Here is a 72,089-nt window from a genome sequence, read left to right as displayed (position 1 = left end):
CTCTTTCGAGCTAAACCCGAATGACATCTCGTATAACACACTCTGGAATAGGTCTAGGAACTATTGGACCACAGGACCTTGGACGGGAGATATCTTTAGTTTAGTCCCCGAGATGAGGGGCCAAATGATCTGCTATTTCAAGTTTGTTTCGAACATTAGCGAGACCTCTTTCACCATGTATGCTTCTAACTCTTCGGCTATTTCTAGACTTGTGATGGATGTTTCAGGGCAAATGAAGCAATTCATGTTGCTTCCTAGTAAGAAATGGAACTTGCTCTGGTCTTTTCCGAGGCAGCAATGTCAAGTTTACGCCTTTTGCGGTGCTTTTGGCAGCTGCAGTGAGAACTCGTTGCCCTTCTGCCGGTGCCTGTCGGGGTTCAAACCAAAATCGCAAAATGATTGGGGTTTGAAGGATTACTCCGGCGGGTGCATGAGAAAGACTAAATTACATTGTGGGAATAATAGTCTTGGTCATGGTGAGAGAGACAAATTCCTAGAATTTCCCGGCATGTCATTCCCTGAAGATCAACAATTTGAGCCAGCAGAAAGTATCAAAGAATGTGAATTTAAATGTGCAAATAAATGTTCATGCACTGCATGTGCTTACGACGACAATGGCTGTTCAATTTGGATTGGAGATCTCTTGAATCTGAAGCAACTCGCACCAGGGGACAGTAGTGGAAGGACTATATACATAAAATTAGCAGCTTCAGAGTTTCAAAGTGGGGGAAAAAATAAGAAAAAGTTTGTTGGCGCTGCGGCAGGTGCAGTTGCAGGGTTTGTAATTTTTCTTAGTCTTTTTGTGTTCTTCACTTTGAAAAGAAGAAAGAAAACAATTGGAACAGGAAAAGCAGTAGGGGGTTTGGTGGCATTTCGATATAGAGATTTGCAAAATGCAACTAAGAACTTTTCGGAGAAATTAGGTGGGGGAGGCTTCGGTTTGGTTTTCAAAGGTATATTGCCAAACTCAACCGTAATAGCGGTTAAGAAGCTTCAAAGTGTTGGCCAAGGAGAAAAGCAATTTCGAGCAGAAGTTAGCACAATTGGGACAATTCAACACGTTAATCTAGTTCGACTTCACGGATTCTGTGCTCAAGGTTCTAAAAAATTGTTGGTCTATGATTACATGGCCAATAGATCTCTAGATTCACACCTTTTCCATGAAAACGATTCGAACGTTTTGGACTGGAAAACAAGGTACCAAATCGCTCTAGGGACAGCAAGAGGGTTGGTTTATCTGCATGAGAAGTGCAGAGATTGCATCATACACTGTGACATTAAGCCTGAAAACATTCTTTTAGACGCCGAATTTTGTCCCAAGGTGGCAGATTTTGGACTGGCAAAGCTTGTCGGAAGGGAATTCAGCAGGGTCTTGACAACCATAAGAGGAACAAGAGGTTATCTCGCGCCAGAATGGATTACAGGCATGGCAATAACATCGAAAGCCGACGTTTACAGCTACGGAATGATGCTTTTCGAACTGATATCTGGCAGGAGAAACTCGGAGGTATCCGAAGATGGCAAGGTGAAATTCTTTCCAGCTTCGGCTGTGAGTGTCATAGTCGAAGGAGGCGATATGATGAACCTATTGGACCCAAGATTAGAGGGAAATGCCGATATGGAAGAGCTCAAAAGAGTTTGCGCAGTTTCTTGTTGGTGCATTCAAGATAATGAGGCTGATAGGCCATCTATGGGACTTGTGGTGCAAATTCTAGAGGGAATTATAGGGCTAGAACTGCCACCAGTCCCGCGATTTCTACAACAACTCATTGATGAAAACCAGGAGAATGTAATTTTCTTTACCCAGTCGTGATCAACCAGGACATTTTCTTAGCTACGACTTTTTTTTTTTTTTTCATTCTATCCTCTGCTCTTTTGCGTGTAAATTTGAAGCCAATGAAATAGTTCAGACATTGTCTTTTTTTTCTGTATATTTACAGAGAAAAGTTCTGCACAAGAACATCTGAATGCCACAGTAGTGTTAGAAGAAATGCTAAAAAGAACTGTAGCACTGCTATTCTAATACAGGGGAAACAGTATGCATTCGCGTTTAGTTACCATGGCGAAATGGTAATGTGAATAGTAATAGAAAGGGTAATGGAATTGAATTAAAATGAGCTGGAAACATAAATTAATTTTTTAATTTGGTTGGAGTTATAGAATTAAGACTTGAATAGGATTATGCGGTTTGGTTGATCACGTAATAGAATAGAACTAAACTGTATTTTGATAAAAATACCTTTAATTAATAATCATCAGAGATTTAATATTTAATTAATTAAAATAGTAAAAAATAATTTAATTATTAAAAAAGTAAAAAAAATAATCATCATGGATTTTTATGGTGCCAAAATTACTCTTTTCAAATAATTAAATTATGTCCAGATACAAAGAAATGAAGAATCACGACACACAAAGCATTGGAAAGATGCTTTAAAGATTAAAAAAAACTTTTAAAACCCACATAAACAATCAGTAAAACAAGCCAGAAGAAGTCAACGAAAACAACGAAAAACAGAAAACCCAGAACATTACCACCCAAACAGGTAGAGAAATATTGAAAATTTTGAAAACCCACCTAGGTTTTTCGGTTTTCTACCAAGAACCACAAACAAATTATCATAAATGTCGCCCACCAAATATAGAATTATATGTAAAAAAAAATGAAAAACTAAAAAAAAAAGTCACAATAAATCAACCTATAAGCCTATTAACACCCAAAAATAAGCAAACTAATGCAATTAATTTAAAATAATAATAATAAATCACACAAAACTCAAAACGAAGGAAGAAGAGGGATCTCTAAGAACCATGAAGGAAGAAGAGGGAAGAATAACGAAGGAATAAGACTGTACCTGCTCAGATTAATGAAGTGACCAACGGTCGTTTCTCGTTGCCGGGGTCAATCGTCGATCGACCTTCCGTCAAGTGTCAGCGCTGCCGTCGCCGGCCTCAGTTGGCGTAGTTGTCGAGAGGGAGATGGGGCTAGGGTTATTTCTTCTTTCGATCTTCTTCCTATCGAGGACGAAGGCCAAAGTGGGAAAAAAAAAAAAAGAGAGGCCTGAATGGAAAGGCCTTTCCACTCGCACCCCACGTGAATGAGGATTCACTCAAATTGAGTGAATGAGCTTTCCCACGGAAAGCCTTTTCTAGCCAAAACAAAGTAACCAAACAATGGAATTATCAGAATGGCCATTCCTTTCCGTTCTATTCCTCTCAACCAAATACATACTAAGGTCTCGTTCATTTTACCGATTTGAGTTTTTAATTTTAGATTTTTATAGTAAAAAAACTCTCAGAAAATGTCACATCTAATTTTTTTTGTTACGGTAAAAAGCTCTCAGAAAATGTCATATCTCAACTCGAATTAAAAACTCAAATCCACAAAATGAACGAGGCTTAATAAGTGTGTTCTTATAGAAAGAAGCACTTAAATTTAAAAAAAAAAAAATGCCCTTATAAATCTGCCATGGATAAGATATCAATACATCATAGCTCAAGAGATCAGGTGCGGACAGCTACAAACCTGGAATCCACATTAATCCGGTTTAAACAAAAGATGTGGACCTTCATGAACATTGTGACACTAGTCCAAAAAAAAAATGAAAATAAATAAACAAAGAAATAAACAGCATGAACAAGGGCAAGTAGTGAAACATAGAAATTATGTTCAGAGAAAAATAAGAAGAGAGAGAAAGAGATTAATTCAAACCCAACTCTCAAGAAACTTGGGAGTGTTCATGCCTTTTTAATATTATGATATGATATTGCCCTCTTTATGATTATGAATTATATCCATGTCACCTTATTGGTGGAGTAGGGAATGGGAGCTAGGTTCAGAAACATCCACAATACACTATATTAAATGAACCAATAAATTTCCCATGGATAAACAAAAAGGAATTCTGATCCTTAATTTGGGGTTATTTAAATAAGATTAGTTGGCCATTTTCCTTCAACTTTTGGAATGAAAAGCCACAACTCCATCTCTTTCTTTCTTTTTTTTTTTTTTTTTTTTTTTTTTTTTTTTTTTTTTTTACTTTTTTTGTTCTTGTTCATTAAAGATAAGCCATAAATGTAATCCCTGCACCACTTGCTTTCTTTATTTCCATCTTTTTCGTAAACAATTTGAGAGGGACTTTAATCCACAGTACAGCTCATATATACATCTCAGACAATACTAGAACATTTACTAAAGAAATAAGCCCACTACTAGTAGAAATTTAGGGAACAATTGCTTTTCTTTAGATGTTGTTAAAAGATTTAACTACGCTTAGAAAGCGTTACAAAATCTGAATTTTATTGTATGTAGCTGGGACATACAGCGACGGCTATGAATTAAACATCTCCTAGTTTGTGCGTGGGGATGCCACAAGTCAAGAAATGACACATTAACTACGACTTCCACAACAGCCGACGACATTAAATCTATCACATAGGACAAAAATGTAAGAACAGCTTTTCTCAGAATAGATGAGTATGAGTTAAAATGTCTTTGCGCATGCATGTAAGTATACATACATTTAAGGCCTGATTAGTTATTTGATAAGATCTACACTTTATGTTCTTTTATATAAAATAAAATAAATTCAAAGCAACATCGAGCACAACATTAGTAAATTGAAAAAAGTGTTGTTCAACCTGACCGGAATTACTAAGGCCTCGTTCTTCACTGATTTGAGTTTTCAGTTTTAGGTTTCTACAGTAAAAAGCTCTCAGAAAATGCCACATATAACTTTTTCTACTACAGTGAAAAGCTTTAAAAAAATGTCACATCTCAGCTCAAATTGAAAACTCGAATCCACGAAGTGAACGAAACCTAAGGTTTATCTCACAGTTAATGAGCCCCGCCCCACCACTCCGATGGAGCAAACTCATTTAGATAGAGTCCCATTCACCCTCACGTGACTCTGATCAATAAGGGTATTCTCCTGAAGTACTTCCTAAATTGTGGAATTTATCCTTAATAAACTCTTATCCCTAGTTTGGCAAACATAAATGGAATGACCAATTTTTGTGCCAATGGAATTCCCGTTTTTATGACAGAAGGAAATTCCCATTTTAATTACTTGTCATAGGGATTTTTCTCATCCGGTACAGACTAATGAACAGGCAATAAATGGCTTGAAGGTAGCACAAAGAATATCCTATCACCTATGCATTAACTTCTCTTGGCAACAATATGAGCTCAGAATTAGGAACTTAGCGGTAATAAAATCGGCTTGTAAATGCATAATGTGTAGGCAATATATACACACACTTGCTCTTGCTTTATTTACTTTAAGTTGAACTTTGATATTCTTCTGTCAAAAAAATAAAAAAGTTTAACTTTGATCTTAGCCGTAACTAAATCAATCCTTATCTTATATTGATACAATATAGTAACCAAAAAACAAAAGGGGAACACATGATAAATATTACTATTGGTAGTTAGGGAAGAATGTCAAAAGTTCTCACCCTTTTTTCATAACCACCCACACTAGTATTTCCTAGTCATTATTAATTCAAAGATTAAAAATGGACGAGATTTGTCACCATTTATCAAACAAAATTAATGCGCTTCTTTAACTTATATATACATATATGATATATATATATACATATATATATATATATGTATGTATGCGCGCGCGTTCTTGCACTCTATCTTCTCTATCATCATAAATTGCACCTTAACTCCAACTGATTTCTGAACCCTTTGCAGTTTTAGCTGTCCTAAAGAGCTAAGGATAAAACTTTGTCTAGCTTGGGAACTAGCATGGGAGACATATGTGTATAACATACTTTGGAGAGTTTTCAACAACATAAAAAACTCACCGTTTGTAATGCCTTTCTTTCTCCTACGTGACATAGATATTTAATTCAACCAAAGAATAAAAAAAAAGCACAGATATTAATTAGCTTCACAAGGTTACCGTTTGTTGTTCCTACCAACTCCAATCCCACGTGGCAGACAACAAGCTAATTAAATGCTACTTCAATATATTTTTTTTAGAGGAAATAATTAAATTCTATTAGAATCAAATAAAAGTAACTTTTTAGTGTGACTCAGTGCTCCAAATCCAACCGTCTTTTTGGTAGGGTATTAAAGCAAGGCTTGCGTCTTTTTGATACATTAATAATTAGAGAAGATGTCTTTAAAAGGAGCTTTTCAACTAAATGGAGCTTTTCAACAATTTTTTTTTTTTTTTTTTCAATTTACCACCTGTTTCTCTCTCTACTTTCTTGCTCTGAGTTGCCTCAAGGCACTACCTTGCTAACCTTCACATTAGATTATATTTGGAAACATTCCTAAGATGTGAGTGACACTCCTTGGAAAAATTCCTAAAATGTGGGGGACCCCACCCCCTTTGAAAAAAAAAAAAAAAAAAAAAAAAAAAAGCCCAAATGTATAATCTTGTCTTTTTAAAGTAGAGATAAATCATAAATAAATCTTTAGCTTGGGTTACTGAATTTGATGTGAACAAGAGAATTTAAATAACAAACATTGAAGTTTCATACCATCCATAATGATATTGTTTGAGATAATTGGGTTTATTTGTTATAGGGAACAATGAATTATGAAGCATCCATCAATGTTATTATTATTATTTTTTTGCTTGTCAAAATGACTTTTATTGAACAAGCTGGGCGAGCAAATTAGTGTTTACATCAGCACTCAACATTCCATCAATATTATGTTAAAAATGTGTGTTTTTTTTTTTTTTCTAAGCATGTCACAAATATTTTTTTTTGTTTTGTTTTTTGCCAAGCGTGTAGTATATATGTTTAAAAGAAATGTTAACATTACTCTTTCTGTCACACTTTTTTTGATAGTGGAGTCTACATGTCAAACAGTAAATACAGATAGTGATAAAGAGAGTGATAGAAAGAGTAATATTAATATTTTTCTATGTTTAATCATCCTAATAAGTGATCGCAAAACAAGTTTTCCCTCAATACACGAGTACGACTCACGAGAGTTAATACCATTAAAAAGAAACTACATATCATAAATTCAAAAAAAAAAAACAAAAGAACGTCTAAAACAATTAATGAAGATCTTTTGTGATCTCAATACGTGTATACTTTACAATTCTCTTTCCCCTTCCAAGAAAGAGGAAAGGAAGTAAGGACTAGCCGGCTAGGAAGTAATAAGAAACAGAATGTTCTGTTTTCCTCCCAAAAGAAATGCTGCAAAAAAAAAAAAAAGCAAACTGTTCAGCCTCACAAGAAACTCTCATTGCCTTTGTCTCTTGTGAGCAGATAATCAGAACCACTTTAATTTCTGGTCCAGAAAAGATACATCAAGCACGAAACTAAGAATTTTTACGTCAAAAATTTAATGCCGGCCTTATCTTCATTTTCTCTATATGATGCTTCCTTTCAACAAGTCCCTTCCACTTATGCCCTTCTTTCTTAATCTCCGGCGACTTTTTCGCCTTCTCTTGCCCGCGATTACTGGAGTACGACAACGGAAGCAAGCAGAGCCAAATTGACGTGAAAATTATTGCACATAATCTACCCCACAGCACTGTCATTGCCAGACTAATTAAAAGGAAGTATAGACCAACGTTGATATTACGAGACCGGGGCTTTTCCTTTCGGTTTTTGTTGCTTTTCTTCACCGACTCAGACAAATTAGTCCTTGATGAAATAATTGATTCTGGTGCTGAACTTGAAGAAGATGGTGAACAAGTATTGACATTGGTGTTAATCTCTTGAACAATCCCATTTTCCGGTGCTGAATTCGTCGGTTGATTCGGTTGATATGTAGTACTAGTTCCCAAATCCAAAGACGGCCTTTCTTTAGTACTAAATCCTTTTCTATCACGAACTCTTTTCGCCTGTAAAATAACAGAAAAAAATATATTTATATTCAAGCCTCGAACACAAGTTAAACAAGGAAACTAGTCTCTATGAACTAAAGACTGATTACCAAAATTGTCTCGAAGAACACTGCTTTAACCGCCCGAGAAAACGTCCTCTTCCCCGCGGGTTTTCGAACGATTTTTGAGTTCTTTTCCGAACTGATTGGACACCCACTTCCCGAAACTTTCACATCATTAACATGACTTTCTGCAGTGAGATACGTAAAACCAAGATCAGCCGAGCGATGATCGATGATGGTTGTGGGCTCGATCACCACGTCCACATCAACCATGGGTCGAAAGCAAGGGAAAAGCTTGTTTCTCGAGACGGTTTTCATTTGGCGTCAAAGACGGCTTTGGTGATCTTCTTTAAAGATGTTAATAATGGCGAGAGAGGTTACATACATACATACATACATATATATATATATTATATGAGTAAATGGTTTGGTCTAACCGAGGAAAGAGCAAGAGAGTAAAACAGAGTTTCTCTTCGGTGTTTTTGAGAGTGAAAAGGACCGCAAGTTGTGTCCTACTTTCAGTTCCTAAAGAAGTTTGTGATTATTGGTTGGTGGAAGTTTATACATATCTCCCACGGCGGTTTTAGACTTCACCTGGTTTTCCCTCACTTGCCCGAAGTGACCGATCATATGGCCTGCATCTATAAATCAGGAGTTTTTTTTTTCCCCATAATGATACATTTCAGAGACAATACCTCACTCTATTTATCGGAATATAAAGTTTAAAAAAAAAAAAAAAAAAAAAACAAAGACTGAGGCAAATAGAAAAGTAAACTTACAAATAATGGAAACCACCTAAAATATAAAAAGTAGGCTTACATTTAAAATTTATGTTAATAAATATACAATTTATAAATGTATAAAAATTAATATGCCTTTTTATGTTTTAAACTTTTCATTTTTAAATTCCACTCATTTTCTTTTTACTTTTTTCTTTTCTTTCTCATTCTCTCTGGATCTCTTTTTCTCTCTTCATTCTTTTTCTGTCGTTCATGGGTCTATTCTTCTCTCTCTCATCATCGGCCGTTTTTTCTACCATATAAATAAAGAATTTACCATCAGAACACAAATTATTTTCTTTGTAAATCTTAGATTTACAGCATAAATCTAAGATTTACCATCATGATACAACTTTTATTCCTTCGTAAATTCTAGATTTACACGGTAAATTCATAACTTTACTACTATACGATAAATTTTTTTTTTAATTATGCTCGTAAATTCTGAATTTACCCTATAATTCAGAATTTACCATCATAATACAAATTGTGTTATTCGTAAATTGTGTTATTCGCAAATCCCATCAGAACACAATTTTTGTTCCTTCGTAAATCTTAAATTACATAGTAATTATAGGATTTATCATCAGAAATCATGGATGTAAAATATAAATTCAGAATTTACTATTATTGAATTATGTTAATCTTATTAATATAAGATAAACATTTTTAGTTTTGCTCATATATCTAGAATTTACCATAAAAATGCAAATTGTAATCTATGTAAATCACGGATTTACATAGTAAATTTAAGATTTATCATCATAACATAATTTTTGTTCCTTCGTAAATCCTGAATTTATACTATAAGTTTAGGATTTACCATCAGACCTCATATTGTGTTTATTCGTAATTCCATAATAAATTTTAGGATTTCATTTCCTTTTTTTAATTAGGGACATTTTGGAATGTTAATTTAGTATAAATCTGAATTTACACTTATTAGGCCTATTTACTAACTAATTATAAACTTTGGTCTATTTATTTTTATTGCCCTTTTAGTCAGGCCTATTTCCCTCAATCTCCTTAATCAATTATAAGTAACTTAGTGGAATTCTAAACGATATCAGGAAGGAATCACAAATTGGGAACTAATATTTCAACACAATGAAGGGTGTTTATTTGTCTATTTGATCTTTTCTTGGTTGAATAAAAAAGAAAATTATTTGTGTCATCTCGCCCCATTTCATTTTTCACTTTAGAAATTCTGAGGACACTTATTAGAACTGAAAGGTCTAGACCTAATTATACTTAAAAAATAAACTTAATTTTTACTCATGCCACCGTACACTTAACCCCACACAACACATTGACTGGACAATGGTCGTAAAGTAGGACTAAGGAGTATGAAATGCTAGGCGCATCCTGGGAAGAGAAAAAAAAAACATTCTTACCGCTACACCAACCTACTAATAATTTTTTTATTTTTTTTCAATTTGATCTTGAAGGTTGGAGATTATGGCGCGGTCAGCTGTTTAGATTGACTGTGAGGCACAGCTAGGTGATAAAACTTTTTTTTTGTTGGGAGAAAGTGGATATAACTCCCTTTTGTGAGATTATTGCCCATCTAGTTCACGCGTTTAAATCAGTAATTTTGATTCTGAATTTAAATTTTGTGATAGAACCCATTGGCAAGAATTTTTTATTCAAATTTTTTGTGAGAGAAAAGTACTGTAATAGAATCAGAATCATGGTTTCAAACGCACGAAATAAATAAGTGCATGCTGGGAAGTGACGAAAAATAAAAACTCTTTTACCGCTACACCAATCTATTGGTGGGGCTTTTTTTTTTTCATTTGATCTTGAAGGTAGACTCAATTTTACTTGAAAGATAGAATAAAAGGAATTGACCTAATTTTACTTGAAAGATAGACTCATTTTTCACTTATGTCATCACACACTTAATCCTGCACGACATATTAATTGGACAATACCGGTCGTAAATTAGGATTAAGGAGTATGAAATGCTAGGTGCATCTTGGGAAGAGAAAAAAATAATCTTACAACTACACCAACCTACTGGTGGGGGTTTTTTTTTTTTTTTTTCATTTGATCTTGAAGGTTGGAGATTAATATCGACCGTGAGTGACAGCTGGGTGATATACATGACTTTTATCCTGCACGACATATTAATTGGACAATACCGATCGTAAATTAGGATTAAGGAGTATGAAATGCTAGGTGCATCTTGGGAAGAGAAAAAAATAATCTTACAACTACACCAACCTACTGGTGGGTTTTTTTTTTTTTTCATTTGATCTTGAAGGTTGGAGATTAATGGCAATGTGCAGCTGTTCGGATCGACCGTGAGTGACAGCCGGGTGATATATATGACTTTTCTTTTTTTGTTTGGAAAGTGATATAATCTCTTTTGTGATATTATTAGCCTTTTTGTTTGCACGGTCAATAATTTTAATTATGAATTCAAATTTTATGAGAGAATTCATGGACTATATCTTTTTTATTCAAATTTCTTTGTAAGAGAATAGTGTGCTTTAACAGAATCAGACTCATAGATTCAAACGCGTGAAACAAATGAGCTCTGTATATTAAGATTAAATTTGGCCAACCCAACTCTCCTCTGATCTTTTTTTTTTTCTTTTCTTTTTTGAGCGACTGTTTCAACTGATTTTGATCTCTTTTATTTTTCAAATAAAAATGCTAGTTCTTACCTGCATTAATGATGACCATATATTTTTTTAGCCAATTAGACCTTATTATATAAGATAATGAGATAGTGGATTAGAATCGACGAGTCTCGGAATAGACACGTGAATTTGTAATAAATTTAAAATATGACATGAGATTTGCATGTGATCTATACTTTTCCGCAAGAATTTCGTATAATAACCGTCAATTTCATAGAAACCTTGTCCCTGCATATGTTGTTTAGGTGACCCGGTTGTTTCTGAAAAAAGATCGTAAACCGTGGTCACCATAATGCGACGTTTTATTACAGAACCATTTAATGAAGGTTTCATCAAAACCTTTTCAGGAACATAGTAAAGGGTTAAACAGGTTGCTCCAAATGTAAAGGAGAATACAGATATGTTCTTTAGGGTTGAAGAACAGTAGAAATAACCATTTCTTGATAATAGAAGATATTTGCCTTCAAATTATCCTTACGACGTCTAGAAGAAAAACTTTAATAGTACGACGGAAGAAGGATAACCTCACTGGATATTAACTAGTAAATAAGTATATGGAGAGTCAATAATAAATTTGATAGCAATATTCGACAAGAGTACATAGGAGGAACCGGTGATTCAATAACCTTATTAAATAATAATAAAAAAAAGAGTTGGACTTTTTTTTCAACTATATATCAGATTGGATGACACTCCTCGTGCACAGTTACACTGTTATTTAAATGTTATGCACATTCAGAAGAATATTTGTACACTAACAGTGAGCATGTTATTGTCAGGTAAATGAAAACGTCACATAATGCTATGTGGCAGTTATAACGTAACATATTTTTAGTTTAGGAAACATTTTAATGGAATGACTTGATGTTATTGAAGGACATGAAAATAAACCGTGAGAAAGAGAGACAAGAATCAAATTGAAAATCAAGGGAGACATTAACGGGGTGTTTGGTCTGAGGATTCGTGTCATGGTTCGTAACTCGCTACAGTATTTTCTCTCACAAAAAATACACATAAACCGAGAATAGTTCTGAATCATGGTTCTGATTCCTTCTACTTTCTAATGACTTCTTTCCTTTCTCTGAATTTGTACAAAAGCAATGGAAAATCACGAAAAGTTGGACTATGATCATATCATTTGAATTCACGCCGAATTGGATATCTCTCTCCGTTTTTGGCCAAAAAATAAAAAAATGAAAAACAAGATTATGGGTTCATATGCCAACCATATCACGGTAGTACAAGGGAATGGAGGACAATAGCTATGGTCCATTTTTTCATAATGTATTATGATGCACGTTTTGTCCTCTGCTTCAAATTAAGTACAATCTGCTAGCAAGTTTGTATTGTCAATAATGACAAAAATGTTTTAGAGGCTATCCTTTTGTCAAGTTAGCTTTAAAAATAATTTTTTTTATTTTTGTCAGTATTACAGTGAGATTCACGTAGTTAAATTAATTACGTGCACTACCTAACATCGTTAAAAATTTTGAAAGTGCCTAAACTAAAGTACACCCAAAACGGTAAAAACAATTCTAACTACTAAACTTGTGAAAAAAAAAAATTAATAATAACAATGTTACCTTATACAACCAGCAGATTAGTAGGGGGTAATTCAAAACTGTTGTCAAACTTTGTTTTTTTTTGTTTTTTTTTTTTTTTTTCCTACTCAATTCCCTGTAACGGCCTTTTTATCAAACCTTTCATTTGCTCTCTCTCGTCTTTTTTTATTTTTAACTAATCCTTCTTTAATGATCTCTTTCGTCTACATTTTTCATTAGGATATTTTGAGAAAAACTAAAAATACCACTCAAGATAGTTAAAAAAAATATTACTTATACCGTTTCATTTAAAAATAAATAATTTTCATTTAATTTATAAAGAGAAAACAAAAGATTATGATAACCCAATTATTTAGAATGAGATGTAAATAATATAATGTACATAACCATGACAAACCATATAATTGTCTCTTTTTATTATTATTATTACTATTTTTTGCGTTTTCTTATTGATTTTGTATTAAACAAATTAGAATTTTTATAAGAATGCCGCGCTCAACTACACTAAGGAAAAAAAAAAAAAAGAAACAACTAGAAGCCCTCAAATGTATTGACTATATTGTATGAAAAAGTTACAAATATGAACAAAAAAAAAAAGACAAGTTTTCAATCTCTTGCAAAAACATATCCTTAACATAATATATTTAACAGGTTTATAGTCCTAACAACATAATTATCAGTATCAATGCTTTCACTAAAGTCATCTCCTTGTACTCAAAATGCATTGAAAGCGTGATCAACCCCTCTTGTAGATTCAAAAAGTGACAAAAATTGAACTTTGATTATTACAAAACTAGGGAAGGACAAAGCCTAAATAAATAAATAAATAAATAAAAGCATAATGAAAAATGTGGACAATATGAGGCCAAAATGTTAGAAAAAAGATATTCAAAAAGTAAGAATGAATGGCAATTCAAGAATTGAAATAAGAGTTCGAACTAGAGTTGGTGTCCGTAAAATTGCGAAACTTGTATTCCTCAGATGTCCAAGCTATCAGTATTTTTCCGTTTCTGGAAAATTGATAGTATCACATTGGTCCTGCTTCAACGTTGAAATTTAGGAACACTGCCGCTGCTAGATCCAATCAGTTGAGATAGAGTTTAGTAACTCTTAATTAGAAACTAATTGAGCTGATCAAATGGCGTGAGTTTGTCATCTGAAGCCTAATATGATCTGTTTAGTAAGCAAAAATACAATTTAAGGATATGTATCCCAGGCTTGAGTCCTAGACTAACAGAAATCAAAACTCAAAAGAAGAAAAATTGTAAAAATAATACTAAGAAAAACAACAAACTAGTCTGTGAAAATGTTTATTTGATTAGGGACAACCAACATATGTATTTGATTTCGAAACATAAGGAAAAAGAGAATTTTTTTTTTCTCCTGAAATTGGAAAACATGTTTCTACATTTTGTTTATTGATTTCTTTTTTTTTTTTCATTTCATATTAATTTTGGTTTAAAGTGTAGAAGATAAAAATAAGAAAACAAATAAAGCTTGGGTGCCGATGGATGCTGGTTATAAACAGCAATGTTTGGGCCCGCAAGTAACATACTGAGAAATAGTAGAAAATATGCCAATATGAAAAGCTTAAGGAAGTATATAGGCCAATTTTTAGTTATAAAAATTAACATGCTATAACTTGTTAAGTTATGGTTCATAATCAGATAAGTTATGGACAAACTTATCAAGTTATGGTTCATATCTAGACAAATTATGGACAATTATAGACAATAACTTGTCAAGTTATGATTCATAACTAGATAAATTATGGACGAAAATAATAATTTGACCTATTTATTAACTTATGTAAACTATTATCTTATTAATTTTAATTCATCTTAAATTTTGATATATTTCTCTCTTTCTCCCTGACATACTTCAGGAGATTTTGAGCTGAGAGAGAGAGAGAGACTGGGCCTAATAGAGGATATGATGGAATTCTGCAAGTCCACCAGAAAAAGTGTTTTTTATTTTTATTTTTATTTTATTTTATTTTATTTTTAGGGTAGAACACTAGAAAACAAAGTTGAAAACCCGAATCTTATAGGATTCGTGGGAATCTATCCGAATATATGCGGATTGCATGGTGAGTCCAAAAGCACTTGAGAGATCATGAAAATGACCAGTGTCATCTTGGGTACGAAAAAGAAAAATGAACCTTTATAATTTAGACACAAGAAATGCTAGTCATATTATTTTTATTATTTTTTATATTTACTGTTTAATATGTCGATTTCACTGTCTTATTTTTTAATTAAATAGTAGTATATCACGCTAGCATTTTTTTTTTATAGCAAATCTAACTCGAATTAGGAAAAGGAAACTTTGGAAATTTAGAGCCATTATCATTTTTTGGACTCTCTGTCTCATTGTGGCAAATATGAGTTAGCCCTGCTTATTCATGACCAAACTAAAAGATGACAGAAGAAGGATAGAGTTTGATTTACTTATCTTATCCTTCAAATTGTCGCTGTCACTATTTCTATATATACGAATTGCTGTACGGTTTATTTGATTTTATACATCATAGAAAATGTAACAACTCTGAATAAAACCAAGAATTAGATTGCGGATTTCTCTCTTTCCTTCCAGGAAGAGAGAGTGAGACGAAATCCGCACTAGCCAATAGAATTGTCACACCCCAAATTTGAGAACATGCAATTTAAATTAATCATCATAATAAATAATATAACTCTTAGTGAGGAAAATATCCGATCTCATGGTTTCAATTGTATAAAATATTACTAATTAAATAGACAATGCCTTTACAAGAGTCTCACAATTCTCTAACTGATACGATCTCCCATGAAAACCAAATTCCTTTATCACATGTATTGATTTCATTCCATGTATGCATTTGGTGAGCTCAACAGCCCAATAAATCCTTATACTCTTTTTGTTTTTGTTTTTTTTTAATGAAAAAGAGAATTGCAAACACCAATATCTCTGTAATACGCGAGATATGACTCTAATCAATTGAGACCGGTTTCACCAGTGGAATCGAAAATGCTCAAAAGAGGAAGACGTACACCGAGACTTAGTACGGGAAAGTTTCTTTGGTACACTGCTATCAAGCTCACATAAAACTCTTTTTAAAAATACCTTTATAATTGATGGAAACCTCTAATATGTAGAGAGAGGCACATCTGTGTAGTACAAAGGCCAACTAACAAATCGCCAAGACATAAATCTGACGAGACAGATCCATCCTATTACTCTTTGTTGGACGTTGGATCAAGCATATAAAAGTAAAAATTATTTTTTTTCTTTTTGAAAGAAGTAAAAATTATAATTTTCAAATACAACAATTATTTTGAATAGCAGAAGAAAGTAGTCATTTGATAAAATAAAACTCACAATCGAGAATTTCAAATTATAAAAACCATGAATCAATAACCAATTTCATAAAATAAAAAATAAAAAATAAAAATAAAAAATAAAAACACATCAGTAAACAATTATTTAAAAAAATAAAGAATTGATTTGATGACCAATTTTTTCGAAAACCATAAAATAACAAGTATCAAAAAACAGAGTACAACTCAATATTTCAAGCGACTTATGACGCACTTAACCCTTGTGGTATAGGTTCATATATGCAGCCCCATAATTAATCCTTGTAGTCCAACCGATTTGGTCTAGATTTAATGCAATAAATAATCTGTGGTAGAAGTAAGAGCCGTACTTAACTCGTATATGATTTCTGAATTAAGTATGGTCTTGTGGTCATTGTTTGAAATACACAAAATTCAAATATGCCATTGTACCATATAACCCGAAAACGTTTAGCACATTGTATTAACAAATTCTAATTGCACAATTAATAAAATTTCATTGATTCAACTTATAAGGAAAATAATAAAATTAGGATATGACTTTTAAAATTTCATTGATTCGTCCCCTGATTTGAATCATAGTTCGTAGTTCGTTACAGTATTTTCTCTTACAAAAAATACACGTAAATTGAAAATGGTTCTAATATCATGGTTCTAATCCATGAACCAAACGTCTTCTAAGACAACATTTAACACAACAAAACCGCTAGCAATTAAAAGTGAAAAGTCACTTACCTCTTCAGCTTTAATAAAACAACTTAAATGTTCAATAAGCCTCTCAAACACCTATTATCATATAAACCTCGTATACGAATAAAAAAAACTAGATTCTACACTTGCAAATTTTTATTCGCTACCTCCCATAAGTTCTACCCATTTTACACAACTTTTTCTCAATTAATTAGTCCCTTTTTAACAATATATTGGTACTTACTATGAAAATTTGATGCTTCCGTAACGAATTATGCAAGTCAATTGAAGCTCCCCCAAACCATCAAAATGTCTCACTAACTCCCCCGAAAATGCTTCCATGTGCGCTTGAAAGCGTATCCTCATGAACAAGAACAACACACAGATTTTTGCAGTACTGCCACCATAATTTTGAGATACTATCCGTGTTTAGAATTTATCCCGTTTTTATTTTTTATGTTTTTTAAGAAATAAAAAATGAAAACATTTCTAAAACAACGTTTGGCGCAATAAAGACAAAAAATAGAAATAAAAACGATTTTTTAGTTTAGTGTAAAATGAGAGAGAAATGAAAAATAACTTTTAGTCGCTTTTCATTTTTTATTTTTGTTTTCTCCTCTCTCGAGCGGAGAGAAAGACAGAGAGATATTAATGATTTTTTTATATTGAAAACAATCTCTTGATAAAACTACAAAACATATTTTCAAAAATGATTTATGTCTGAGATTGAAAACGTTTTCATTTTTATTTTTATACAAAAAATAGAATTATTTTGAAACAAGTTTCAAACGTGCTGTATAATTTTCTCATTTTAAATAAGATTCAGACGATATATATTTGGTTTTAGAAAGCTCTCGAAACGAGGTTAAGCTCATGGCAAATTTGACACATTTTGATAAATGGAAACAAAAATAGTCAGAGTCCTAATTTCACTATTCACTATTTAGTTTAGAAATTTCCCTAACTGATTATTTATATTCTACTCATCCAAATTGAAATTGATCTTAAATGACCAAAATCCATCAATTACATAAACAATACCTTATAATTTGAAAATAAATGTGAAATTATAATTTATCTTGGCTCCTTCCAAATCTTTGAAGTTATCAAAATTGAATTATCCTTGTGATTCTTACCTTAAAAACCAAGTAGAGATCAATCTCCTAATGTATATATCTTCATCTTTTTCAAGATTGAAAGTTTTCTTCTTCCTATTTTTCTCTCCTTCTATTGATATTTGTAAAAAGAATTGTCTGAATAAAATAATGCCACTAGGTTTCTAGAATTTCTATTATAAAATTACCTAATTGCCTATTAAAACTTCTAAAAATAGGACTAATTTTGTCTTTCTTTATTTTTGTTTTTATTTTAAGGTCACATAATAACAACAACAATAGTAATAATGATATTAATAAAATTCTTCCTTGCAACATCAGATGCAATTTGCTTGATCTAGGCTCCTTCCTTTTGTTGAATTTGAAGTTCGCATTGTGAAAAAAAAAAAAAAAAAAAAAAAAAAAAAAAAACACCATAAAAACGTGCAACAGAGACCTAAGAGAATTCATCATTGAAAACTGGAATGTTATTCTTATATTAATATTAAGAGAAAAGTACATTGTTTGCTTTATCCAGATTTAAAATTTATGTCATTTTAAATAATTAGGTGTTATTTTAATTATTTTTGTTTCTTTATTAATTAAATAGAAATTATTAATTTTCGTTTGGAGTAACATAAATAACATATTTTATCATCTGATTTTTTTTCCCTATTATAATTAACTCTTGATAAAGCAAAATGCATGTCTTGGACCAGCCCAAATTTTTGAGGGCAAACGGTCGGCTTTCTAAGAGTAGTGTGTTATACAAGTGGGCTTTTCGAAAAGTGTCAGTTCTCGCTTATGACCGAATCCCGACCTCAAGCTCAAAGTGAAAGATACTGCTAATATACATGTGTGTATATATATATAGGGGAGAAATAAGAAAATAGGTCTTGAGATAAATTAAAATTAATAGGTTAATAGTTTATATAAGTTAATAAATATGCTAAATTACTGTTTTCATCCATAATTTGTCTGGTTATGAACCATAACTTGACAAGTTATTGTCCATAATTCACGGTTTTTGTTCATAACTTATCTGACTATGAACCATAACTTGACAAGTTTGTCCATAACTTATCTGGTTATGAACCATAACTTGACAAGTTATGTCCTATTAATTTCTATAACTAAAAATTGGCCTATATACTTCCTTAAGCTTTTCATATTGGCCTATTTTTTACCATTTTCCTATATATATATATATATATATGTCTCTAATTTTATGTTGAATATTGGAAAAAAGAAAAAAGGATTGTGGATACTATCATTTTCTGGATTAGTTACGACACTTTTACAAATATATGTACGAATTGGCGACTCTTTCACAAGTGTGAACGTCTAATGTCGAATTCACATAGGACTTTTATAAAATCGGCAGTTTCATACATACTGGACTCTGCGAAGTCTCAGAATTATTAGGACACTTCTCATTCTCACACTGAACATGTTAGCATTTGATCTATTGCAATCAATTGGCACATCATATATTGCGAGAAAAACTTACCATTCAAATACTTGTCGCAGGACTGAATTGCCTGTGGAAAAGTATGTATATAGTTAATATGCTTAGATTACATGAGACATTTATTAAAGATTACTAGAATATGATGGGTCAATTTTTCTTTTTTATCACTGCATTATTCAAGTTCCCACTCTGTGAAACAATAGACTTTGAAAAAAAAAAAAAAAAAGACTGACTTATCCTTATAGCATTTGATCTAGTAGCTAAGATTCCTTTTTTTATCCTTATTCAATGATAGTCAAGGTCTTCTATATAAGCTCGAATATTATTTGGCTTATCCGGACAACCAATTGGACCATCTACATATAATATACATATATACATAAACATGACACATATACATATATGATTATGCTTATTTTTATCTGTCATCTACATATAATATACATATATGCATACACATGCCATTTGCATATCATATAAATATGTGTGTATATTCTCCATAAAATTAAACAATAGAAAGGGACAATGAGTACCAGCTGAGCTATATATTCACCTTTTAATATACTAAGACTTACTGCAGCTTGCGGTTTGAGATGGATCCAAAGGTATATAACTTTGATTATTTGTATTTGTTATTTTTCTAAACACCTTTTTACAATAAAAAAATAAAATAAAATTGTGCCTTCGGAAGGTGAAGAGAAATGGGGAAAAAGTGAGAACGTGTAATAACAATGTTCCTTGACTAGGTATATATGTATGAAGAAATTCCTTTCCTTTTTTGACTTCCAAGTCAACCCACCCACTCCATGCTTTCTCCAGACATTAACATGGAAAGTTAAGAGTTAAAGGGATAATACATGTTCAAACCAAATAATAATATTTTACCCAGACGGGTAAAAGCTGAAGAAGGGTGGTTCTATTCACTCATTTTTTAATTACACACCTCACATAATTTTTAAATAATTTACTTTATTTTTTACACATCTCTATTATTTCAAGATCACCCCTAACTATATATTATAAAATTGTTCATTCTCAATCAATTTAATTTTCTTTTTACACCCACAATATTTTTTAGTTGTTACTTTAATATTGCATTTATTTATTTTTTACCCAAAGCTTCAACCAAAAATAGAATCAAAATAAAGAATCCAGGAAAAAAAAGGAAAAAGAAGAAGGCACAAGTTACTAAAAACTAAACGGCAACATAAAATTATGTTAATTGAAAACCGATTAGAAAAGACAATGGCAAAGGGAAAATGCAAACCCAGTATCTATAAAACCGCATATCAGCATAAACAACCAAAAAAGAGAAATGAAATGGAAAAACACAACCAATCCCACCATAAAAAGCGAAAAACAAAAAACAAAAAACAAAAAACAGTCGTCAAACAACAAATATAAATCAAGAAAATTTAATATACCTCTATATAATTTTTTGGAATAGGGAGATGGAAATCAGGTTTTTGTTCTAGATTACATAATAGCAATAGGTATAGTGTAGGCATATGATATGTTGAGTATGTTAAGAGGAAAAGAAACAACTAGTTATCATTAGTTTTCTTTTAATAAATTTTAATGATGAAATAAAATCTAATAATTATCATTTTTTATCATTTCAGTTAAAACGGAGTGTGTAGAGTAAAGAGAGGAATATGACTAGAACCACCTTTTGAAAAATTAGATGGAACCACATTAAAGCAGAAATTTCAAGAAAATTGCAATTTAATCTTATACTACTTAAATTTCCAACTCCACTAGCTTTCCAGAACCTTTTACATTTTCTAAAGCTTTTTTATTTTTTTGAAATTTCTAAAAGCATTTTCAAGTTCCACAACTTTAGCTTTACAAAAGCTCATTGACCAAGCCAAAAAAATTCTTTTTCAAGATGCTTACAACTTTCCAAACTTTGTCTGGACATTTTTTCGGAGGTTTCAAACCGGCATGCAGGAGAAAACCCCATTACTAAGGAGTAATTTTACGACAATATGATAACCACTTGTTCTTATTCTCTTACTTTTGCCTTTCTAGAGTTTTAGTCTTGACACACATGAAAATTGTCCCTTTCGGTAGTGGGATATTAATTTCTCTGTTATTTCCGATATATATGTGAACAGATATTTTTTGATGGTAGGCCCGAAACGTGTATCAAGCTACAAAAATACGAGTTCCCCTTCACACCTGATATGAAACCAGGACCCCACACAAAGCTGTTTCTTCTAACTACTTTCTAATTACTTTTGAAAGGATGCTAAGTTCTCGATCGTTCAAGCCAATAGTATTGGATGGGTCTCAACCATAAATAATTGGCCCTTAGATGATCTCACCGGATTTTTTATTTATTTATTTTTTTCTACTTTTTCAGCAACAGAACCAGAATAGATATACCAATACTACATTTGACAAACTAGCTACTCGGAGTTATTGCGATGGCAACATATATTAAAATATGAGATGATAGCTTTTTTTTTTTTTTTTTTTTGAAAAAATAAATATGATATGATAGTTGATCAAATTAAAATGTCGAAATAAATAGATTTTTAAGGTTTTTTTTTTTTGGTAAAACCTAAAATAGCCTCTTTCTGATATTGAGGTTGTTATTGTTGGATCAAAAAGAGTGTAAGAAATTTTTTTTAGAATTGACCAATAAAATTCAATGTGAGGTCAACATTGCTCACTTTGTTTAGTATTACTCTTTTTGTTTAAGTCGATCTATTCTAATAAAGAGACTGCTATGATTAAGGATGCAGCTAATAATAAAAATGTGGCTATTTTAAATAAGTAGTTTTGCCAATTTTTCGAAATTATAATCATTCAACTAGTGAAGTAAATATCTAGGTACCCTTATTTTCATAATATCTATATATGTACCTAGATGTATGGTGTGACCGTGCATGTTTACTTTTTTATATACATGGCTTAATGCCACACCAAATATCTAATTCTCAATATTGGAAAATCTTTTTATGTCCTAATGAGGATTTATCCACATAGATACAAAAGCGGTCTCCAGTTGTAGAGTTCACTTGCAGAATCCATCTTTTTGTATCTATAGAGCGCTCCTTAATATTATTGGTAACCTACGACTACTTTTCTTTAAAAAAAAAAAAAATCTTCGGCTACTAAACCTAACCAAGCATGCTATATTGTATATATGACTATTATATTATTAATAATCGAAGAACAAAATAAAAGCAAAAGAGAATAAATAATTTAACGCGATTCAACAATATATTTCATCCACAGAGTAGGACACTAGAGAAAATTATTTACTAGTCACGAGCACAATTAAGAAGGCCTCATATAAATACAAATTACAATATCATAATTAGCTAAATTATGTAAGACTATTAAATCTCCCAAAATGATCAAGAGGTCCTAAAATTGAATAATAAATATAATTGAATTTAAACTATTAATGTTCAAGACAGTCATGAATAAAAGTCTACTTTCCGTCATGTATACTACAGTGCTTTGTAGTTAAAAGATTTAATTTTTAGGAAATTTTAAAATAGGATGCAAAAACTAGTGTTTTTACAATTATTATATATGAAGATATTCATTCGTCTCAAAATATTAAAATGGTACCCTTGACGTTTTAAAAATATATCTCTAGTACCCTGAGGCTCTTTCTCAGGACATGATGAAATCATGTTCCTACCCTTTAATTAATTAATCAAAATCTGCTAATTTAAAATAATCATAAAATAAAAGATAAATTGCATTCATGAACTTTAAACTTATCGTCATTTACGTTTTGCACCCCAAACTTTTAATTTTGGTATTTTGGATTCTAAATTTTACAATTTTTGGCAATGTATTCCAATGAATGACAGATTTCAATTAAAAGATAATAATTGAGTACCAAAATTTACAAAAGTTTAAGATCCAGTTTTATAACCAACAAAACAAAAGTTTTAGAAACATTTGTGTAAAATCTTGGGCAATTTCCAAAGACAATAAGTTTCTAAAAGCTTACATTATTGTGAGATGCCTCAGAGCCATTGACGATATCTTTGCTTCTGATCTATTTCTGTATCGCATCGGGGAGATCTACGCACGTCATCTATTTTTCTAGTATAGAATATTCTTCCTTAATTCTTAAAGAAAATATATTAATGATTCGAATGATTATTATTGTAGTGGAGGAGGACGTTATTAAATTATATTTATTTGGTTGAAAGTAAGGTACTTTTGATAAAAAGAAACAAATCTAGTTTCTATCTATAGTACATATATCTCCCATTAAGTGCTTCTTTATCAATACCAGATATCTATTTCTCTTGAATTTTTACACTAATTAGCTGGACGATATTTACTCCTCGTAACATCATAGAGGCTGGTCCATGCTCATATGTGAATATATATGGTACATATTCTAGCTGTTCGTAGACCAAAAACCTTAAAAATATTGTCCCATTCATTTCACATCCAACATTTGTATTGCTTTTATAATGCAAGTAATTCTGGGCTGACATTTGTTATCTATATTACAACGAACATAAAAATATATACACAACCACGCACTAAAATTTGGAGAGGATATATATAATATTAAAAAAAAAAAAAACCATTTACTTCTCAAAAAAAAAAAAAAAATTAAAGAAAGAAAAAATTGTTTGATTAATTGTGGTGTACATTTTTCATCAGTGACAACGGTCCCATACTTTGATTAATTGCTTGAATTTGATCCAATAGAAGGGCATCATGGTGTAACACATGGAGATCTTTTTTTACGAAGCAACTATCCAGTTTCCTGAAATATTATAGCTCAAAGGTCACTCTCAAAGGACCCAACCCAAGAACAAAAGAAAGTACTGTTTCTCCCCATTATTTTCGTGTACTCGGCATTGGAAAATTTGACTTGGTTACTACATCATGACTTTCTCTGTGGTCCCCACTTGCTCGCCTCAATATTTTCTTTGAAAATTGTTATTTTAATACAAATTATACTTGAATCATGGTAATTAAAAAAATGGCAAGAAACACGTTTTGGTCCAATCAAACACATTGTATAAATTAGTGAGTCGTTCAAGTTTTAGTTGGAGCTAGCTAAAGAATTCCAACTTCCAAGACATAAAGAGAGAGAGAGAGAGAGAGAGAGATGGTGAGAACACCTTATTGTGATCAAAATGGAATGAAGAAGGGAACATGGACCCCTGAAGAAGATAGGAAGCTAGTGGCGTATGTGACTAGATATGGGTGTTGGAATTGGCGTCAACTTCCCAAGTTTGCAGGTACTAATACTATGCGGCATCAATTCTCTCATGGGACTACATCGGAATATTCCTAAAGAATAATGTTCATCGGGGCATTCTTTAGTTTCTCATTTTTGATTCGGTTAATCAGTACAATTTGTAAAAGGTTTGTTATTAACACCAGTAGAGCTTCTCCTTTGGTGCAGGTCTCAAAAGGTGTGGGAAGAGTTGCAGATTGCGATGGATGAATTATCTGCGGCCGAATCTCAAGAGAGGCAACTACAGCAAGGAAGAAGAGGAAACCATCATCGGACTACATGAATCTCTCGGAAACAGGTATTGGAAAACGACTCGTTTTTTAAGAGGAGAAAATAGGAAATTTACACACAAGAAGAGAATATTGTCCTATGTATATACAATTATACATCACTATCTCGTATTTATATTATGTCAATCGATTTTACAGATGGTCTACAATTGCGGCTCAGTTGCCTGGAAGAACAGACAATGAGGTCAAAAACCATTGGCATACTCACCTGAAGAAGCGAGTAAAAGTACTACACAACTCCGGCGAGCATGCATATCAAGAAGTAGAATCCGCGGAGGGTTCGAACGATAACAACGCGACGTTTCTTAATTCTCCGAATGATTCTACTAATAATACCAATCAACATCAATCGAGCGCGATAATGGACGCAAAAGAAAACACCTCCTTTCCAAATCCAGAGACACTACCCTACAACATCAATATTCTTGATAGTAATTCTCCATTTGTAATGTCGCCACAGCCATCGTCAAGTGATGAGGCCTCAACCATTTCAACAGATTCTAGTAACATTACTACAACCGAAACGAGCACCAACAATTACTTGGTCGCAGACTCTTGTTGTAACCCCTTGGAAGATGCATATGCAGAATTCAGCGACAATTTCTGGACGGAGCCATTTTTGGCAGATAACTCGTATACCCCAAGTGATTTTTTCACCTCCTTGATGGACACGGAGTTTTTTTCTTCAGAATTTGACGCCAACCTCTTGTTTAGTTCTACCGGTGGTAATTTGTACGAGGAACCTATTCAAGCAAGTCTATATTGATATATATTATTATATATGCATGGAGTTATAACGTGTCTACGTATATATATTTAAGTGATGATCATCCTCTGCTTCTGCTTAGTATATAGCGTTTTCGCTCTCTGTACCATATTGCGTTTTTGGCAAGATGTAGTTTATGGGGATATGAAAATTTTCTTCCCTAGAAAGGAATGATATTGATGATTCTGAGTTCTTTTTGTTGCTTTGATCATTTTGCTTGGCACCCTCAATAGATAAAGCCTTTTTTCCACTTGGACGATCATGTTATGTAAATAATCAGTGGCGCGTATACGGAATCCTGACTAGATTTTTCATTATGTGCAGAATTGATTTTTGCAATAAGGATTTTGAACTGCATAATGAAAAATCTGATATCATACCCCAAATATATAGGCCAATACCAATATCAGTAATACCTATCAATCATCTTAAAGGCTTTGTTATTGTGATGTTAATTAAATAATATTGCCAATGACAACTGCGCAAGCGCATATTTATGACCCGGAACCGGCCATGAATTTCATGTTAAAAAAAGTGTATGTGTTGTTCCACATGAAAAACTGATGAGAATATAGAGTGGTTTATATACATGGAAGGATCCAAGACCTAATAGGTTAATTTTTTTAGGTCAAGTTAGTTCTTGAAGTGTGTTACGTCAGTTTCACATGTGATATCTCCCCAACAAGTGGTATTAGAGCTAATGATTCGTATAGGCCAAGTAATCATACTCGGTTGCAATTCCTACGTTGCTTCCCGTGGAGAGTTGGTGCTCCCGCAGTTTGGTTGAGTATTGGTGAACTTGTATGGTTTCGGCTTTCTTTTCCCATGCTGGAGTTGGCTCCCGTTTAGAGTGTGATGCTTGAATGTGCTAGATACTAGAAACTTTGATTCGAGGGGGAGCTTGGTGAACACACAGATAAAAAGGAGATTGTTGAAAAAAAATGCATGTGTATCCAAGACCTAATAAGTTAACTTTTTAAGTCAAATTGAGCTCTGTGTTGGACCAATTTTGTATGCGTTGTCTTCCCAACATTTCATTTAGGTGGACCACACTAATAAATTGGTGTGATGCATAATTGCATCATTCGGTGGCACAATTGTACTTTTACTAGCTAAAATTTATTTGATACGGAGTACTAGTATGCAAAATAATCTCTTAAAGCAAAATAGTGTTTAACCATGAGATGAAATCATAATCATACCAAATCAAATAAAATATGATAATTTGACAGAATCTAATTCTGATGGTTTGTAATTATATCCTATCTTCACAATATTATTATTTCATAACCGAATAAGGAATGTTTTTACTTGTAGAGTATTACTTTTATACATGTATATATAGTGAAGTAGATTTGAAGAAAATGACTAGTCAACAAAGGAGAATTTTTTGGAGCTGCTTAATCGTTGGGTATCCATTGCGGATAATTAGCAATAAATTTACCATGAGATTCAACTAGTATTATGCGAGTATGAGTTAGGGGATTCTTTTAAACCGATTGAATACATGACATGTGTCCCCTTCAGTGCCAGGAACGTTCTCTCTCGAGTCCGGATTCCAAAATAACCATGGGATTCTGAAAATGACATGTAAGAATCAATTTTTGATGAATGTAATCAAGCTACAATCACACACGTACCTCAACGGTTGGCCACAAAACCTTTTGATGTGGGACCGAATGATGCCATTGTATGTGTCATGATCAAAATTATAGACTTGAGGTCCGATGTCAAGTTACTAACTAAAACATGACGTGCATCGGTGTTTTAAAAAGAATATCAGGGTATTTCCTTAATCATTCACGATAAGAAAAGCCCTTAATATTGTAAACGTTAATTAACCTGACGTGTATCAATCAAAATGTTCAGCGTTTGTCACATGATCGCCGTATATTCCAAAAAATTATTGCTTTAATTTTGTCACATGACATCGCCATATATATGCCAAGATGCAATGGATTCAGCGTCCCACCCTGGGGTATGATAGGCATTTTTTTATTTATTTCATATTTCATTTTCCTTTCTTCTTCACCCATTTGGTTGTGCTTCCTAATTAAGTTTTTTTTTTTTTTTTTTTTTTTTTCTGTTTTCACCTTGGTAAATTATAATTTAGAATGCCAATGCTGCAAAGAGATAGCTCGCCAACTTCTAATTAGTATCACATTTGTTATCTTCATTTGACTGTAATTAACTTAGTAAGTAGTAGAAACAAATCGGCCGTCATTTCTAGGTAATTTTTTATATATTCTGTGTCCTGTGGCATAGTTGTCTATATAAAGAGCATATATATCTTCTGCAGGGAATCTAGTACTATTTTATATTTTAAATTAATAGACATTACGTAAACATGTTTAATTATCTAATTTTTAATTGTTACTCTTAATTTTATATATCATTATAAATTGATCATCGAAAGATTATTCTATTTAGTTATTTATTAGCGTTGATATAATCTGTTGAATCATCAATAAACTTGGAGAAATCACATCCGTTGATTTTGTTGGTCTTATCTCGAGGAGTGTGCGTCATGCTAATGATGTGACAAAGGAAACCTAGATCTCATAGTCCTACGTCATCCTTAAAATAGAACAATTCCAAAAACCATGTGCGTCGACCCGCGAAATATATATGGCTAACGCAATGAAAGTCTACTTTATAGCCGTTATAATTGATCTAAACTACATTATGTTGTCCCAAAAGAAAAAAAAAAAAGAAAAAAGAAAACAGATCTACGTAACAAAATTAATATTAACGCGGTTATCCACATGTGATTCACAATTCACATATTGTCTGTTTGTAAACTATTTTACATGCGTATTATACATATATATGTCTTCTTGGACGCGACGTAACTACATGACTAGCGTTGTGTTTAACATGGAATTTGTCCCCTTATATGTGGGTTTCCAACGTTGCTTCCTTTTCAGTTAGGTAATTGAAACTGTTGACACTGCAATTTTGCAATGAAAAAATCGGCAAGAGTTTTGTGCCGGAAGGCAGCTTCCAATCCAACGTTTTAGCACAAAAATAAAAATAAAATCCAACCAAAAAGAGGTTCGGCGACAGATTTCAAGTTGTTTCTACGTTAATTTTATAGAATTTTCTTGTAATCTTTTTAAACCAAAAAGAGTTTATATATATATTACTTTAATTAATTAATTATGAATAACTTGAACTACGAGCTAAAACTACAATTCAAATTAGAAATAAAACCCCATATTAATATTAAACCAACTAAAGAATCATCAAATATCAAACATATAGCTGGACACCATACTTGTTTACAAAGAAAAAAAAAATCAAACAACGCATATTTATGTAAGCTAAGTTTAATACTTAAAAGCCCTAATACATCTACAACTATGCATATTGCAGACAGTAGGGGAGCGAAAATAGTTTTTCTAATAGAGCCTAAATTAAACTAAAGATTTGAAGTTCTATGTCTCCATTGGGAATTTTAAAGTAAAAACTTTACAAAATGTAGTAGTGTAGTAACCTTGTTGTTTAATTGGAGTTTTAAGTTTGAGATAATGAATATATTTAAGAGTCAAAACATAGGGTATAATAATTGAAACTTGGTTTTTTTTTTTTTTTTTCCAAAAGGAATCTATATAAATTTTGCAATTGCAAAATTTCAAAGGCAGATGTCCCCTTGGGCGGAAGGTGATATCAGCAATAATTGCATAGCCATGAAAGTATAAAAATAAAAAAAAATAAAAAACACACACACACACACACACACATAATAGGTATTTTCTTTAAAAGAAAAAAAAAAGAAAAGAAAAAAGCTTAAGCTATCTACAGAAATGCCACAAAGTCTTCATTGATTTATTCCGTGAGCGAAAAAAATACTTTTAAAGAATAACATGTCATGCATATTTATAATACCAATATTATTATCATATTTAAGATATTGGCAGTAATATCGGGTAACCACTGGTATCCTACCATTATACTAGAATATCGTGTTGTGATACTATAACCTCTGGCAATCAGCCTCATTCAAGTAGCAATTACCAATATCCTACCATGATACTTCGAGGTATCACGCTATGAAACTAAAAATTCTAACCGGTGACTGATGGTATCCTATCATAATACTTAAAGGTATTGTGGCGTGATAATAAAAATTCGCGCAACCAATAGCCAACGAACGACGCTATGATACTATGATTCTTAGACCTATTGCACCGTGATATTACTAAAGATTCCAACAACCAATAACTGAGGTATTCTACCGTGATACTTAGAGGTATCACAGAATGATACTTAACATTCTGGCAACCCATCACTATCATATCAATCCTACTATGATACTTGCAGTGGGGTGGCAAAATATATCTGTATTCTAACATGATATTTGATGGTCACTGGCAGGAAAATTTTAGTATACTGGCGGTGGCCGACTGTGCTACTGGTGATTGTCATGCTGAAATACTTGAAAATCACAACAAAAATCACAAACTATATCGAGCAATCCACTAGAATCACAAAAACACATAAGACAAGAAATATTGCTTAACAATTTGTTTATTCTGCCCAATACTTCTCATTAGTATTCTCTACTTTTACCAATAGTACGTTTCATACTCAGCTTTCTTATTAATTGTTATTTTGCCACGTATACAATTCCACTTGAATTTCAGAAATCTCCCTAAAATACTTATGGGAGGTCATATAGGTCAAACCACTAAACTTAAAAATTACATCATATATATAGGACCCAAAACTACACAAAAGCTTTTGCGTTTTCTCAATCAATGTGGTTTGTCCCTTTTGGTATAAAAATTCTTCAATTATTTTTAATTAATTTGATTTCATCCTTTTGTTCAAGTTCCTTTTGAAATTTCAATGTGGTATTCAACACATTAAAGATAGAATTCCACCAAGTAGTGATTAACATCCAAACATAATAGGCAAATAATAGGCCTTGGCCTTTAGAGGCTCCTTTTTCACACATTTATTGAACCTTTCAACCTTGATTGCTGATGATCTTAGAACATGTTCAAGAGAGCTCTCTAAATTTTAGTTAAATTCTAATTAAAATGAATACAACACTATTTTAGCTAGTAACTTTTTAGTGAGTCACTTCAATCATACTCTCTATTTTAGCTAAACATGGATTATTTTAATATTTTTTTGAGTTTGAAATTAAATAATTTTTTTTAACTTTTGCTTTATGTCAAAACAAAGAATAAAATAATAAAAAGAATAAATAGCTAGCCACTTCTTGCTAGCTATATTTAGCTAGTGAAAAATGCTTTAGTCAAATTAACTAATCATTTAGAGCATCCCTAAGGGAGTTCTCTAAATTTTAGCTAAATTCTAGCTAAAATGGCTAGAAAACTATTTTAGCTAGCAACTTTTTAGTGAGTTACTACAAACATACTCTTTATTTTAGCTAAACATGGATTATTTTAATATTTATTGAATTGAAAATATAAATAACTTTATTGAGTTTAAAAAAGAACCTTTGCATTTATTATGATTGGAAGAATAAAATAATATAAAAAATGAAATAGCTAACATCTTCATGCTAGCTATATTTAGCTAGTGTGGAAGGTATTCTCTAAAATAGCTAAACATTTAGCTAATGGTTGGAATAGAGAAAAGTTTAAAAAAAAACTAAATCATTAGCTATTTTAGCTAAAATACATGAAATGTCTAGAATGGTTGGAGTTGTTCTTAGCTAATGGTTGGAATGGAAAAAAAATTTAAAAAAAATTAAATCATTAGCTATTTTAATTAAAAACATAAAATGACTAGTATGAAGGATTAGCCATATATACCAAAATGCAATCCAAAATGCTAGTTGTTGAAGTGAACTTTTCTGTCAAGCCCTCTACAATCCAAGTTGACTATTAATTTGCACACAATACTACTTACCATCTAGCACAAGCCCTCTCTATGTTTTTTGTTTCTTTGAATTTCCTGCTTAATACTTAGGAGACGTTTGGTTCATGGATTAGAATAATGAGATTAGAACCATTTTCGATTTACGTGTATTTTTTGTGAGAGAAAACACTGTAGCAAATCACGAACCATGATTTAAATCAGAGTACGAATCCCCCAACCAAACAACTCCTTAATGACTTCATCATTGATTACTACCAGGATTGTCAACTGTAATTATCTACAAAATTCAAATAGGCTAAAACCTTCTTACTAATTGTGTCCCAATGATGGTGTACAATTTGATAGAAATTAATGATTTTTTTAGTCTTTCTTTTTTTAGGATATTGCTCAAAGCAACCAAATAAATATCTCTACTAATATTACTATTCTAGATAGGCGATCAAATATGAGAAAAAAAAAAGATAAATAACTCTTAAAGTGTGTGAGTTTAAATTTTTACCTTTCATATATATTTTATTAATATTTTTTTTAGTCTAATAACTATATTAATGAAAAGATATTAACTAAAAATAAAATGTAAAAATTCATACTTAGGGTCTATTTAGTTCGTTGATTCGAATTTTTAATTCAAGTTGAGATGTGATTTTATATGAGAGTTTTTTATTATAATAAAAAAAGTTAGAATGACTGTTTTTAAAAAAAAAAATTATTATAATAAAATTTAAATTTTAAACTTAAATTGATAAAATAAGGACATTAATCAGAAATCTCCCTAAAATACTTATGGGAGGTCATATAGGTCAAACCACTAAACTTAAAAATTACATCATATATATAGGACCCAAAACTACACAAAAGCTTTTGCGTTTTCTCAATCAATGTGGTTTGTCCCTTTTGGTATAAAAATTCTTCAATTATTTTTAATTAATTTGATTTCATCCTTTTGTTCAAGTTCCTTTTGAAATTTCAATGTGGTATTCAACACATTAAAGATAGAATTCCACCAAGTAGTGATTAACATCCAAACATAATAGGCAAATAATAGGCCTTGGCCTTTAGAGGCTCCTTTTTCACACATTTATTGAACCTTTCAACCTTGATTGCTGATGATCTTAGAACATGTTCAAGAGAGCTCTCTAAATTTTAGTTAAATTCTAATTAAAATGAATACAACACTATTTTAGCTAGTAACTTTTTAGTGAGTCACTTCAATCATACTCTCTATTTTAGCTAAACATGGATTATTTTAATATTTTTTTGAGTTTGAAATTAAATAATTTTTTTTAACTTTTGCTTTATGTCAAAACAAAGAATAAAATAATAAAAAGAATAAATAGCTAGCCACTTCTTGCTAGCTATATTTAGCTAGTGAAAAATGCTTTAGTCAAATTAACTAATCATTTAGAGCATCCCTAAGGGAGTTCTCTAAATTTTAGCTAAATTCTAGCTAAAATGGCTAGAAAACTATTTTAGCTAGCAACTTTTTAGTGAGTTACTACAAACATACTCTTTATTTTAGCTAAACATGGATTATTTTAATATTTATTGAATTGAAAATATAAATAACTTTATTGAGTTTAAAAAAGAACCTTTGCATTTATTATGATTGGAAGAATAAAATAATATAAAAAATGAAATAGCTAACATCTTCATGCTAGCTATATTTAGCTAGTGTGGAAGGTATTCTCTAAAATAGCTAAACATTTAGCTAATGGTTGGAATAGAGAAAAGTTTAAAAAAAAACTAAATCATTAGCTATTTTAGCTAAAATACATGAAATGTCTAGAATGGTTGGAGTTGTTCTTAGCTAATGGTTGGAATGGAAAAAAAATTTAAAAAAAATTAAATCATTAGCTATTTTAATTAAAAACATAAAATGACTAGTATGAAGGATTAGCCATATATACCAAAATGCAATCCAAAATGCTAGTTGTTGAAGTGAACTTTTCTGTCAAGCCCTCTACAATCCAAGTTGACTATTAATTTGCACACAATACTACTTACCATCTAGCACAAGCCCTCTCTATGTTTTTTGTTTCTTTGAATTTCCTGCTTAATACTTAGGAGACGTTTGGTTCATGGATTAGAATAATGAGATTAGAACCATTTTCGATTTACGTGTATTTTTTGTGAGAGAAAACACTGTAGCAAATCACGAACCATGATTTAAATCAGAGTACGAATCCCCCAACCAAACAACTCCTTAATGACTTCATCATTGATTACTACCAGGATTGTCAACTGTAATTATCTACAAAATTCAAATAGGCTAAAACCTTCTTACTAATTGTGTCCCAATGATGGTGTACAATTTGATAGAAATTAATGATTTTTTTAGTCTTTCTTTTTTTAGGATATTGCTCAAAGCAACCAAATAAATATCTCTACTAATATTACTATTCTAGATAGGCGATCAAATATGAGAAAAAAAAAAAGATAAATAACTCTTAAAGTGTGTGAGTTTAAATTTTTACCTTTCATATATATTTTATTAATATTTTTTTTTAGTCTAATAACTATATTAATGAAAAGATATTAACTAAAAATAAAATGTAAAAATTCATACTTAGGGTCTATTTAGTTCGTTGATTCGAATTTTTAATTCAAGTTGAGATTTGATTTTATATGAGAGTTTTTTATTATAATAAAAAAAGTTAGAATGACTGTTTTTAAAAAAAATTATTATTATAATAAAATTTAAATTTTAAACTTAAATTGATAAAATAAACGGTACCTTATACGCGAAATATCATCCATTTTCTCATGAAAATATAGGTTTCAAGTTCAACTTTTAGAAATAGCTTAAAGACCCTCGCTTTCATTAATGTGCCTGATTGACAACTCAATCAACAGATATACTCGCAAGCTGCTTCCTTACAAACTTCCTCGAAATGCACGATCGCTGATTTTTCCTCATTCTGAGATTCCACATTAATTAAGGTTGTAACTTTTTTTGTTTTTTTTTTGCTTGTCAAGGTTTTCTTTATTCGTTTCACGTCAACTCGTCAAGGAAATCTTCAAAAATCAAAAACGTCTGCGCACGTGCTTTAAATTATTTTATATCATTTTCGTCCGCGTTGTGTTTTTTACTTGGATAAGGACCTTAATAATAAAAGGTTATGTTCAATTTGCTCTTTTTCCATGTCCAAATTTGCTGATATGAAGATGCTTGCGTCATATGTTGTCGTATGCTTGGTGTTAATTTCACCGAAGCATCACCGTTAATTTACACGTGACAGCTATTTTTTAGGCTCTTTATTTTTTTATTTGGAAAATTTCTTGGTAGGTTATGAAAAAGTACTTTGTGACGAGGACATAATTTTTAAGAGAAAATCAAATTCAGCACCAACTTTAACTTTAGATCAAATTATAATCGTATCAAAATCAAATAAAATATAATAATAAAACTTGACGAATATCTAACAAGTAAAAATTTTGTCCTACTGGCAAATTATTTTTCTTCATATCCTGCCCCAAAATTCTCCTTGTTATTTAGAGATTTTTTTTTTCTTGAAGGAGTTATTTAGAGAATTTTGCGTAGCATATTAAAAAAAACACTATCTTATTAGGTTGACGATTTAAATCACGATACCACAATAAAGCTTAAAATCTATACGGAATAATGAGTTTAAATTTACTATAAATAAGTTTTGAATTATAATTGAGTTGATATCGGTTAATAAATACTTAAGGGAATAACAAATTTAAAAAAAAAAAAAAAACCAGAAAATTTTTAAATTTACACGTCAAAAATACATTCAAGTATTCAACTGATTATGCATGTGCATAACACGTGCTTCTAGCTCGTTAACAAAAATAACAATAAAAAAAGTGCTTCCAATTAGTAAATGGTATTTGGACTCTAATTCTTAACAGTTTTGACACTTTTTACGTTCTTAGTTTATGTCCTCCTGAGAGAAACACTTTTCACGTTCTTAGTTGATGTCTTCCTGAGAGAAAATCCTGACTCCTAAAATGATTGATTGATTGTATATCATGAAGCTACCATGCGTATTAGTGTGTACATAGAACAAATATCAGAAAAAGGACAATTTATTAATTTAGAAACTAAAATTTATATCATAAACTTTTGAATAACTAGACGTCTAAATATAAATGTTGGGAATGAAAATAATAGAAGTGCATTTACTCAAGTCTTACTGGTGTAAATATCCCAATTCAATAACGAATGAAAATAAAATTCTAAAATATATACGAACAAAGAACTGCAAGCGAAAATGCTAGGAAACATCAATAGACCGGAAATTACCATCCTTCCACCGGCGCTACTTTATTTTAAGAATTTATTCACATTTCACATCAAACTCGTTAAGTAAATCTTGATCAATATGACACCTGGCGCACGTGCTTTAAAACCTAGAGATTAGAATCCGGTCAAATTCCCATCAGTGATAGTGTGAATCCTTTAATTAATGATAATAAATCAATAATATGTACTGGTAATTGATTTGATCTTTTCCAACACTATCTCTTTAACTTTGATAATTACCATATATAACAAGCATTTTAGAGTTTGTCACCTTATTTTTTTATTTAAGTTTTTAATTTTAATTTATTATTGTTGAAAATTCTCATAAAAAATTATATATAATTTTTTTTATTATAATTAAAAATTAAATTTTAATTAAAATTAAAATTTTAAATTAACGGATTGAACAAAGATATATATGTTTAAATAAATTTTTTAATTATAATTTTTAAAATTTAAAATTTTTTATGAAAAAATAATATTATAACAAAATTAAAATCACATAAGCTCATGTATCAAATCACCTTAATTCACGCGTTTACACGTCCAAATTTGCTGATACGAAGATGCTTGCGTCATATGTTGTCGTGGTGTTTGCCGTCATTTCACCGAAGCATCATCCTAAAATTAGATGTGACAGCTAAAGCAAGTTTCCTTTTGTTTTTGTTTTTGTTTTTTTATTATTACTCTTGAATTGAGAGGAAAAAGAAAAAGGAAAATAAAATTTATTCCATGCAGTCAATTATGTTTTAAACTTTAATACTTTTTTTTTCCTCTCCTTTTTAGCTAAGATAAGATGACATTTAATCTTACATTATTTTTCCTAAATTGTTCAGAATGCTGACGTACCATGCACGTGTCGGATTATTTATCTCGTAGTACGTGTACATTAAGGTGAAGCTACCACGTTTGGTAGTATTTATAGATTAGGCAAATACATTATATTTTCATTATATACGGATGAATATTTTTTTGCTAAATTATATGTGGATGAATATTTATGTGCTTAAGTTAACATTTGTTATTTCTCAATGTCATTTATATTTGTTATTTTGGAGATCACCTTTTATCTACATTATCATGTGAAAAATGAGCACAAGAACCCAGTAATTTATTTGCCTGTAGATTTATGCTGAACAACAAGAAAAAATTTGATGGGAGATGAGATTGTGAGTTCGGTGCCAACTAGCTAATTGGTATGTACTAGTTATTTTTTATATTTTTAATTATTTCCTTTCTCAGTTTATCTGTGTGTTATAAAATATCTTTCCTTCAAACTCTTTTAAATTTTCTTTTCTTTCAACATATTTTCAAATGGGATATTTGATAGAGGATTTCCCGATTTAGTTGCTAGTTGGTTCCAATCTAATAGTAATATGTTAATAACCTTTAATATCAATTATTACTATGGATCCTGAGCAAAAAAATAAAATAAAATAATTATACCTCTCTTTCCATTTCTTTTACACACACTACAACAATAAAGGCCATTTGTGACGACAAATATCGTCGCAAATAATACAATATTTACGACGACATGTCGTCGCAATTACTTCCCGTTAAATAAAATAACCATGTCATCGCAAATAATTTTGGAGCGCAAATTTCAATGGCGTGGATTTTTACCGCCAACATAATCCATTTTTGCGACGACAAGTTGTCGCAAATAATTTCATGTTATTTGTGACGACATTTTCTCTTTGTCGTCGCAAATAATCTTTTTAAGATTTCACTAAAAACTAAACACGGAAAAAATGATTATTTGCGACGACTCAAAAATTATTTGCGACAACATTATGTCGTCGCAACTAATTACCAGCTGTGACGTATTTGTGACGACATTTTAAATTTATTTGCGACTATATTGTCGTCGTAAATAAGTCTGATCTAATATACCCTATCTTCTTCTTCTTCATTTTCCCCCCGACATTTTCTCTCTATCTCCTGCAAAATCTATCTCTCTCTACCTCCTCTTCCCGTCGACGCCGGGCCTCTTCTCTCTCTCTCTCTCTCTCTCTTCCGCTCCCTTCTCTCTTCTTCCCCTCTCCGGCCGCCGCCTCCGCTCCCGCCGCCCCGCCCCCGCCAGGACTTCGAAGAGGCTAACATACTCTGACAGGTTTGGGTTTTCTCCTTCTTTTTTCTTTTTGTAAATTTTGTTTGGTTGCCGAGAAAATGGAAAATGGAAGAAGAATCATGCACGTCCGAGAAAATTTTATTGCTCTTGTTTTGCTTATCGAGTATGTGCTTGGATTGAGTTACGAGAATTTTGATGCTCTAGGAGTTGAATATTGGGGATTTTGTTTGGGAATTTTGTTCAAGTTTAGTCATTTTTTATGGTTCTGAGAATGTGAAAATTTAAACTTGCATTAATTCATCAAGAATTGTGTCTATATGTTACTCCAGATGTTAATAAAATGTTAATTTCGGTGTTTGAAAATTATGTTCGATGTTTCAATTTGATGTAGGCGTTTAATTTTTCACCTTCGTCGCTTTTTGCCCGGTTCCTCTGACGTAATCGCGCTATTTTTAGCTCCCATTTAGTGGGTTTTAACTTTGTAATTTTTTTATATTTATTGTACTTTTAGTTTAAAATTGTTGTAGTTTTTGATTGTATGAATTCAGGATTATGATTTGATATTTGAACTATGATTTTCTTATATTGTTGAAATTTAGTATATGTTTGTGATTCTTGTTCTGGGTGGCATATCTTGCAGCTATGGTGTGCCGAAATCTTTTAAAGTTATTTTTCTGTAGGTTTAGACTTTTGGATCATAAGAAAACTAAGTCGTTATGCTGCTGAAATTTAGTTAGAAAACGAGAATTTTAATAAGTCTACTTCAAGCTTGACTAGACCCGCCTTTGACGAGCATGGGGTTTTGGAGAAAGTTCTTGGCATGCGTAGAGGACATAAAATAGGAATGGGTCCGACGCCCTCCTAAAAGCATTACTCCGGGGCTTCTTCTTCATCTGCTGGTTCATACTCGGACGCAACATCATCGACTCAACCTGGCCCACGTATGAGTCATTATTTAGAGAAATCGTACCGGCAACAAGTTAAGATTTATGAGAATCAGGTGAAGGTGTTAGAGTTGATGGCTAAATTGCAGCCCAACATCTAATTACCTACGATTGATCGTCCAGAACCAATTGACCTAGACACTCCTCTGTCTCCTTCAGATGATGACGGTCCTGTTGATGATTCAGATGCTAGCGATGCAGCAAACTTAGATGATTAATTCCGTTATATGTACTTTTTTTATTTTTCACTTTATTTAGACTTTTATATTTTTTTGAACATTATATATGAACTTCATGTAGTATTCATTATATTATAAATCTATTTAGATTTACTGTTTTTAATATTAATTTATATTTCATATTTAATGTATCTTAATAAATTCTATTCAGTATGTAACATAATAATGTTTAATTAAAAATATTAAAAATTAATTAATTGCCATTTTTTAAAAATTATAAAAAAATTAATTTCAGTTTTTTTGCGATGACTTTTTTAGACTTGTCGTCGCAAAAAAAATAAGATTACTGACGACGACAATTTGAAATGTCGTCGCAAAAATGGATCATATCACGTGAAATTTGCGACAACGAATTAATGACGATTGTCGTCGCAAATACATTTGCGACGACACTATGTCGTCGTAAATAATTTATTTGTGACAAATTATTTGTGACGACAATTTGTGATGATGTGTCGTCACAAAAAACTTTATTTACGACGACATGCGGTTTTTTGTGACGACTTTTTTGTTAGAAATGTTGTCCTAGAAGCATAAGATGTAATAGGATATTTATTATTTATTTAATAAAAGAGTTTATTCGTTATTTTATGTGTATATATTTATGAATATCAATAAAAATTACATGATTATTTATGTGACCTTAAACATTGTATATAAGTGTTATATATGAGAGGATAATGTTTAAGGATAATAATCAAAAAGCAATGTTCATAATGAATTTAATTAAAGTTCAGAATCTTTAATTAAAACATTATTAATACATGTCATTCCCATTTAGAATGGAACGGTGTTATCCGCACTATTAATATGATGAGATATTGAATGAGTGTATTTCACATAATGAGATTATGTGGAACAAGGACACAGACACAATATCAATTTCTAATCATTTCCATTAAGTATAGAAATTCTAATTGAGTCTACCGAGGGTCATATATAGAACGATCTTAATCCTGAGTTCTTAACAGACTCCTATTTATGGATTTGTGTCTTTTGATTTACTCGGTACGGATTCTGAGATCCTGAATCCTATTCTTTGTATTTTGGAGACATGATGAAGTAGGTAGCCGAGAATGTTATTACACGAGATGGAATCTATTCCTTCTTAAGAAAGAAGTAGATAAATAATTCTCTTGAGGGTTGATTCGGTACTTGGACCAGTAGGAGCTCCGATTCATGAATGTGTTTTATGAATCACTGTCCATTAGAGAATCAATGGTACTCAATGATAAAGAAGTAATGAGAGAGGTTAACGGATTTTACCTAGCTCTAATTATGAATTATTTATGGAGGATTGATCTATATGCAATGACTATATCAAATGGACACTTAACAGTTTAGAAGTAATTTATATCTACAATTTCGAGAGTGCAATTCCAAGTTTATAGTGGAGTAACTATTGGAATTAATAGAATTAATTAATTAATTAAAGTGTTTAATTGATTATTAATTTTATTGGAGCTCGGGATTATAGGTCCATTAGTCCCCATGTTGTCCTAGTAATTCTACTAGACACAAAGGGCAAAATGGGAATTTTAGAATTACGGAACTCTAAAATTAAACACTCGAAAATAATTAATTGAGAATTAATTATTATTTAAATAATTTTATTATTTAAATTTAAAATGGAACACATCTAGATTTATCCATTTAAACTTATTTGATAAGTTGTTCAATTTAGAATTCAAATTAATTTAAGTTTGACTTAAATTTGAATTTGAATTTGAGTCAAAATTGGACTACAGGATAAAGGATGATTTTCTCTTCCTTCCCTATCTGCAAATTGGTGCCACACAGGGATGAGAATTCCTTAAGGTGGCCGGCCACACTAAGGATAAGGGAATGAGAGATTTTGTTTCAAATTCAAATATGAGATAATTAACAAGCTTTATCTTGGAGATAGAGATTGGATTCCTTCTAGAAGTTTGACGTCTACTCTATAAATAAGAGAATAGTAGAAAATGGAAAATGGTGGACACAATTTTTAAGACAATTTTTGAAAGAATTTTTTGCCCTAATTACAGAGGTTGGGCAAAATTCTCTTAGAGTGAGGGAAGGAAAAAAATTTTCTCCAAAAATTTCACATCGTGCATGCGTTGGTGTTTGTGAAAATTTGAGTGTTTATTGTAACCCGTTTTGTCTCATGTGTGCCCACACACACGTCTTCGTGGATTCTAGGAATTGACGTGGAAGACATTGGTTTTCTAAACACAAAACTTTGGAGCAAGGATTGTTCGGGGTCAAAGAACTCAAGTTATCAACCGAGTCGACCTCCAGGTATTTTTCCTAATTGAGTTCTTAATAAATGAATTAATGACATTAATTTATTCGTGCATAAATTAATATAATCTATAGAGTATCTCAAAGGTTTTATGAAAATTTTTGTTATACATGATCCGCCTCCCCCCACACTTCTGCCTCCGAATTCGATTCGGTTACCAACAATTAGTATCAGAGCAGTCTATAGACGATATTAATTTATGCTATGATTATTTGATAATCAAAATTAATATGTTAAATATGTGATATTTAATTATGTATGTATGTGATGGGTAGGCACTTGCATTTATGGATGTTTATATTTGATTCATGATGATGAATGTATGGATGATGGATTTGGTCATTAATTATATGGTTCCATGGATCGCATTAAATTCGTTCAAATTATATTATTTGTAATTTAATTCGGGATTATAATTATTATAATTCTAGGTTTTTGGTAGAATTAGGGTTTTGATTTTGAATCAAAAAGAGGCATGGAAGATCAAGTTTAAAGCTTTGAAGATGCCCAGAAACAGCCCCAAGTCTGCCCATAAATTTTTCCAAAAATCGCCCAGAAAGAAGGCCACAGCATGCGGCTAGGGCGCGCCCCAGCGTGCGCGCGTGCCCAGAAGCGTGGCCTTCCCACGTTCGCACACCCAGGCGCGTAGGTATCACACCAGACGCGGTCAATGGGCCCCCAAACGGGCCCGAGGGTTTACAAAACCCTCGTAATGCGTGCCGACAGACCCGGAGACGTAGGCAACATTTGATCGAACTCAGTTATCAATTTTGGTGTTCTTTTATTTGTTTTCAGTAATCAATAGTTATTATGTCGGGTTTAATAAAGCAGATTCCCAACTGGGCCCCACACTTGACTGCATTAAAATATAATTACATTACTACAGAATCCCGGAGCCTCTGACACATAGGGCTCCACCCCACAGGACATACAGTATCGTACATACATGCTCATGTAAATAATCATTATAACATACATCAACCACAGTCTAGTAAATCCAAATATTACATAAGTTAACAGAATTTCTCAAATTCCTTACATTTGTCCAAGAGGATGTCCACGATCCTCACTTGATTCCAACAGCAGCACAACTCAGCTGCTCCGTAGTAATTATCCAGCTATAGTGCACCGCTCCTAGAGTCTCCTGGGAAGGGTTTAATACATTTGAAACATAAAACGTGAGCGAAAGGCCCAGTAGGATGTTATTTACAAAGACGTAAAGTAAATAAATAGATAAAGTGCAAATAAATAAATAAATAGGTACATAAATAAATAGACATTCAGTTCCAACAGACAGCCGGAACCTCACATCCTTTTTCTCAAAGGAAATAAATGTAAAATCTCCATATTATAGGCTTCAGCAAGTAATTAGTACAAATTACTCACCTAACCAAGTACCTCGCCTACCCGGACCGAGTTTCAGGTTCTGCCCCTGAGGATGCACTCTCCGCATCCTATCTAGGCTTATAGCAATAGACTCTATTACCAGTTCACAAGATCTCTTTATTAAGAAATCATTCATTAACATTTTGAAATCGTTAATACAACCCCATGAACTACTCAAGCCGCGGGCCCGATGATTGGACAAGCCATGAGGTTCCATGACTAAACAAGCCATGGTTTTCAAAACATTTTCAATGACAAACCAATCCCTTTCTTTAAAACATTTCAAGGCCAAAATCCTTTTTGAAAACAGGCTCACAAGGAAAAGGGATAGAAATCCTACCTCACACTATCAAACCTAGGACTAGCGTCACCTTTTCCGGCTTCTGCTTCCTCAAGCCCCTTCAGTCTGAATCCTCAGCGATCACTGATGCAAGACAACACTTTAGGATTAATTCTCATTCCTAAAGCAATCCAAATCTCAATTTCCAACCAAGATTTCCTATTAGTGTGCCCTAATCCATTTTCATATTTCAAAATATCATTCGAAGGATTTTCAATCTCAAATTAAGGATTAACAATGCTAATCCATTTATCTCAAGTCCCCAAATGAAGCTAATTTGGGTTCTCCCCGAAAACAAGGGTCAAAACAGCAATTTCAGGCTAAACAGGGTCAAACCCCGTGTCAACCGGTCGACCGGTGACAGAGCAGTGCAACACTACCAGTTGACCGGTAGTGTGCACACCGGTCGACCGGTTAGCCTGCAATCCGGTCGACCGCATAGGTCAACCGGTTTCCATGTGATCCAGTCGACCACACAGATCGACTGGTGGAATCAGCTGCGCGAGAGAAGCTCGCAGAAATCAGTTCAAAACCTGCAAATCCAGTCCCAAATCGAGATATTTCAAAGGGAAACCACTAGATCTGGGTTCTAGGTCCTAAAACAAGTCTAAAGAACCTAAGACCTCCAATTTCTACTCCAGTTTTACTCAAAAACCATCAAAATCCGGTTTGAACCAAAAATAAGTTTTGAAATTTAAAAACTTGAAAATCAAGAAAGGTTCTTTCAGTAATCTTACCTCGAATCCTTCTCTTGACGTTGAAAACTTCTTTAAATCTTTCCTTGGTTCAAGATCCGTTTGATTTGGGACAAAAATGAGAGAGAGAGAGAGTGAGAGAGAGAACGGGAGAGTGAGAGAGAGAGTGTGTGAGGGAGAGAGGCGCACAGGAAAGGAAGAGAAAAAGAAAAGAAAAGGAAAAAGGAAAAAGAAAAGAAAAGGAAAAGGAAAGGAAAAGGACATGTGTACAATATTTTAAAAGAACAGTCCAGAAATGCGCCCATACACACTTCTGGGTTAAAATAAATTACTGAGAATAATTTAAATACCTTGAAACTATTTAAACTCACACGTGTCAGAAACATTTATTAATTAAACTCAATTAATAATCCAGATTAGGCACACTAATAATCTCTATTACCTTAATTAATCTCAATTAATTCTTCAGGGTGTTACATTTATTCTTTGATATTTCGTATGCTTGCTTTTGGGTTGAGAGATTTTGGGTGTATTCGGAATTTAGGTGGTGAGAGATATTTGACAAACTTTTGTAATCTCCTTTGGTTATAGTGGAATTTTTTCTCCGTTTCTGTTTGTGGACGTAGGCCAAAAGCCGGACCACGTTAAATCCTTTTGTCTCTTGGATTTTTCTATTATTCATATTTAGTTTTGAATCTGTTTAATTTGACGTTTGGCACAATAACTAGTATCAGAGCTTTGGTTTATTTGTCAAATTATTTTGGGACTTATGACATCCACAATGATGACAAAGTATGAAATTGCAAAATTCAACGGGAAGAATGATTTTAATCTTTGGCGTGTCAAGATGTGAGCCCTATTAGTTCAGCAAGGGTTGCTTAAGGCGCTAAAGGGCAAGGAGGCTTTGCCGGCAATGTTGTCTGATGATGTGAAAGAAGACCTCTTAGAAAGGGCAAACAGTGTTATTCAGCTGTCGTTGGCAGACGAGGTGTTGCGTGAGGTTATTGATGAGACTATTGCTGCTAGGTTGTGGCTTAAGCTTGAAAGTCTGTATATGACTAAGTTTCTCACCAATCGGCTCTATCTGAAACAATGTTTGTACACTCTTCGCATGTCAGAAGGTACATCTATTCAAAGTCATCTTAATGAATTTACTAGAATTATTCTGGATTTGAAGAATATTGATGTGAAAATTGATGATGATGATCAAACATTAATTTTGTTGTGTTCTTTACCTCGTTCGTATGAACACTTTGTTGATACTATGTTATATGGTAGAGACATTATTTCTTTGGAATGTTAAGGCGTCTTTGAATTCCAAGGAACTGAAGAAAAATGTGTCTAAAAATTGGGATGATAATCAATCAGGTGCATTGGTTGTTAGAGGTAGAGGAATTGAAAAAGGCAAAAACAAAAATAGAGGAAAGTCTAAAAATATAAAAGGCAACTGCAGCTATTGTCGCCAACTAGGGCATTGGAAACTTGATTGCCTAAAGCTCAAGGGATAAGGAAATTGGTGAAGAAGCATCAGCTAATATTGTTGAGTTTTTTTTGAAAATAATGATTATGTTCTATCTGTGTCTGGTAATTGCGTAGGTAATTCTTGGATTCTTGATTCTGGATGTTCTCAACATATGTACCCTAATAGAGATTGGTTTATTGACTACCAGTCAATTGATGTGGGTGTTATCTTTATGGGGAATAACATGTCCTGTAGAGTTACTGGTGTTAGAGTAGTCAAAATTAAGATGTTTGATGGTAGAGTTACGACTTTGACTGATGTTAGACATGTGTCAGATTTAAAAAAAAGTCTTGTTTCTCTGGGGACACTCGACTCACATGATTATAAGAATTCTGCTAAAGGTGGAGTTCAAAGAGTTAGTAAGGGAGCTTCTGTGGTGATTAAGGGAGAGTTGCATAATGGCCTCTATTTTTTGTAGGGTAGTACAATTGTTGGTGCTACTGCGGTCTCATCTTGCTTAGATCCAGATTTAAGGATCACTCGTTCATGGCATTTACATTCGGGTCATGTGAGTGATGTGGGGATGTCAATTTTGACGTTTGTTGATGACTATAATGGTGTTCAATTTGGTGAGAGTTACGGGTTCTACAAGAAGAAGATTGTGAGGCACGGCACTATTTAGGATTTGTCACAACAATTGTTAGTCACAAATAGTATGAATTCAACTCTCTTGGGGAAAGCTTACTTTTTGCTTTCTGAGTTGGGTTTTCTAGCCTGCTATTTGGTTAGATCTCCATCAACTGCATTTGGATTGAAGACTCCGTTTGAGGTACGGTTTGGTTGCTCTGTTGATTTTGTTTTGAGATTTGGTTGTTCTGTTTGTGCTCATGTGAATGATGGTAAGCTTGAGCGAAGGACAAAAACATTCCTAGGATTTGCGTTTGGGGTGAACAGCTATTGGTTGTGGTTTGTTGAGCCAAAGTCACCAAGTTTGATAATTCACAGAGTTGATGATTTTATCATCCTATTTGAAGACAGAGAGTTAGTAGTTGCAGATAAAGATCCCGGTGTTCGTGAGCAAGTATAGCTTGACAATCTGGTTTGTATTGCATTAGTTGTGACAAGTTCGGTGATCAAGTTGGTTGCTGTTTGGAAGTTCAGGCATCGCTTGGACTTATTTGGTGTTGCAAATTGGAATTTATCCCATGAGATTTTGGAGGAGATGGCGGAGGAGTTTCATTACTTGGGCTTGGCTTAATTTTTCATTAAGGTGGAGATTATTAGGCATGTGGCTTAAATTAAGCTCACAAACATGTTAATTTGTGATTGGCCCCAACGCCCATGCTCTCTTATTTACCTATCAATTAGGTGCTGTCGACTTTGTGTTTTTGGGAGCATATATATGTATGCTGGCGACATGAACGTGAGAGGACAGAGCCACGCATGAGGAGTACTGGCAGCAACATGTGTGTATTTTTCTATTGATACATATTGGTCTCTCCTTTGTTTCTTTTGAGTGAGATTTGGTTAGATAATTTAATTCTTTGATATTTAGTATTTTTAATTTTGGGTTGAGAGATTTTAGGTGTATTCGGGATTTCGGTGGTGAGAGATATTTGACAAGCTTTTGTAATCTCCTTTGGTTATAGTCGAATTTCTTCGCCGTTTCTGTTCGTGGACGTAGGCTAAAAGCCGAACCACGTTAAATCCTTTTATCTATTGGATTTTTCTATTATTCATATTTAGTTTTGAATTTGTTTAATTTGACGTTTGGCACAATAGGTACTATTCACAAATACTGTTTACGATAAAGTTAATTTGGAGTGGGAAAATACCCAATTTTCCTAACAATAAGTTATCTTGGGAGATTTAAAGTGAATGAAAAAAAAAAAGCCAAATCAAGCAAACAATTTTCATGGGTTGAGGACGAATTATGTCGATTGGGGACATAAGCCAAAATTTGAAATAAGATAAGGTGTGAACACAAAATTTATTAATGTCGTCTCTTTTCGTCCTAAAAGAGTAAGAGAATAATTAAGGTTACAGAATGTCCATAATGGAGATATGCTTTTATCCCTGTTGTCTTTTTTCTATTTTTTTATATATATATATATATATATATATATATATATATGTATGTATGTATGTTTGTAAGTATGTATAGATCATCTTCAATCCCTTTTTTTTTGTTTTAATAGTCATTATTATGTACCATTTTGGAATGTGAAAATGGCAAGAATAAAGGGCAAAGAAATGTAGGAATCTGTTTAATACTAGTATTTACTGCTAAAAACGTCAAAACAAAGCTTTAACATATGGTATCTAAAACCAATCCGGAGACACAACACTGCATAGGCGCTCCTTAGATTCCCCCCTCAAAACCCTCAAAACTCCACCCCCACTTAAAAGAGAAAAAGAAAGCAGGAAATTAGAAAAGAAAGAGAGAGCTCCATAATTTTTCTCATAATTGAAATATATCCTTTTTTGTCTTTTGCTTTTTAATTAAAATGTCCTTTTGACCTTAAATAATGTGCTATACAATTCCGTTATCAAAGTACTCGCTCACTCCAGAAAATTAGTACCGAAAGTCCTCTTGACGACAAAAAAGAAAAACTCAAAATAATAATAATAGCTGCCACAAAAAAAAAAAAAAAAATCAAAGAATATTTGCCATTTTGTATCACAAAAATTTGGCGGATTATGTATTCATATAAAATGAATTGAAATATATTCAGCCCTCTATAAAAAAAAAAAAAAAACTTGCACGTGTAAATAAGAAAATCATACTAAATATTCTCTCATATATCCCCAGGGATATGGTGGCAATTAACTATTAGTACGTGAAGAATGTTAATTCCTAAAATATAAGCTACAGTAGACTATCTAAATAATCAGGACTATAGAAGAAATGCAATACAAACAAAAGTGGAGCACTTTACCTTTCAATTGACAACTATGTCGCGTTTCACGTGACACTTGTACACTGTGCCTTATTGTTATATTTGGTATTATTTTATCACTAAAGACATATATGTTCATTGCTTTTTCTATTAGGGCCCCTCATTGCATAAAATATATATACTTTTTTTTTCTCTATTTCAATCCAAACGTGGATGTTTTTTAAAGGTAAAATGAAGTTATATATATATATATATATATATATATATATATATATATATATATATATATATGTGTGTGTGTGAATAATACATATATATTCACACACACATATATAAATATATATGCACGTTTGATGCTCAACCTACAAATTAAACATATCGAAAGAAGAAGAATCACTGATAGATCAGTAAGAAACTAATTAAAATCAGTTTTTTTTTTCTTTTTTTATGTCCGAGTGAGAGAGTAGGAGTACAGAGACAGAGTTCGAGATGGTGAGAGCTCCATTTTATGACGAAAATGGAATCAAGAGAGGCGCATGGAGTTCTGAAGAAGACGATAAGTTGAGAGCTTATGTTGAAAGATATGGCTACTGGAACTGGCGTGAACTTCCCAAATATGCTGGTAAAAATACATGTACACTCGAGTTTTCAAAGTAGACTTAATTAGTTATATGATTATCACCTAATGAAAAGATTAATTATGTCTCTTGCTAATAAGTTCCGAAATTAAAAATGGGTTTTTTTTTTTGTTTTTTTTTCTAATCCTTATTTTATGACGATTTCGTTAGAGATATGATCAGAAAGCTGTGAAATTAAATCAGATATTTTCCAAAAAAAAAAAAAAATCATAGTTAGCTCATCCCCTTTTTATAATTATACTTGATGCTCATCTGAATTCATCGGAGCGCTATTTGATTATCGAATTACCCAAACTCGAGTATTTATTTAATTGATTTCATTTTTCGAATTAAATCACATAAAATAGATTAGTGAAGAACAAGTGTAACAATAATTCTATCTGACCGGTTTTGAATTAATCATATAGGCCTACAAAGGTGTGGGAAGAGTTGCCGACTCCGATGGATGAACTACCTTCGACCAGATGTCAGACGTGGGAATTATACGGCCGAAGAAGAAAGTTTGATCATCAAGTTACATGAAGAACATGGAAATAAGTAAGAAATTTATAATATAAATCAAACACTTTCATCCCCTCTTCAATATCATAAGCTTTGCAACAGTACTACTATATTTGCACTAGTTCTTGTGCATCTTGGAGGCTATGAAATTAATTTTCATGGTCATAATTTATCTGTCAAATCTAGGGTTAATTCATAACGTAAAGCTATGTGTATCGTGAAACTAACGGATGTGCTGATAAGTTTGCTAATCTTAAGATTATTAATTGTATGTGGATGTGGTGGTCTAATTGTCCTAGTTTTTTAGAGTTTTATGTGTATAGAGATTATATAGGTTTACCATTTTACAGATTTACTTAATTTTTGAAGTGTTTTGTAGTTTGTTCTTTTTTCTTTTCTCTAATAATATAAGCCTCAGTTGAGGCGGTATTCATTCAAATAATAATAATAATAATAATAACAACATAAAACTAATTGTAGTTGCGATGTTTCTAATTGTAGTTGAGATGTTGTAGTTGACTCTGATATCATTTTATCCCTTTTCGTTATTTTTTTTCAATAATTGAGTACTTGTACTTCTAATTGTTGGATAATTAAGTTAACCGTGGAAATAGTTATCAAATTCCTCTAATTACATCGCAGATGGTCCTTGATTGCTGCAAATTTACCAGGAAGAACCGACAATGAAATAAAGAACTATTGGCACACTCGCCTAAAGAAGCGCAAAACTCATAATAAAACGCCAACAAAATCTCAATTAAGAGAATTAGATCGATCTTGTGATGAGTCTTCACAGCTGTGCCACAGCAATAACGGAGAAACGTCAGAAGCTGAGAGTAGCATTAATCATAGTCATATATTGGATAATCATGATCACGGCGCTGAAGTAGTCTCTCCGGCGGTGCCGATTCTCGAGAGTTCTCAGTCTCCCACAGACACAAGTACTGATACCAGTGGATCCTCTCTTTTCATCAGTCACGCCTATTCTTCTCAATCTTATACAGACTATCCCTCTGAAAACAATAATTATCAATCTTCATCATTGGAAGCATTTTATCAAGAGTACTACACCGCCGGATCGGATTTCTGGACTCAGCCGTTTCTGTCCAGCCAAAATGACGATCAGTATTCAACATGCTTTGGGGATGGGGGAACTTCATCCTCACATCTTTCATTCTATGATGATGGCATGGACTACTACTTCTACCAATAACACTACGTTCTGAGGCAATTAGGATTTTAAGAACTATTGATCATATTATAATTATAGTTCAACTACTATCTAGTTTATGTGTTGTAAAATCATGTAGTACTTGTAACTTGTAAGTAATGGTCTATAAAATCAAGTAAGACTTTTATTATTATGAGTAGTTCTAGATGTTATTCTTGCAAATCTGTACTCCTCAATTAATTTCATACTTATAGATTGTACTATATATATATATATATATATATATCCTGCAAAGATATTATAAGCTTTAATTAATTGATGTTGAGCGGCTCCTTAATGCATCCAAGTGAAAATGAGAGCTTCTCAATAAGTACATGAAATTGATATCATGAGTTATAATAAACAGGAGATCGATACCATGAATTTTACATCATTCACTCCGCTCAGAATCTCTCTCTAGATTCTCTTTCTAAATCTCCTTATCCTATTCTCTCCCTTTCTTTTTCTCCATTGTAGTGGTAATTTTTTCATATATAGTGAAACCTTAAGACCATACAGTAGCGTAGCCTTCACATTAAAAGTGAATTACTATAAATTCATATACTCATTTATGTTTATGTACTTTACTTTCCTGTTCTAAAATTTGATTGGTGACAAGAGACCAAATCGATTTGCCAATTCCCGATCGATGATAAAAAAAAATGAATATTGCTTTGATTGTAGAATTCATCCTCTACAAAACTCAATGCGTTTAGGATCACCAAAGTTTTACTATCCTAAAACTCATATGGAGTGTTAGGTCCGTTTTTCGGTCGGTGTCACAAAGAGTGTTATAACACTAGTTGTAACACTGATGACAGATACGTGCAAATTGATATATTTTTTCTTTGAAATTAAACCAGCAAAACAACAATGCAGGAAAATAATGCAGAAATATAAAGGACACCAGAAAATAATATAGCAATTCGGTGCGCACACCTACTCTGCAGGGCCACGCCTAGATAGTGAACAATCTACTAAGATAAAGAGATTACAAACACCAATCGGTCTTACACACTCAAAGACTCCCTCCTTGATGTTGTCACCGCTGTAGAAAATCTTCTTAGTGACCTTGTCCAGATAGCACTACTCGTCTTTGAAAACTTTCTCCCGAAAGCAATATGTTCTTCTCCCGAAGAACCACCTTTTGTTTTTTTCACTCAACGAGCACCAAAGCAACCTTTTGCTGCAGAATATTTCATTCAAAACCTCTCACATGAACTCAAAATATCTCTCATGTTTTCAGTCATGTGTCTACACAACACATTCCGCCTTCCTGCACACTAATTCACCCTTTTGCAAATCTGTAGATCACCAACCATAAATTGTCAACGATAACCACAACCAATAAAGGTAATATCTCATCCATGAATCACAAAATAAACCCACCAGCCCCAATGACAGCAAGGAGACCATAATTCTCATGATTCTTTCCTTAGATTAACCAGCCATAATGCTCCAGTGAAGGTCAACTAAGTAAAATGAGCAAATGCCTATTTTAGAATACATTACAACCAATTTGTCAAAAATAAGCCAACACAAAATGCACTAACATTGAGGAAATTGCATTTGGAGATGCTTTTAGTGAGCAATAAATTTTAGAGAATTCTTGGAATAATATACAGACTAAATGGCCAAAGTAAATAATAAAAATTAATTTAAGGATAAAAGGTGCATATATATATATATATAGGAGCTGAGAGAGGAAAACTAGCATCAAGAGAGTACATAGAATATTAGGTTGATACCTACTAGACCACCTATTTTCTCTTAAGCTCCCCACTCTAATTTATAAGAAAAGAAAATTTGGGAATATTACAAAAATGTTCTAAAAATCTCAAACGAGAAGGGGGAAAAAAAGTCCCTGATCGAGAGGGCTCACAAAAAGAACTAGCAATAAAACCTAATACAAAAGCAACAATAAATGACTGCCAAGCAAAGATTAACGCCAAAGGAGCTGAAAGAAGCAGGATCTAAAATTGATATCGTCAAATTATGAGAAATTTAGAGGGAAAAAAAAAGGAGGTGCCAAAAGTTATAACTATATCGTCAAAAATTTAATTCCCACTGGTGGATTAGAGTTTAGAGTTATTTTTTTTTTTTTTTTTTTTTTTTTTTTTTGTCAATTTAGTGAGTTAACTACTAGAAAAGTAATTCTGGAACAAATGTTCACAATATCTTTTTTTTTTTTTTGAAATGACAAATGTTTACAATTCAGTAGACAACAGATTCAACTAAGATACTTTTGCCGGTAGATTTATCGATTCTTGGCTTTATTTTTTAATTCAACTAACATACTTTTCTAGTGACAACAGATATTCTTTTTAGTCCTGAAAACACATTACGGTTGGTTACAAGTCAACACAATTAATATCCGTTTAGTTCGCCGATTCGAGTTTTTAATTCGAGTTGATATATAATTTTATATTAGAATTTTTTACTGTAATAAAAAAATTAAATGTGATTATTTCTGATAACTTTTTACTATAGCAATGAACGGACTCTTAATTATCCATAATTTATATTATGAATTATGCCCGAATGCATGTGAATCTGTTGTTTTTTTAGTCATGAAAACACTTGTTTGGCTATAAGTTAACACAAGTAATTATCTATATATAATCTATATTATGGATTATGTCCGAATGCATATGAATCTGTTGCGTACCAGATCGTACATTTTTCTCTCTCCAAATCCCAGAAAGTTGATAGCCAGAAGCATATACATGCATGTTAACTTCTTTTTTTTTTCTCCCTGAAAGACACATGTACATTTACTTATTTTATTTATTACGTTTTTTTTTTTACTAAGGAGGCGTCTGGTTCATATATTAGAATCATGTTATTAAAATTATTTTTAATTTATGTGTATTTTTTATGAGAGAAAATATTATAGTGAATCATGAATCATAATTTAAATCATAGTTTGAATCTTCTAACTAAACGTCTCATGAAAGATACTTGCATGAGGAATGTTAAACATTTTTTTCCGCTTGAATACATGCATGTTAACATAAAACTGAAAAGTTGATGCATCAATTAGTTTAGTCATATTAAAAGGAGGGATGTGGTCATTTTTAACATCGATTTTTTTTATAAAAAAAAAAAAAAAAAAAACGATGTTAAAGATAATAAAAAACGCGGAATGACTCTCTTATTTTATCATAAATGCGTGTGTTTACTAGAGAGGTGACTCTTTTTTTCACCCTAAAAAAAAATCTATTTCTTTGTTTGTTGGTAAAGGAGTAAACTAACGTACATCCACTAATCACTCACTCCAGTATTGTACTGCCAAAGAATAAAGATTTGTTCGTTTGTACCAAATTAAAAAAAAAATTGAACTCAAATTATAATTTTATTTAATATCATATTTTTTTGTAAAATTTGAGTTTAAATTTGAGTTTTAATTTAAATTTTAACTTAAATTTGGGGTTAAAATATGAGTTCGAGTTTCCTCTTCAACTCAAGTTCTTAAACTCAAACTTAAGTTAATGAATAATATTTTTTCTATTCTTAAAAACGCTATAACTTTTTTATTTTAATTCCGATTGAGATGATTCTTTTTTTATGCGTTTACAACGAAAAGACAAATAAAACCACTCATATACCCTATTAAAATTTTCTATCATCATTGAATTTTTATTAAAGTATTATCTAAATACAAACTCAAATTTTGATATACCTAAATATAAATTTAAAAAAATTATCATCTCAAACTATAATTTAAATATACACAATTAAATATAAACTCAAATTATAACTTCAATTTAAATTATAATTTAAATTTAATTTAAAATCTATATTTAAGTTACCATAACTCAAAAATATAATGAATTACGCCTGAAGTAAACAACACAGTTATATTTTTCGAAAACAGAGCACGCTATATATGTTTATACTGCCATGCATATTATATGCCCGTACGAAGTGTTTCAGAAGAAAGCACTCTTCGATTTAGGTCAGCAATTTTGTCTGCCAATATTAACGTACAATTTTTGTCCACCAAAGAAATGATAGTGTTCCCTACTAGTCTTATCTATGGCGTATTGTTGCGCAAGTGTAAGTACGGATATCGTTCTTATACATATTATATGATTGAGGTCTCGTTCATTTCAACGATTTAAGTTTTTAATTTTAAATTTTTACAGTAAAAAATTTTTAAAAAATATCACATTAAAATTTTTTATTATAGTGAAAAGCTCTCAGAAAATATTACGGCTCAACTCAAATTAAAAACTCAAATCTACGAAGTAAATGAGACCTAAAAATACAATATAAAAATCATGCAAGTCTTAAATTAATTAAAAGAATTTATCAAATAAAAGTTCACTAAGTGATGTAAGGAAAAAGTACAAAATAAATGCAAGTAAGAATAACTAGAAGCAAGAATTTCATGTTGAGCTTTTTAAATTAGCAACTGAATGAGCTAGGATTATTAATTTTCTTTTAGTTGTAAGTCTCGCAAAAAAAATGATGCAGAAAATGCCATAATATAATTACACTTGTTAATTAAAATTTATGTCTCGTTCATTTCACCGATTCGAGTTTTTAATTTTAGGTTTTTACAGTAAAAAGCTCTCAGAAAATGTCAAATCTAACTTTTTCTCCTACAGTGAAAAACTTTCAGAAAATGTCAAATCTCAACTCGAATTGAAAACTCAAATCCGCGAAGTGAACGAGGCCTTAATTTTTATATAATTTTTTTTTTTGAATTAATTATGACTAAGCTTCTTCAAATCATTTTAAGTATATTCCTATGTGAATATAATTCTCATAATGCAGATCTCAGCACCAGTTTCAATGAGTTATACAAGATGAATAATATATTCCTATATCATTCACAAATCAACAAACTTAAACAAGAATATTAAACTTGCATCATTCATGTTAGATCCAACTCAAATGAACATTTTCAGTATTAATCTCAGTCTTGTATCCTATACTTGATGGCCAGTTAAAAATAGAAATAAGTAGTAAACACACATGGATGAACAAGAATAAAAGCTTAAGCAATTCAAAAATTAGTTATCATTCTTACAATCTTGGTTCCAACAATAATCCTAGCAAAGAAGTACTTAGCTCATAGAATCACAAAAACTAAATTTTCAGTATAATTCATTGCTCAACAAAATTACCAATCAAAAGAGAAATTAAATACAACTAATGAGACAGATGAGAGATTCGGCTGGTTTGGAGCTTCAAGCCTTTTTCTCCTCATTTTCCTTCTTCAAGCAAGCTTCCATAGGATGAAGAAGACTGGAAAATCCTATGACCTCGTTCATTTCGTTGATTCGAGTTGAGATGTGATTTTATGTGAGAGCTTTTTACTGTAGCAAAAAAATTAGATGTGATTGTTTGTGAGAGCTTTTTACTGTAAAAAAACTTAAATTTTAAACACGAATCAGCGAAGTGAACGAAACCTATATGTATTCCCAATTTAGCTCTCTGCCTCTTTTCTCTCTTCGGTCTTTTCTTTCTTTCTCTCCGCTTTTTTTTTTCGCGGCGCTCACTCTAAAATGGGTGTACTCTTTGTTAGGGAAACAAAGGACACTAAGGTGTCACTTAGTGGGTGACTGAGACCGGATGACTGTGCACAAAATCCTCCCTCTGTGTACTTTTGTCTTTTTCCACAATAATGATGCACGCTGATGTCATCTACAAATGCTCCTGCTACCAGTTTTGCTGCGGCATAATGCCACAACATTTTACTTCCAACTTCCTGAAATCACACCGACACAACTCAACCCTTTTTAATTCAATTCTCTTCAAATACACCTTAGAGTTAGCACATATCCTAATTTTAGAATGACAGAGCGTAAGAATTAGAAATTGAAGACAAAACAGAGGAAAACAAATAAATTTATCCTTAGTCAAACAAACTTTAGCTAAGAAATGTTTAAGATAACTCTAATTTTTAGACCTATCACATATATACAAAATGGGAGAATTTAGCTAGGGATACGTCAATATTGGCCTTCAGCTATAATAAAAGTCAAGAAATAAAGATAAGACACCGCGATTCTTATGTGCATTTCAAGCAGCTTCCCAGGAGATTCAAGCAGACACGACTTTGTTTCTAATAAGTAGAAAAATTGAAAGAAGAAGAAGAAGAAGGGAAAAAAAAGAAAAAGACTTCTATAACGTGTGCCTCGTGCCAATTATAACAGCTTCCGAGTAATGGAAGAAGTAGCCCATCACTGAATCTGTACTCATGATCTTCTAAGTAAAAAAATGGTCGATTGACCAAAAAAATTGTACTTATATATTTTTCTTCTTTTTCGTTTTAGTCAACTTAATGAGGTGTTATTAGACAGTTTCGGAACCACCATAGGAAGTCACACATATCTTGTAAGTTTGGGCCTGGCCCACAACGGATATACAGGCTTTGCTTCTAAATTTCAACTTCAAAATAGCCTTGTTTCAACTAGTTTGCCCGGCAGAAATATCAAATGCATCAATCAAAAATAAATTTTTGGGTATAACAATTAGACTTGTGATTATATTGAAGTTTACAGGTCTGCAGGGCCCAGGGGATATGTCAAGTAGGTATAATGAAATATTAGCTGCAACTAGATAAATTAGCCATTAATATTGGTTCATTAAATGCGAAATGTGGCCTTACTGTCCCTTTGATCATCAGTTTGAGATTTGAAAATTTGTACAGGACAATGGAAATTGTTACGACTTACTTTTATGGCAATTGCATTCTAAATATAAAAAATTGCTGAGACATAAGTGCTCAAGGGTAAAACACCGAATCTTAAATTAAATCTTATATAAGACCCACACGCCCTAAATAATATCATTAAATAATCAAAAGACACCTCAGCCTTAGCTGTCACGTCAGTAGACAACTCACTTAAGAGTCGACCGCTAGAAAGAAGTGTCAGACATATAAAGGAGGTCGACTTCTCTGAAAGGATATAAAGGACAATATGAGGCCGATCGTATCCGCAATTGTAGGCGAAGTAACTTTTGAAAGCGTTTATGAAGTCGAGGCTACACAAGAGATGATACTCGCAAAATTTGCTCCAAGTTTGCTATTTGTAAACTAAATGTATGAAATTTAAATAAGGAAACAACATGATTAATTGTAATCTCTATCTTTTGGGAAACCATCCCAAAAGATAAGGGAAATAACCCAAATTCAGATAGGGAAAGTTTATGGGCGGTGACTTAAGTTATAAATAAGGGATTATGAGTTAGAAAATCCTAAAGTCTGATTCTTAGTATTAGTGTGTGTAATTCTCTCAAAGATAGTGAAAATTTTCTCCTCCCTGCAGTGGACGTAGCCCTCGAATTGAGGGTGAACCACTATAAATTTTGTATTCTTATTTAAATTCTGATTTTAATAGTATTTTATATCATTTAATTCGCACAAACCATTAATATTTTGTTGGTGGATTTTCACCGTCAATAGGTTTCACAAATTAAAAATCCTAGAGACATGTATGGAGCCACCGGCGGCTGGCCCACTTAAAGTTTTTTTCTTTCAATTTTTATATAAATTTATAAAATTTAATTTTTCCCCTTTAAATTTTACATCTCTTTATTTGTCCCACCTCATTAGTACTCCAGTGCCCCTTAACTTATTATTCTGGTTCCCTTCCTTAGAGAGTGTTTAGTGCAAGCTTATACAAGGCTAAGTCTAGACTAGATTAATGTACAAGCCCAAAACTTCAAAGACGAAGAACTTCAAGTTCACGTGTACAATTTCTGTTCAACATATAATTAACAGATATATATATATATATATATATATATATATATTCTTCTTCTACCTAGATAATGTGATGTATCAATGGAAAGGCACTGATTTTAGGGGCACAAGAAGGTACCATAAACAGAGCTGCCTAAGAAAGTTAAGACAATAACTCATAAATAAAAACTCAAGATTAATTATCTCAAATAACAATCAAGTTGTTGGCACAGGACTAGATCGGCGAACCACTTATCTACAGCCATACATTGTAGCCATCTCTTAGGACATTTTGGCTTTGGCTTTATCAGCCTTTTGTTCTGCATTATGTACCACCTTTGTCTTCAATGTTGGGAGGTTGCGAGCATTAACTCTTATCTTTTCTCTTTTTTCCTTCGCATTTTAGTTTGCACGGTGAAAGTTAGGTTCAAACAAAGACTTTTCTTCTTGCATGTGATGTATATTGTGCAACATATGTGTCCATTTAAGTTTTGCAAACCTGGCTGTTTAAAAAGCGGATTTTGGCAAAAATCCACTGTTATCAGTTCTTTTTTGTAATGTTTTGTTTGACATTACTTGGCAGTATGATCCTCCCGCAACTTCTCCTGTTCATAGCTAAATAAGTGGTGCCCTTTTAATGCTTAACAATTAATTGGCATGCAAATATAGATATTAGACTTCTCGCTTTGAAATATAGCGAAAAGCAATTATATATATATGAGAAACAATAGTATAATTCTATAGAGTATGGAAAAATAACCTAAACCATTTAAACTGCCGTATTTCTGTAAGTTTCTATTGAATTGTCATACGTTTCTTAATCTGATATGATTTTTAATCAGATCTATTAGAATTGTATCATATCAATAAGTTTTTTTTTAATATATTCTTTGTTCTCCAACTGGCAAACAACATAAATGTATATATAGAGACGAGTTGTTAATAGTTAGGTTTTCAAGATGGTTATTTATCAAATATAAAAATTTTATAACGTGATACGATAAGAATATCCAATTTCATCACATGAACAAAATTGGGTACTAGCCACAGCAGAATGAATTGATTACGCAATTGGGGCTGCAGAATTCTTTAGTGCATGAAGCAGAGATTGGATTTTCTACGTTAATGAGTTATAGGTATTAAGAAAGTATCATCACTGTCATCTTCAATTTTGTTTGCATAATATATCATTTTTGAGATCTATTACACCAACTTATCTATGATATATAGTTTCAAGGGGACACCAAGTAATCGTTAGGGGTGTCCCGAGTCCAGTCCGGTCTAGCAATATATATATGCAAACAAATGATTGTGTCACGTATATCATATAGTTGGTCCTCATAGCAGAGAAATACGATAAGAAAAATGGTCCTGCTCTCTGACCTAATGCCCAACAATTGTACCTTATCAACCGACTTTCATTCAAGTCAATATGGGAAAGTAAATTTCAAGAAGCAGTTTTACAACAGTTTTGTCTTACCAATATAAAAATATTAACCGTAGATTGAAACTGATAAATCTTGAATTTTTCAACCATTTTTCTGTTGCTAAAGACAGTGACGAAACCAGAAATATTAATCAGAGAGACTAATATCTATGACAAATATTAAACTAAAAATAAATAATCATTAAATTATATGATTATTACGGTCATGTTTTCATGCCTAAAATGCTGCAAAATAACTTTTTCATTGAGATCATTGAATATGTCTATTTCAATATATACAAGTGAATTGTCATTCATCGTTAATTTCTCATTCAATTTTTTTATTAGCAAGACAAAAAGTAAAAAAAAAAAACTTAACATAGATAACTTTAGCACATCCTAACAAAATTGGTACTAAATTTCCATTTGATTGTAGGGTCGATCATTAATAATATTCATACTAAAAATATACTCTATCAACGATAACAATAACGACAAGTTTAACTATTAAATAGAGTGACAAACGAGAACAAAAGAAATTATATGTTATAGAAATATCACAATATATTATTGTGTATGCTTTATTTTTTTAGAAGAGGATTTGTACACTAGTTGGAAAAAAGAAAAAAAAAAGAGAGAAAAAAGCAAATAAACATATATTAATAAATAATCCAAGCTATTATTAAAGAAGAAATAATCTTGTTAAGTACTTAGGGAAATTATTTAGCTCTAGCTCAAAGTAAAATTTTTCAATTTTGAGAGCACTGAAATAAAATTTTAAACTTTTCAGGGGGGCTACATATAAATTTGATATAAATAAAAATATATAATTATAGGTAAGAAAAAGTTGAGGGGGGCTTAAGCCCCTTAAGCCCCCTCAGTCCTCAATAGAATCGTCCCTTGCTAAAGGAGAATAGGTAAAATTAGATGGCCAAACCACTTTGTTGCAAGTATTCAGCACCAAACTATTTTTTATCTTTATTAAAGGCAAAACTTATAAGAGGAAGAGTACTAGGAACTTTGTTTTAGAGGTTAGATTAGTTTTTCATATCGCGCGTTATAAATTTTTAATACAAATATGTATAAATTTAATTGTTAAAAAACTAGTTTAACAATTAAAAATAACGCTTCCACTTCCATTCCCTTTATTAAAAGATTGGATTGCAACAGCAAAATGTAGTTAGTCTTGCAGTGTATATATAGCTACCAATTAGCGGCAAATAAAACTGTTTTCATATATAGTAACCTAGCCTTCTTGCACAAAGGATATTATCCACATTTTTTGCTGGTCCCTTTTCTGTCTGTGTAGAGCTAATTAATATCATCTTCTGGTACAGAAACAGAGATCTCAAATAGTGGGTCCAGATGTCTTTTACAACGAAATCTCATACTAGGGGGACCATCAAATGGTTCATATAAAATCAATCACATGATTAATAACCCCTAACTTCTTTTGGCACTGTTCACTACCCAGCCAAAACAGAAATAATGGAAAGGAATTTTTGCAGCTGCCCCCATCAGTTTAGATGAGAAGAAAAGGGAGGTTCAAACAGGGGCAAAAATGTAATCTGCCATTCCCTTATTCCCGCCAATACAACGTTTCCTTAATAAACCAAGGTCCAAGCGTGAGAAAATTTCTTTTTATCTACCAAGACAATTACCGTTTTTATTTATTTATACTATTACTATTTTTATTCCCCTGCCAGAAACAAAGCGACACCACCAAGGCTAAAACCCATTAGAAGAAACACACAAAAATTTCAGCCCTACAATTCAAAGTTATGTTTTGTCGTTGTTTGGTTCCTAAACGAAACAAAAAGAAACAAAATAAATTAATAAATAATTCCTCCTCTTTTTTTCTTTTTTCTTTTTTCCACTTATTTTCTTAGCCAGTCAATAAAACTGTGTTATATAAGCCGCACTGAGACCCTCTAACAGTAACAGTGACTTGGTCCATCAGATACCAACTTCTCCTCATCTTTCTTCCTCGTCATCATCTTTTTTTTTTTTTTTTACTATTACTTTTTTTTTTTTTTTTGGCATTTCTTTTGTTTACGTTGCAGTAGCCCAAGCTAGATAATAAGCTAAAAAGCTATTGTCACTCTCAAATGGACCAAAAGGGATAACTGATAACCTGTTCAATCAGTCTTATCAGAACTGCCTGATCTGAGAAACCTGGACCGTTCGATTATCGTATTAATGATTGATTTTCCTCCAAGAACTTGATCATGTCCCTCTCTAATCGTAGCGATGTGGTGCCATTGCCACTTTCTGAGCTCGAAAAGCGCTGGTCAAGCACGTTGACCGGTGTCACCGAGCTTGAAATGACGCCGTATAAAGGCTCGTACTCCTCCAACAATACATCTTGCATTGCGTTGAAACACTTGGATATGTTTTCCTAAAAACAGTGACAAAACCAAAAAAATAAATAAATAAATAAAATCTTTTGCGTTAAATTAGATTCTCAGAAGCAAAAGATACTTTCGGAAATCCAGTCAAACATTACTTATGTTATGCTGCACTGATAATAATAAAAAAAAAATAGTAATAAAGTACAAAAAAATACAAGAAAAGTAGAAAAAATGCTAATGGTATTTACTTTGTTTACACATGGGCAGTTGGAAATTGCTTTTCTAAAGCATGGATATTGTAGAGGAAACAGCTCATGAGAAGCACAGAGAAGCGCTGATGCAGCGAGTATTGAGGGCTTATAAACCAAGAAGTTAATATCTGCAGACCAAGAACAAGAATTTGTAAACTTAATTTACAGGACAAAAAGAAATTAAAATTCGAGTTCTAATGCCATTTTTGTCATCTGGGTATTATACCATTTTGAGATTTGAAGATAATATGAATAGCTCTAGCCTTAAGAGCTTGCCACAATGGTGGGTCTTGAAGTTTGAATAAAGAAATGAAAAATGGAATGAAAGAGAAGGGAGTAATTGAACGCATTCTCCATTTAAGGGCTCCCAAGATTAGTGCCTCCATTCTTCCTATTGTTTGTGTGTCAAATATTATACCACCATCAGCCTATACAACAGACACAAGTTAATAATTTCGAGTAACATTTTGGATGGAATAACAAAAAAGAGAATTTTTTTAGTTTGACCTGGAAATCAGTGAGAGAGAATTCTGTGTCCTTCATTTTGGCAGCCAAAGAAACGCAAGAGATTGAAAGAAGCTTTATAACCCATTGCTTTGGCTGCTGTTATATAAGCAAAGTATGATTTAGATCTCAAAAAGTGTTAAACCCAAAAATAGTTTGCAAACTATTTAGGAAAGGCCCTTCCTTTGGCTTAAAATTATGTTTCGTCTTTAAGAACAAAGACAAGAATATTTATAATACTATATACTTATATATACCAGCATTCCATGGGAGGACAAGAACCGATCAAGGTAATTTACTGCCAGGTACGATAAGAAAGGATCGAAGTTACATGAGAACTGCAAACATAACCTTAAATAAGTTAACAACAAACGAAAAAAAAAAACTCTGTTTTCTGAGAAAACATATAAGCAGTTTTCTTTTTCTTTTATATTTTACCTGTGAGATTGAAGAAATGGCTTCTCGTCTAACAAGAACATCAAAATCGCCGGCTTGGAGGCTGGAGAAGTAATTGTCGGAAGGCATGTGATCGGACTCGACGAGAAAAAGAGAAGCGACGGAGTCGGAGTAAAGGTCGTCGGAATCTGTAAGTGGGTTTTCGAGGTCGAACTCCATGGAAGAGATTTGAGAGTTTTTCTTTTGTTTTTTGTTTTGTTTTGTTTTTTTTTTTTTTTTGGTTTTTGGAATGCCTAGCTCAGAGGGATTGATAATAGAATAGCACGCAAGACATTTTTAACAAAGAGAAGGCAAAGGGGATAAGATAAAAAGCTCAGAGCTTTGCTGTTTTTTGTGTAAAGAAAAAGCTGTGCTTAGGAGACTTGAACTTCACTCCTCCTCTCTCTCTCTCTCTCTCTCTCTCTCTCTCTCTCGCTCTCTCTCGCTCTCTCTCTTATAGTGTTTGTTTTGTTATTTTGACCTATCCACAGGCACAGATAATCTCTTCCTCTATTTCATTGGGAAAGAGAACAGGGAAGGAAGGGGTTGGGGGTGGTGTTATCAGATGGATCGAGGCCTAACGGGATTTGGAACTTAAAGAAGGTACGTCACAAAAGGATTTGCTGACTCTCTTTTTTTTTTCTCCCTTTTTCAAAGAATTTTAAAAACAAATGCGAATTTCGTTCTATTATCTTTTTTTTACTCTCCGTATTTATTATTTAATACATAAATTTTATTATTTTATTAATATTTTTATGTCAAATAATGAATACATAAAGTAACATAAAGAATTATATTAACATTTCTCATTTTATAAAATTGAGGATGAATGATTTAAATACCTAACCATATCAAAAGCAAAAAAGTGTCTTTATCGTTAGATTATGACCACAACTGTTTTTTAAGATATTTGTCATAGGTTATGAAAAATACTCCGTAGAGAAATTATAATATTTAAAAGAAAAATAGTAAAAAATAAATTAATATAAAAAGTTTAAGAAAGTATATAGACTAATTTTTAATTATAAAAATTAATAGATCATAACTTGTTAAGTTATGGTTTATAACCAGATAAGTTATGGATAAACTTATCAAGTTATGATTCATAACCAGACAAGTTATGGACAATTATGAACAATAACTTATCAAATTATGGTTCATAACCAGACAAGTTATGGACGAAAATAATAATTTAGCCTATTTATTAACTTATGTAAACTATTGGCCTACTAATTTTAATTCATCTCAAGTCTTGGCCTATTTTCCTCTTTCTCCCTATTTAAAAGTGAGATTTTATATCATATTAAACTTGTAAACACATAAGAATTATCTTTTTTTTTTCTCTAAATTTGGAGTGAAAATATGGTGACATTGCTACCTTTAATAACCTATGTAAATGTGACCACAAGAAGTGTGTTAAAATTAGTGAAAGATAAAATAAAAAATTATAGGCAATTCATGGATATAGGCGAACGACTCTTTGACAGGTCTTTTTAACGTTCGATTATATTATAATTAGCAGTTTGATATAAGATTTAAATTTGAAACAAGATGCACTTCTTCTATCCGAAAGAAGAATGAATTATAATATGGTTGATAATTAACAAGGATATAATATGGTTGTTTTTCAATTTAATTAAATTGATACGCCCAACCAATTTATCCATGTTAGAACCAATAATGTTTAACTAATCAATATGTCATTACTCATTACCTATGAAATCATATGCCCAAACTCAAATTATCATTTATTTGGCGTGTGCCCTTTTTACCACTAGATCATTAGTCACTCGGGAAACCTCATTTAAAATGTTAAATTGTAGGATTTTATTGAATGTTGTTGCGCACAACTTCACTATGCAAGCCATTTATTTTCCAGCAGCAAGAATTGAATGAACTGAAAAGTAGACCCCCAACTGGATTAATCGAAGAAATGCAACAAAGATATTAATAAAATTCTATTATGCCAACATAATATCAGCTTATATTTAAATCCCAAATCCCATAAATGTTAAGAGACCTTCAAAGTGGGTCTCTCAATTGAATCATCCACCCCAAAAAAATATAAATAAATAAAAATTTCATTCGAGAAATACAAGGACAAAGACAAGTTTGAAATATATTGCCGCTTCATCACACCAAACCATGTAAGACTCCAAATGAAAGTCTTCAAGATCCAATTCAACCATACTAACTATATTAAATGGATTTAGGCATAGAAATTTAGCCAATTTTTAAGTAACATATGGCAGGGATGCCAGCATGTGTTTGCGACTTGTGTCCTCGTATTGAATGAGATCTCACTCGGTTACAATTAGAAAAGACTTAGAATAGGACAAAACATTAAGCACTAATATTATATGCATATTAATGCTTTTACTTAGGGAAGATAATATATGTGTGGGGTTTGATCATTTAATCGAAGTCAATTTGGTTCAACTAAACTAATATCCCTTCAGAGTTGATGTAAAATGTTCCCCCAAGGGCCCAAATATCACGTGGAAAAGATGGACACACAAAATAGTAGTTGTAATTTAACTTAGCCTAGTCCAATTCCACACCCCTACCTTTGATATTTTGGTATTCGAATCCCTTCATTCTCATATTTTGTTTGATATAAAAAAAAACAAGAAAATTTTTTGGTAAGGGGAAAAAATACCCTACCGATAGACAACATTCTGAATCCTGATATTGTGATCAAACTTTATAAAATTGTCGTATTCTCATGTTTAAAAACTGTCCTTCAAGTAGTTATATATATACTCAGCAAAAAAAAAAAAAGTAGTTATATATGTGTGTGTGTGTGTGTGTTTTAATTTTCACACCCTTCTACATAAATTGTCTCGTAAACTAACAAAATAAGACTCTCCCATAAGGGAAAAGGGGAAAAAGTTTTTAAAAAAGGAAGGCACGCCTAGGGCCAAGAACAAGATTGATATCTATATATTCAAATGCCATTAAGGATTTGGGCTAAATAAGTGCTACTTTCCCTGCGACAGGTAATCTTTTTCCCCAGTAATACCAAAAAACAGAACCATTATTGAATACATAATCTTTGCACCAATGTTTCCAGTGATGTGCAGCCATGTACTCTTCAATGCTTATTCTAGTTCTAGTAAGTAGTAATTTTTTTTTTTTTCCATTTTTAGTGGGCTAATGTGGGGCTTTAAACTAAAAACAGGCACTAAACCTATCAAATTTCATATTCTGATTGATGTTTAACTAAACATATCATATCATGATACATTGTGTAAAAAAATGTGTAAAAAAATTGAAACTCTACTTTTTAACTAATTATATATCATTTAAAAAAAAAAACATGTAATTATTATAAAGATATCAACCATTGTTAGGACAGACACAAAGGACCATTAAGAACTTTCTAAATAAAGCTTCCATTTTTTTAAGTTCTTTGTATTAATATTTAGCACCCCCATTAACCTTGAGTATCCTTGTTTTTTTCTACTGTGTCAACTTATATTTGTATAAAAAAAAAGTTAATGGGAACACAACTTTAAAAGCCAAACATCCATATGACTAGTCTTTGTTGAGGGGAAAAGGCCATCAACACCACATAATAATCAAGTGCAACAACTTTTGAAATTATCACCAATCCATCTAATACTTTGACCTTCCGCTTTAGTTCCTGAAACCCACATGGAGCCGGTTCACTTTTATCTTACTTTTTAAGTCTTTTCGGGAAGAAAAAAACAAAATTGGTTAATTAATCCTAGAAGCTAATATGTTGTGGACAACAAAAAATCAATTAAACAAAGGTTATATTTTATCTTATTTCTTTCATGAAGGACCTTTTGTAATAAAAAATATTAACTAGTACGTTTTGATTTTAAAAATTTGCATCATGATGGACCGTGTTACCCGAGTTGTAATTTAAATCATGTTTATAATAAAAATATTTGGCAAAATTGTGTGGTTATTTCGAGTAATAAGATGGAGAGGGATAAAAGTCAGAATGATATATAATTACAAAGAATAATTCCATCGATTTATACCGTAAATATCACCTAAATTATGTCTTGGGGTACCATTTTAATACAAATTGAAATTAGATCTAATATTTTATTAGGAGTGAACAAAAAACCCGGCAACCTAACAAACTCGATTAACCCACCAAACCTAACTCAACTCATTATAATATGAATCTAATCAACCTGATTAAGAGATCAACCCAACCTAATTATTAATTGGGTGTGTTTGGGTTGAATTTTTCTTAACCCAACTTAACATGAACCCACCATATCAATTTATATATAAATAAATATGTTTCTACTTGGTAATACATAGTATTTGTTGTATATTTTACATTATTTACTTAAAAACTTATTGTGCTTTATGTTGTATGAGTTTTTATTATAAGATAGTTTTAGAATTTTATAAGATTAATATTACGATGAAAGTTCGCTTTGTTTTTATATATTTCTTGTTTTGGGTTGAATGATTAGTTTTATTTATTTATTTTATTGTGTTCAATCAGATCAACCCACCTAAATTTAAATTGGATGGGTTAATTTTAAATTTTAAATTGATTGAGTGATTAAATTTGAAATCAACCCAACTCAAACTTGACTGGGTGGGTTGAAAAATCTCAAAATAACTAAAACAAAAACAAAAACAAAAAATAGAAGAGGATTTTTAGATATTGGGAAACTTTGGGCCCTTCAGTAATCTAATCTAAGAACTTAAAACGTAGAGCTATATAATAAGAATTAAAATGAATTTCTTTATAGGTAAAAAATAGTTTGGCATGTAAGTGTTATAAACATGTGTTGGCCGTTCAAAGTCCTAATCCAAGAAAGAAAGGGGGAAAGAAACAAATTCTCTGTTCAAGTACTAGGCCCCAGCTCCAAAAATAATAATAATAATAATAAAATTAAAATAAGTACTAGGTCCCCAGCCTGCCTGATAAGTAGTCCGTAAAAAACAATTACTGGATGTTGTAAATCAATTGTGTTTGGATGCCACTTTTTGGTATTCTATAATTTATACATGACTTTTCATTTAGACTTTATTATACCTCTATTATTCCACTCATATTTATGTGTATTATCACTTCATAATTTTCTCATTTATATTGTGTAATCTATATAACTTATGTTTCTTATCTTACCTCTACTTATGATTCTTGTCCTATAAATAGACATTATATTAGCTTGTATGATTACTCCTCACAAGTGAATAAAAGATTAAAAAATTGTCTTGACTTTCATAAGAGATTATGTTGTCTTTATTATTCTCTTTAGTTTCTTGTAATATTTTAGTTTTTACATTTGTTTTATAACACGTTAGCAATATGAGTTCTAACCGTTGTTTCTTATTGAGTATTTTTTTAAGGTTTTCTTTTACAAGCATCGAAGGTCATCTTGTAGATGGCTAGATTCTTCGTTACTATCAACCTATCACTCTTAATAGGATATTGATATCGTAAAAGGCATGATGGTCAAGATATACATGATATCTATGGTTTTTTATTATTATAGTTCTTTAGATCTTATTTGATTATTATGTTTCTTTAATCTATATATGCATGTTCCATTATTTTAAATGATTTATTCTTTCAAATTTTATTTGGTGGTGCTAATATAAATTATTGCACTCAGCTTAATATTTCTTTTCTTCTAGTTTTCCGCTATTTGATCAAGGAAACATATTAATACATATGTATATGAATTTTGAGGTTTGGATTTACTATATACATCATGACTTTTGGTTTATTATATATATAAGGTCATTTTACAGTTTTTATTGGTAACGACTTTTGTAAATAATTTTCAATATATGTTTATTATCATGTGGCAATAATTCATTTTTGTTCAACATTTCGTATGAGCCTTTCTATGATAGTGGTGTCTATATAATCCGTTGTTTATATCCCGTGTATTTCGAGGTATTTTTGTTTTGTTTTTTTGTTGTTGTTTTTGTTAAGCTTCATATGTGAATATTTATCATTAGTACGCCATTACTTTTAGTTAAGTGGCTACTAGCATTTTCCGAAGTGGATGTGTTTTATATCACGATCATAAATATGGTTATAGCAAGATCGAGAGAAATATTGTGGCGTGGAAGTGACTATTTATTAATATGGATTTGGCCAAATTTTAATTAGCATGGATGTATAATTTTGGCATATACTTTTGAGCCAAAAATCAAAGAGCCAATAGTTTTGCTTAATGAATAATTTGGCTTTACATATTCCATGAAATGAATGTTACATTATATAATAATTATGAGTGCAGTCATGATGAAATATTGAAGATAATGAAAGCGATGATTTTCATTAATGACCACACAATATGAAAAGACTATCAAATTTTGTTTAATTATTTTTGCATATTTCCTTGATGTGGATATTTCATATTTGATGGACGTGGGACTTTTTTTTTTTTTTTTTTTTAATTTCTCGATGTCCTTATTATTAAAGAAGGTCATAAAGTGCCACCGGAAGTGGGAGTGTACAAATTATAAGAGAAATTGCAAAGGTTTCAAACTCCCATGAATTATGAAAATTAGTCTGTACTAATGTGCTATAAAAAGGATTTAGTGCGTATTTGTTGTACACCTAACTATCTGGATGATTTTTATTAAGCCTAAAGAAAGAGAGAGGATAAAGTTCTATTTATCTGGGTGATTTTTCAACACAATGGTGTTATTATGCAATTTCTAGTATCCCCTAATTTTAAAAGGTCACATATATCACTACTGGAAGTGTGGAATGAGGTTTGCAGTATGAGACTCCCATGAATGATCAAAAATGGATATTGAAAAAGGTTTGGGTATGTATCCATTATATGGATCTCATATAGCCTAAATAAATGGAGAAATTGTATGATTAATTGTTCATAAGAATTTTATCTTAGCATACGAAAAGGCTATAAATTTTTAGTGATGCACTTATTTTGTAAACATACATGTGACATTTACAAGGGCTAAAAGGACAAAGGGGAAAAGAAAGAGTAGAGTTATATATTATCTTCTCTTTATTTTATTCAAAGTTATTTTTCCTTAAAATTATTTTTGACATGGTGGAGTTATTATGGTACCCTCCAATTTAAAAAGCTCACATATGTTATCACTAAAAGCGGAAAAAGTGATAAAGAAATTGAAAGGCTTGTGAGTTAAAATTATTTGGCGTGTGAAATGTCACATTTTATATCCAATATACCGAAGACATACAATTTGACTTGGTCAATGTAAAATAAGGGGGAAAAGAGAAGAGAACAAAGAGAGTATATGACCTAGTCCATTGATGGGCAATTGGCTATGATATTTGAGATTTTCAATTTTTCTGAGAAGATAAATTACTTAGTCAATGATGAAAATTCTCATGTTATTATTATCAGGAAAGATGAAAAAAATAGTCAACAATAGAGATAAATGAGAAATGTCTCTGTATTATTTTAGTTTTATGTGAGAAGAGACATGCATAAGGGTAAATATTATTTGTTACATTCAGCCGCATGTGAAAATGATGTATTGAAAATTATTTACACTTTCTCTTCCAAATTATAGTAAGACAATTATATGAATCAGTATGATGAACTGGAAATTCGCTGCACCATCAGGTATAATGAGTATGATTTGGAATACTGATCATTTTGAAAAATCTCTATAAGATATTGCTTGAGAAAAAAAATCTTCCTACTATCAAGGGGGAGGGAAGTTGCAGTTGGATATTATTAATCCTTGAACGATTTGATTGATTAATTAGCATTGCAATGCATTATAAAATTGTTAATATGACAAAGAAAGTGAAAGAATCACTTCTCCAACTGTTGATGTTATACATTTACTTAAGGTCTCTAAATGACAATTAGTTGACTTATTAATCTAAGATACGCCTAAAGCATTGAAGACTTAATTAGTATAAAATATCATGTTATTGGAAGAGAAAGAAATTATTAAATATATTGGTGCTATAAAGAGACCATATTTCTAAAGAGGTTGTACTCATAAAATGTCATTGACATAACAATTTGACACTCTTGTTTAGATATCAAACTTCTGAGAAAAATTAAACTCCTAAGGTAGTTCAACGGGTATGCCTGAAATATTAGAAAGTGTGAAAAGAATAGAAAGATTTCCAAAAGTCATGTCAATATAGTAGTAAAATTGAATTGCAATAGAAGTTATTGCCGACAATTACAAATGCAAAAATTCTTGATATTTTAAAGAGAAAGCAAGGATCTTGAAAGAAGTATGAAATTTGTTGAAAAATCGACATTGATAAAATTGGCCAATAAGGAAAAGACGCAAATCCAGGCATGAGTTACTCGCAAAAGTGAAGAATTAATATGGACCACCGTTCTAAATAATTTGAATAAATAAAGCATGTAGGGTACGAACGATTACTCATATGAAATGGCATATACATGAAAAAGTATAGAGTTATAAATATTAATTATGAGACAATGATAAGTTTCTTGCGGTAAACTTATGAAATATATGAGTAAATAAACTCATGGACGATGGATAAACAATGATATTTTGAAAGCTTGGTAGCTTGTAAATGAGTTGATATTCGTCTAAAAATTATGTTGCAACATATTTATAAAAGTCTTAAGAGGACTTAAAAAAAACAAAAAAGAGGTCTGAAAAATATAATTAGAATTGCGCATTTTATTATAAATGTCACAAAGATCTTTGTGTGAATGGATGCAATCCAGATGTAAATGGTAACATATTGCTTTTACAATAAAGAATGGAAGTACTAGCATATTAATTTTTCAATTACTCTATAATAAGCTCAAACATGCTAGATTTGCTATTATTGATAGATTCTTTTGAAAAGAATATAGGGTTTTACTATTATTTATGAATTCTCCTAAAATGATTATAAGAGAAGTTTGAGAAGACAAATCTGAT

The 72,089-nt window shown here is 31.7% G+C and overlaps 4 protein-coding genes across 5 annotated transcripts in view; 3 read left to right on the top strand and 1 right to left on the bottom strand.

Annotated features, from left to right (window-relative positions):
• Positions 1-1,959, top strand: part of LOC112091483 (G-type lectin S-receptor-like serine/threonine-protein kinase At2g19130) — a 2,590-nt gene extending 631 nt beyond the window's left edge. Inside the window, exon 1 of the mRNA XM_024165241.1 lies at positions 1-1,959. This exon is cut by the window's left edge and continues 631 nt beyond it. Coding sequence (XP_024021009.1) covers positions 1-1,813 — 1,813 coding nt within the window. The 3' untranslated portion in view covers positions 1,814-1,959.
• Positions 1,960-24,494: 22,535 nt separating this feature from the next.
• On the top strand, positions 24,495-25,937 carry LOC21405040 (transcription factor MYB14). Its single transcript, XM_010097559.2, has 3 exons — positions 24,495-24,689; positions 24,857-24,986; positions 25,117-25,937. Exons 1-3 carry the CDS (start codon positions 24,557-24,559, stop codon positions 25,742-25,744), a joined length of 891 nt encoding a protein of 296 aa, XP_010095861.1. The 5' UTR covers positions 24,495-24,556; the 3' UTR covers positions 25,745-25,937.
• Positions 25,938-48,557: 22,620 nt separating this feature from the next.
• LOC21405039 (transcription factor MYB14) lies at positions 48,558-50,680 on the top strand. The gene is made up of 3 exons (XM_010097558.2): positions 48,558-48,816; positions 49,240-49,369; positions 49,976-50,680. Exons 1-3 carry the CDS (start codon positions 48,684-48,686, stop codon positions 50,544-50,546), a joined length of 834 nt encoding a protein of 277 aa, XP_010095860.1. The 5' UTR covers positions 48,558-48,683; the 3' UTR covers positions 50,547-50,680.
• An 11,009-nt stretch (positions 50,681-61,689) lies between these two features.
• Positions 61,690-63,747, bottom strand: LOC21405038 (putative cyclin-D6-1). Of its 2 annotated transcripts, none has more exons than XM_024165243.1 (6): positions 63,213-63,747; positions 63,032-63,112; positions 62,778-62,873; positions 62,497-62,698; positions 62,268-62,398; positions 61,690-62,066 (listed from the first exon to the last, which is right to left on the bottom strand). In XM_024165243.1, exons 1-6 carry the CDS (start codon positions 63,387-63,389, stop codon positions 61,857-61,859), a joined length of 897 nt encoding a protein of 298 aa, XP_024021011.1. In that variant the 5' UTR covers positions 63,390-63,747; the 3' UTR covers positions 61,690-61,856. The 2 variants fall into 2 exon arrangements, with proteins under 2 accessions (XP_024021011.1, XP_024021012.1); XM_024165244.1 differs by having other exon boundaries at positions 62,778-62,870.
• Between the last annotated feature and the right edge of the window lie 8,342 nt (positions 63,748-72,089).

Source organism: Morus notabilis, unplaced genomic scaffold (genome assembly GCF_000414095.1).
Source record: "Morus notabilis unplaced genomic scaffold, ASM41409v2 Scaffold19, whole genome shotgun sequence".
NCBI classification, from domain to species: Eukaryota; Viridiplantae; Streptophyta; class Magnoliopsida; order Rosales; family Moraceae; genus Morus; species Morus notabilis.
The sequence above is the reverse complement of the archived record's forward strand: the minus strand, read 5'-3'. Positions and strand labels throughout refer to the sequence as shown.

Excerpts from the sequence above, each read along its gene's own strand:
- LOC21405040 (XM_010097559.2), top strand. The coding sequence starts at position 24,557 with ATGGTGAGAACACCTTATTGTGATCAAAATGGAATGAAGAAGGGAACA. Across the intron at positions 24,690-24,856 it reads TCAACTTCCCAAGTTTGCAG|GTCTCAAAAGGTGTGGGAAG; the intron begins GTACTAATACTA and ends CCTTTGGTGCAG. Across the intron at positions 24,987-25,116 it reads CATGAATCTCTCGGAAACAG|ATGGTCTACAATTGCGGCTC; the intron begins GTATTGGAAAAC and ends TCGATTTTACAG.
- LOC21405039 (XM_010097558.2), top strand. The coding sequence starts at position 48,684 with ATGGTGAGAGCTCCATTTTATGACGAAAATGGAATCAAGAGAGGCGCA. Across the intron at positions 48,817-49,239 it reads TGAACTTCCCAAATATGCTG|GCCTACAAAGGTGTGGGAAG; the intron begins GTAAAAATACAT and ends TTAATCATATAG. Across the intron at positions 49,370-49,975 it reads CATGAAGAACATGGAAATAA|ATGGTCCTTGATTGCTGCAA; the intron begins GTAAGAAATTTA and ends ATTACATCGCAG.
- LOC21405038 (XM_024165243.1), bottom strand. The coding sequence starts at position 63,389 with ATGGAGTTCGACCTCGAAAACCCACTTACAGATTCCGACGACCTTTAC. Across the intron at positions 63,113-63,212 it reads CCATTTCTTCAATCTCACAG|TTCTCATGTAACTTCGATCC; the intron begins GTAAAATATAAA and ends TTATGTTTGCAG. Across the intron at positions 62,399-62,496 it reads TATCTTCAAATCTCAAAATG|ATATTAACTTCTTGGTTTAT; the intron begins GTATAATACCCA and ends CTTGGTCTGCAG.